Here is a 69,629-nt window from a genome sequence, read left to right as displayed (position 1 = left end):
AGTTGTGTTTAAAGGCAAGGGAAGTTGCTACTGCCCTAATTGCATGAGCTTTAACTTAGAGGAAAACTTCTTCCTGATCTGAGATTGGGCTTCTAATATTAATTTTCAGAAAAAGGGATATGGCATTTTTTGGAGAGCGGAAGAACTGGGCTTTTTAACGAGCACCAGAGGTTGCTTTGAAGGTCCCTCTAATCTTCTCCAGACTCTGAAGATAGTACCTGAGGGACCTCACTGGGCAAAGGGAGTCTTTCTTCTTCCTCAGTTCCCACATATATCCATAAGGTTCTTGATGACGAAGGACCTAGGCCAGGGTTTAGAAGGGTCCCTGCTCTTTGCTAGGAAACCAAGAGAAAAGGAGCAGACTGGCGTTTCCTTTTGCAAAGCCTATTCTTTTGTCTATTGCTTGTAATTCGCTAACACGCTTGGCAGTAGGTAGAGCCGTTAAAAAAGAGAGTCTTTTCGTGAGATTCCTGAGGGAAATGGAACGAAGAGGTTCGGGAATTGAGGACCTGAGAGCTACACTTTAGTACAACGCCTAAGTTCCAAGAGACGCCAGTAGAACTATCTTTGGACGATTGAAGGATTTGATCAGGTCGGTGATATCTTGATTGGAAGATAGGTCCATTCCTCTGTGCTTAAAAACTGAAAGAGCATCGACCCATACCCTTTGATGGTAGAGGTCGATAGTTTCTTGATGGATTTTAGAAAAATTAAAAAATCAGCTATTTGGTTTATAGACGTTTCAGAAGAGACGTTGTGGTAGCTGCACCACCTTCTGAAGACTGTCCATTTTGATTGGTAGAGCTTTGTAGAAGAAAGCGCCTGCATTTTCACAATTGCCTCTGCAGCTTGTCTCGAAAATCCTTTGTTTCTGATGAAAGCCGCTTTGACAGTCTGAAGCCTGTCTTGAGCCAGAGCGGATAATCTTTGGTGGAATCCTGAGAAAGTGGGGTTGTCTGAGCAGAGACCGTTTTTGTGGAAGTAGTCTTGGTAGTTTACCAGAAGGCTTAATCAAGTCTGAAACCACCTTGTTCGGCCAAAATGGGGGCTATGGGCGGGTCATGGAGGTGTTCTGATGCGCGACAGCTTGTTGATTACTTTCCTGATCATTCTGAAGGGAGGGAAGGCGACACATCTAAGCTTGTCCAATCCAAAGCATTGCATCTGTGCTCCATGCCAGAGGATCCGGGACCGGAAAGCAAAGAGGGGAAGACGGTGGTTTCGACGCCGCAAAAGATCCACCGTGGGCTTGCCCCACATTTTCCAAAGGTTGTCGCAGACTACTGATTAAGGTCCATTCGGCCGGAAGGACCTGTTTGAGGCGGCTTAATTCGGTCCGCAATCACGCTCATCATCCCTTGAATGAACCGGGTGACAAGAGAGACTCTGTTCTCTTTCCGCCCACAGAAGGAGATCCTTCGTCTCGACAGGGAAAAGGAATGAGTGCCCCTGTTTATGCGAATATATGCAAGAGCAGTAGTGCTGTCCGCAGCACTACAATCTTCTTGCCATGGACCAGATCCCAGAAGTATTGAAGGCCCATGAATCGCTTCGCAGTTCCTTTATGCTGATGTGAGCATTCTTTGTTCTGTAGTCCGAGTTCTGAGACTCCGACCTTCCAGAAGCGCCCAGCCTAGGTCGGAGGCATCTGAATAAAATTGAAGGTCTGATGTACTGGGAGAAGAGACTTCTTCCCAAGCCTTTTTCCACATGACCACCACTGGAGATCCTCTTTGATTTCCAAATGTAATCTGGAAGATGAAAGAGTCTGGTTGGGTTTTCCTGCACCACCCGCTTTGAGGGAAAACTGAAGTGGTCTCATGTGCAGTTTGCCTAGATTTACAAACTGCTCTACTGAAGCAAGGGTCCCCAGGAGATTCATCCACTGCACTGCCGAAAGCAGGAAGGAAGAGCAAGGAACTGACTGACAGTCTGAAGGCAGTTCGTGACTTTGGGCAACAGAAAGCCCTAAAAGTCTGAGAGTTCAGTATCATCCTAAATAGGGAATCTCCTGAGATGGAATCAGAAGGGATTTCTTTTGTTTATGAGGATGCCTAACTCCTGTGTCAGGCAGAGTTCTTTTCAAGTCCTCCGTACTTTTCCCTTTGACGACGAAAGCGGAGAAGCCAACGCCTAGATATAAGTTGATGTTGATTCCCAGAAGGTGAAGCCATTCCCAGAGGAGCAAGGATTCGGTAAAACTTGAGGAGGCGCTGATAAACCAAGCATAGGTCTGGAATTGAAGTATCCTGTTCTGAAAACAAAGCGTAGAAATTTCTGAGAGTCTGGGATGAACAGGAACGTGAAAGCACGATCCTGCATATCCAGGGTGACCATACAATCCCCTGTTGTAGTGAGGACATGACAGAGCAAACGGTCTCCATGTGAAACCTCGCCTTCAATACGTAAGAGATTCAAAGCGCTACATCCAGAACGGGCCCCAGCCCCACAAGGCCTTCGAACCAAGAAAAGGCGATTGTACAAACCTTCTGAGTGGGGCTCTAGGACTTCTTTCCACCACTCCTTTGAAAGAAGGAGTTCGACTTTTGACAGAGGGCCAAAACTCGTGGAACCTTGAGTACGCTGTCAAGGGCGATAGGAGATGTACTTTAAGGAGGAGTCTTCACGAAGGAATGGAGTAGCCCTCTTTGAGAACCTTGATCACCCAGGGTCTGCTCCTCTGTTCTCCCATTCCTTCCAGAAAAGTAGAAGTCTGGCTCCTACTGGGCCAGAGGACTGACTTACTTCTTGGGGTTGGATTTGAAGGAAGACCTCTTGATGAACTTCGAGGAGGTCGAAGTTTGATCTAGGTCGCAGGCTGGGTCATAGTTCTCCTCCACGTAAAGGGTTGAGGCTGAAGAGGGGAGAATGATCTAGATGAGGAAGGCACAGGCCTTAGGACGCCCAGTGAGTCAACAAGTCAGAGGTGGACTTGCTCTGTAGCTCTAAAAGAATATCCTTACTATATTTTGAGGAAAGAGGTGAGACTTGTCTAAGGCAGCTTAAGAGTAAAGCAGACTTCGCGCCGGTGAGACTCCTTTCGAGGTGAATGAACACCAGAGCCCTCTTCTTAAGGACACCATAGAAAACAGTGAGGCGTAGTTCCAAAGAGCCATCTCTAATTGCTCTGTCTGAGCATGAAATAACTCCAAACCAATCGGAGTCAAGATCTTCAGCTTCAATCTTACTCCTAGTGCTCCATGGCCCAATCAAGGAAACTAAAGATCTCAAACACCTTAAAAATATTTTGATAAGGTGGTCTAGTTCGGCTGAGGAAAACATTATCTTGGCCGACAATAAAGCTTTTCTATGGGATGAATCCACCAGACCAGAGAAGTCCCCTGGGAGGAGGCAGAATCTCCCAAGGAAGGAGCTCTCGGTGGCATAATAAGAATATCTCATCTTCAACAATTTGCTGGGCGGAGCGTAAAGTCGCTTGCCCTGTTTCTCTTAGCGTCAGCCAGGCATGAACTTTTGAGAGCTTTTTCTGAGGAGGGAAAGAAACAAGCTTGGGTAGTCTGGGTACTTTCTGATTTGATGCTTTTTCACATGATAGGTAAGAAGCTGGAGAAGTAGGTGAAGGAGGCTTGAAGAAGTCTGCAATTCTCCAAGAGGAAACGTGAGGAGAGACGAGTAGGAGGAAGAGGGAACTGTATCCCTGAACAATCTCTTCTTCCTCCAAGAGATAGAGACAATGGTTTATCCTGACTCTGAGCAGATAGAATTTTTCAAAAGACCCAAAGCTCGGTCAATTGGCGCTATGGGGGCAAAGAATCTTCCTGGACCGATGGAAGAAAAGTGAATAGCCGACGATGGTATTGGTTCCAAAAGAAGAAGCTTAGAATTGCCAGTGGGATTGAAGTTCGAGTTGCCAGAGCTGAAATTGGCGCGAGATGGCGGGCACCGGGCGCCACTGGCGAAACTGGCGACACGGCGGCGCCGGGCGCCATTGGCAGAAAACCAGAATATCGGTCGCGGCGCCTGGCGCCACCCGGGAAGTCTGGTGCAAGTCGGGCGGCGCTTGGCACTGGAAGAAGATGGGCGCCAGAACGCTTATAGCGCCAGACTGGTCTCAAAGAAATAAGCAGGAAAACAGGCTGGACTTGAAAGCTGCAGGACGGTGGAGGACTAGTCTCTCTGAGCTTTTGACAGCCAGGGGTGAAGAATCGCAACATTCGTATGTCTCTTGAGTGGGCGCCAAGAAGAAGAGTAGCGATATGGCTTTTTTGGCATGGACTGGAAGAATCTGAATCAGAAAGTCGATGCACAGGAACGCCTTTCCAATAGCGCTTAGTTGAAGCCTAAGAGCGCACAACAGGCTCGACGGAGGGGGCGACTTGCCCGTGGGCAAACCCGCCAGCCTCCCTTGGACCTCCGGTTTGTCTCTCCCTGGTGCGGGAAGGGACAGTGACCTTCGCCTAGGAGCACTGGGTGGGACGGATAGCCACCTCCTCAATACTCACAGCACTATCACTTCTCACTGCACTGTCAACACTTACATTTTTTCCATTAGAGATTTAATAGCTGACCCCATTTCCATAATGGTACTATATAAGGCAGTAAATTTCTGATCAAACCTAGATTCGAGGCTGGCAATGGCACCAAGAGTGGAATCATGGAAACCTGAGCAGGAGCAAATGGTAAAGTAGGAGGAGGAGGAGGAGGAATTGAGGAGAGATAGTTCCATTATTCCACATTATCCAAAGGAATGGATTCTGCACTAGCCCTACTTTCAGCCCTAATGACTGCTTTCCTTCTTCTTATCCTTTTCTAATTTGTCTAGTTGAGATTTCAATGTTTTCCATTTCTTATCCTCCCAATCCTGAAACTCTATGCAAGTATTATCCTTACTACATTCTTGCCTCACATTTTAGTGCATTTTGTATGAGAATCGATGAAAGCTTTAGTTAGCCTAGTCCTACAACCCTCGAACAAAAAGTAATACTAGATGAACTGAACTGACATCGTTAACCAAATAAACTAAAGTTAACTCAACAACAATTCAAAACAATGGCAGCAAGCCACAAGGCAACAAACCTGAGTACTTCACCAAAATTCATTCAAAGCCAAGCCGAAGGCGAAGAAGCAGCGTGAAAACTTACGGTATGTTAACCGGAAGCCGCAGAAACGAATTGAGCCTTCCGCTGGTTTGTTTCTCGAGTCCTGATGGTATGACGTTATCACCCACACACTAACGATAACAGCGCCACCGCTAATTTTTGAATTTCTAAGCTGCTGTAGGTTAGGAACCATAGCTATGTAATTACTTGTAAGTTACTTATATAAAATTCCAGTTTGCCTTCAGCCCAGGTTTCAGATTAGGGGGTGGCATTGAGGTGGGCATATATTATTATTAATAAGAAGATAGTTTAACCAGACCACTGAGCTGAATATCAGCCTCATAGGGCTGGCCAGAGGGATTAGGATGGAATACCTGGTCTAGGCCATAGGCCTAGAGCTGGGACCAAATAGGTCATTGCATGATGATGAATAATAAATGAAAATGAAATTTAAAAGAAAAACAGTATAATGAACATGCTTTTACACTGAGACACATGCATATGATAAATACATTTTCTCATTTCTAACATACCAAAAAAATTAAAACCCAAATAGATTACACGACACAGACACACATCTATATATATATATTAAATATTATAAGAGATATAAAATATAATATATATAAATATATATAAATAAAATATATATATATATATTATTATATATATATATATATATATTTTAATTCATTAACTGCCCTATGGGCCTCTGTATTTTCATTATTTGCTTGGTTTTATATTTTGTCTATTGTTACACATCTTCATGAATGTTAAAATTGGGATGACTGAAAATGTATAAGATTCCGACAAAATTCCCATCGATTTATTTCCAAAGGTTGATACTGCTGTTGGTTATATTTTGGACTGTCACACAACACGTTTGACTGTTATCAACACTGCATTCTGGGCATTCAGGAGGAGGGCCATGGACTGTTCATCAAGTGTCTATGTGCCAAACGAGTGTGACTTCCATTTCAGACGCATCAGAATTACTTCTGTGCATCTCTCTGACACGATGAGCTCCATTTTCCAACACTGGATTTTATGTTTCTATTATTATTTATAGGTTCCTTTCCATATAATTTGCCAATTACTTACAATGAATGTTTTTATATCTCTTTACATAATCACTAATTGGGATTTTTACATTTGCTCTGCCATGTGGACTGCTTTTCTTTAGCTGCTTTATCAGCTTTATTTCCTTTTAATCCTACATGGGCAGGGATCCAAACATATTTCAGTATTTTTCCATTATTATACAATTTATGGAGTTCATATCTAATTTCCTGTAAAGTATTATTTTTTGAGTAGTAACTTTGAACAGCATCTATAGCTTCTTGAGTTGTTAAAAAAAAAAATTATAGAATGATATTTGCTTTATAATTTTGATGGCTACTGCAATTGCACAAACTCTATGAAGACTGAGGCATTATTAGGCAAAGATAACTGATATGATTTGTTCTGGGACATAGCTGCATATCCTACTCCATGTTGTGATTTACATCCATCTGTATAAACTGTGTAATGTGAACATTTTTGTCTTATATGATCTATGGTTTTTTGTCTAATTTTCAAGTGGGTATGGTTTGGGCAATAATGGACTTTATTTTTGCTACAGTATTTTTTTTATTTTGTCTTTCCTGCTTGGGACTTCATATAGTTTGCAGTCTTCAACACTACTGTACTCTTTTCTGTAATGAATCTAGAAACATTGATTTGTTTTGTATTTCTTCTTCTAGATTTGTAATATCACTGTGCCTTGCACTGTTCATGGTATCATGCTTTGTAACACTTATATTTATGTTCTCTATGTTTTTAATATTTTGATAATTTTCTGATTGATTCTGGTTGTTGTTTCAACCAACCATTCCTTTTTTTTAATTTGTCTTATGCTCATCTCTTTGTGATGGGCACGGTTCAACAAGTAATTTTCCAATTTTAATAAGGATATTTCTTGGTCGGTTTGTAATTCAAAAACCTTGACCAGTTTGATTCTCCAAAAAGGGAATCAAAGTGAACCAAGGCTGAGTCAGGTCTATATTTTTTGTTTGTTCTTTTAGGCTCCAAAGGCCTTAGTTGAAAAGTTTTAACTATTTTTGTTCCTTTTGATAGGGACACAGGCACAGAAACATCTGGCTCAAAAGGAGAATGGTTCCATTGTAACAATGCCAGGTGCTTTTTTCACAGGGATATCCTTTTTCTCGCAAGGGTCATCAACATCTGGAGAATTTTCAACTCCAAGGTGGGTGCAAAGGTCATCATCTGTGCCAAAACAGTACCATCAGAGGGTCCAGGGTACTGATTTTTATTCTTACTATTCATAAAGATTGAATAGACAGAAAAAAATAATACCTGGAAAACTTTAAACAGATATCATTAGCCTTTCATGGGGTTTATTCTTCCACTAATGGCACATGTGAGAGCCGACTCCCAAATGTCCGCCCCATACCCTACCCCACAGGGGATGGCACAATACAATTAGAGTGGCCCAAATGTAAGCCAAACCTACTTGCTAGGACGGAGAGTATTACATGTCCTATCCCCAGAGCCAGAGCCCTGGAATCCATGGCCCAGCCTCGCAGAATAGTTCCGCCCTTAAGATATCAACTGATATCTCTCAGATCCAAACATTATCAGGTAGTTGATGATCCCACCACATTTCTTTCACTATTTAGCTTTGGATATAAACCCATTCCAAGCTATGATATCTTTTCCTATTTAACAGGCCCAATAAATTTCAGCAAAAGTGGAAAAATCCACAAAATTAGTCCAAAAGTAATGCGAAATAATATATGAGACTTGATTCAAACCCAGGAACAAATTCCTGGGGTTCAAGAGCCCTCACCACGCCAAGGTGGTCCCATATCGAGGGGATGAGGTGGGTATAAAATAATGTGAAGGACCCTCAGGTTTGTATAGTTAGGGAAAATATAATTTACTTTCAAAAATTGTGATTTGTTCCTACAAGACATACAAAACCATTGGTCCTTACATTAGGAAGACTCACTGGTTGGAGGGAGGAATCTCAGCGTAGTCTCTGAACTGACTGGAGTTCTGCACACCTAGGTTACTCCTCCTGGTCGAGAGAAGAAGTAAAGTTCCATGCCTCTGACATATTGATCGGAGTATAGGAAATGTAAAATCAAATGTCAGGCATCTGACCTTTATCAAATGAGTGAGGAATCATCACTGATACAAAAACAAGCTGGGAAGAATCTAAAGAGTCGGAGGCAGTAAGGTAAAGACCAGAAAAAGGGTTTCCCTTATTGCCTGTGGCTCCTTCCTTCCTTTGCTAGAGGATGGAGCAGGATTGCTTCTATGGTTGTAGAGAGAAAAATAGATCAGTTGCTCAATGTTTAGACTTACTGCATCAGATGCCAGTTCCAGCAAGTGTGGCTCAAGTCCCATTCTCAGCCTGAAGGAAGGGAAGTAGAGAATGAGGAAGGAGGAGGAGAGGCCAGTCACTCAGAATCCTTCTTCACTTCTGGAACCATACACCTTAGGCAAGATGCTACCTGTCCTCTTAAAGGAGCCGGGTAAGAAACAACTTGTTGGGCAGCCACCATAGACAGACAAAAAGGTTCCAAGGGCCTGTGGGCAAAGATGTGAAGGTAGATGACATAAATGTGGTCTAATGAGACCACATCTTGCTTCCAGACCAACAGAATTTTCTGAATGCAAGGGATGGACCAGGCCATTGACTTCCTGAGCTCTCAGGTGGAGTGTACAAGTGTCGTCATCACCAGCTGTAGAGTACATCCTTCGATCGCCTCACAAAACCACAAGAAAGATGTGTCCTTAGATACTGTGTCCTTAGATACTTCTTCCTTGGGAGAGTCAGTACTAGTGAAAATGTTGACAACATCCAGGTTGGGGATGTCGAACCTTTTCAGAAAGTACCGCAGCACCCTAACAGGACAAAGTAGCGACTGATCTGGTCATTGATTACAAAGTCCAAGGAGGAAATCAAGAAGGACTTGAACCTGGCAATAGATGCCAAAGGATTCGGAGTCCACTACGACATCCAAGACGGAGTCAGGCATTGATCCCCATCCCCTGTAGGTCCATGAAGATTGTCCATCCTCTATGCCAAGGCCCAGAGCGAGACGAGAGATGGTCTTCAGAGGCATATCTCTATCTGACAACTCTCACAAGGGTGCGTGCAAAGCACCCTAAACAAGAGTCGCATGCCACCCAGGGACCTGAGGTGCCTGAGATGGCAAGACCCAAAGAAGCTTCTCATCAGTAGCTAAATCTCGACTGAGCAGAAAAAGGCTACTTCAGATGGAAGACTAGGCATGATAGAGCCAACATTTTTCACGGGTCCACGACCTGCTGAAGAGTGGTTCTGACCAGAGAAAAGTCCCGCCAACGACACCAACCAGCGAAGATAGCTCCAATCCCTGGGTACTGCTGGGCAGAGGATGATAGAGATATCCAGCTATCTCCACTGCCGCTGGTGAGAAGCCTATGCTTTGCAAGGGAAGCCGGACAGTCTCTAGTCGTGAAGAGACAGGGATTGTACTGCCTGAGGAACTTCTTCACATGTTGCTGACACAGAAGGTCGGGTCAGAGAGGAACTCTCTCGGTGCCTTGGAAACAGAGCCAGCAGGTCAGGCAACAGGTGAAGTCTTCCAGCAGTCATCTAAATTCGGGGGTGAACGACACTTCCTGAACACCTTGTGAATTAAAACAAATGAAGGGGGAGATAGAGACGTTGAGGTTGTCCCACCATGTCAGCATGCATCCTCATAGTGGTCTGTGGGTCTGGCACGATTGAGCAGAAGAGCCTGCAGACTTCTGCTGAGCCGGAGGCTAACAGAAGGATGGTAGGGAGCCCTCAAGTCGAGCAACTCTCTGTGAAAGCTGAGTGAAGGAGCTCTCTGTCCCCTCATTCGATGCCAGAGGCTGAGCTTGTCTGCCAACACATCCCATTGCCTGGAATGTATCTGGTTGACAGCACCAAAGTTCACTTGAGCACCTGCAAAGTCCATTGACGCAACAAGAAGGAAACGAGCCTCTCATTTTTGTTGGCATATGTTGACTACCATGGTGTTGTTGCTCAACAACACCACAAAGTATCTCAAAACCGATCCTGAAACTCTCGGAGGGACAGGAAACTGCCCTGAGTCTAGATGTTGATGAGAAGGTACTTATAATCTCGGCTGCACATCTGAAAGACAACGATCTTACAGGTGTGCGCCATGCCCCGTCAGTTCATCTGAGAACAGAGGCATGTTCTCGAGGAGAATATGCAGACATATTCAGAGGTTCCTGTCAATCAAGCACCAGCCTAAATCCTCCTCATCCTTCGAGAGAGGAAAGGATTAAGAACTGAAGCAGATCTCCTTCAATCTCCATGAAGAGAATCGAAGGCAAAGCTGCCCCCTGAGGGGACAGCTTCTGCAATGACAACAAGACACCAAAGGTGACTAGCTCTAGCCGGGCTGGCCACCCCAAAGTCGGAAGTATGGGAGAGGAGACAGAACTGAAGTTCATGAAAGGTACAAGACCGGAGGAAATGGATATTCTCCTGAAGGGTATTCACTGCCAGGTCTCGCTATGTTGCTGTCATATAGTCCAGTGACTTGACAGTCATTCCTTCATCAAGGCACTAGAAGAAGGAGGAGAACGCTGTTCTGAGCTGTTTCTACCTTCCTCTCCTCCCTCTGCCCTCTTCCTGATGGAAAGAGGGTTGAAAGAGAGACACGATGTGCACTTTCTAAGAAGAGAATGAGGAAGGCTGGTGTTCCATGAGCGCCCTTGGAGCCTGAGACTTTAGGGGCTGAGGAAGGGCTAGGCTGCCGTTGTCCGTGGACAAGGTAGTTGCCCTGGCATGTTCCTTTGACTACTGTGGTATCTACCTAATCTCTGCGAAAAGAGGGAGGCAGAAGTGAGTAAAGGTCCATTCCTGAGGGAATGTGATGACTCGGGACTTACTAGACTGGAGATTGAATTGTGACAGTGCCCCTCTTCTTAGTACCAGAGTTGCCCATAGGTTGCTGTCTGTTGCTGGGTAGGTGAACCCACACCCCAGACTGAACAGTCTCTAAAAGCAGAGACCTCTTCAGGAATGATCGATCCGAGGAGGCAAAGCCTTGAAAAGGTGAAGGATCACAAATTATCAGGAGACTACCTGGAGGGGACACCCAGCGAAGGCCCTCCAGGCTTGCCATCTCTTGTTGCGAGAGGGAACACCTTCGCGGGCAAAGAGAAACAGAGGATCTGAGTCCAAATGAGCCAGAGCCAGGACAATCTGTTAGTTGGCATAACAGCCCTCCGAGGCTAGAAGAACGCTTCTGCCGAGGAAGAGTAAGGGGAAGGAGCTTGACTGGGTGGCTCAACCAAAATGAACTTATCCAAGGAAAAGGCATTCATCTGGTTGAGATAGCCCTTATAGCAAGCAAGGACCGTGGCAGCCCCAACAAAACCCTTGCAAGGAGCAGTGAAGAGTATTAACAGGGGATGCTGTGGTCTTCAACTGACGTGAAGATCTCTACTTAAAAAAGAAAACTGAGGTGTCCGTGATCCCAAAGAAGAGGCGATGACGGCAGCACGGAGGAAGGAGAGCACTCAACCCTATGGCGAGGCGCTAACCTGACGAGCTTAAAGTTCACTTGGGCTGAGTCTTTAGGAAGGAGAACCTCGACAGCATTCAGTTTGCCAAACCGAGCCGATCACGAAATGCGATTGGGGGCTGGGTGGCAAGTTTAACCGCAAGCTGCTTGAGCCGAGCCGATCATATAAACGTGATCATGAGCCAGGTGAGTGTTTTTGAGCTGCCGCCTCTAAAACGCCGATCAGGGGCTGGGGAGAGGGCTGAGCCAAGTGAGCTGAGCTGATCCGAACTTATCACATAAACGTGAGCCAGGAAAGCTTGGCCATGAACTACTGCTGTCCTCAAGACATACTTTAATCTCCTCCGAGGTCAAAGCCCCTTGAGAAGAAGGTTTAAAGGGGATTCTTGCATGCTAACACGAGTGCTCGAACCCAAGGGTCCAGACACGAATTTTGGAACTGATCAAGCACTCAAAACGAAGATCAGCACTCAAAACGAAGCAGGCAGGCAGTGTCAAAACATCTGAATGTTTCAACACTCTCATCCTGTGCCTAAACCAGACTGGAGAGCAAACTCCCTAGTACTGGTTTGGGGAGTGCCCGAGGTTCTGCAGAATCCCGACACTCGACAACTTGCTAGTCAAGCGCCATGATCCCAAGGAGTCTGAGAGCTTGGCAGACTCTTGAATCTCGAGGGAACAATCATTGTGAGTAAGCTCCTTTCAGCTTTCGGAGAAAACCGAGGAGGAACAGGCACAGAATCAGTCTTAGATGCAGACTCCTAAGAACTGGAATCGAGAGCAAGGCCTTGAAAGGTTTGCACTGAGGCCCCAAGACACAAGACCCCAGTGGGGAATGTGAATTGGTTCCTGACCCCAAGGGCAGGGAAGAGCAAATAAGAGAATGCACTGCCTCTCTGAAAAAGGTAGTCCCCTCAGAAGTCCCACAGGACCTCTGAAGGAACCTCCCTTCCTCTCCAGGTGCTCGAACCCTCAGGACCGAGACACTAGGCTGGAAACCTGACTGAGCACTGTTTCGAACTGACCGAGCACTCAAAACTCAGTACAGGCAGTCCCCGGTTATCGGCGGGATTCCGTTCCCGACAGTGTGGCGACAACTGAAAATCACGATAACCGAAAATTGACAATAACTGGGGATCGGCACATATCGGTGACGAAAATCCAGTTATCGTCATCGCTATACAAGCCCTATGAAACCGGATTGCCAGTAACCGAGGCTGCTGATAACCAGGGACTGCCTGTATTGGCAGTTAGAACCAAGACACTTGCACGTCTTGGTTCTTTCTCTCGCCCTGTGCCTGAACCGAGACAGTGAGAGGTCTCTCCGACATCGGTTCGGGATGCACGAGACTCTGAAGATTCTTGAGCACTTGGTGTGGCTCGATAAAGTCGAGCACCCGACACAGCATAGGTTGGGGTTGACAAAGACTTCTTCAACAGGCTCAAAATACTGTCGAGCTTGCTCTGAATCGGTCTACTACAGAGGCGCTTTGCTTGCTAGAAGAGGGTAAAGCCTGAGGCTTAGAAGTTCGAGATACAGAAGAATGCCCAACTGCTCGGGAACAATAACAGCCGAAGGAGCCAAAGCGTTGGTGGTATAAGCACGGTGATGCTCTGGCACCAACGGAAGAACGGGGGCCACTGGGTGCTTCATCTTAGCTGGCGATCCATGAATCAGAGTGGACGGGTGAAGACGGGCGCTCTGATGCAGCAGCACGAGTAGGGAGCCAAAGAGTGCTGAGATGATTTCAGGAACTTGAAGAAACCGGGCCTTCGCAGTTAAGGGAACCCAACACTGCAGGACGCCGGGAGCTGGAGGAGTCTCGGGTGCAAGAGGATGCTCAGAAGAAAACGCCTTAGATGAAGGGCGCTACGAAGCAGGATACTTGGGAGCGGCTCTCTGATTCTCTACCATGGAGGAACAGAAGGAAAACGTTCCGACTGTCCCAATGACTGTAAGACAGAGAGGACTGCAACCAGGTTCCTTTGAATTTCTTACACAGTACTGGAGGAGAATGAGACACATCACCAGCACGCTTTTAAATGGTGTGATTCATCCACAAAAACACCATTGGCATCTTGGAGAAGAATCATCTGAGCTAGGTGAAAGACGATGCATGTCCAGGGATACACCTTTCCCAGCATTTGGCTGCAACCTGGGATTCAACAACATGTTCAACCAAGGGGATGACTACCGTGGGCAGACCCCACCGACCCTCCCCTTAGGCTACCAGTCTGACTCCTCCCAGGTTTAGGGGAGTATGACATTGACCTTAGCTTACGAGAATCGGCGTGGACGGGCGGCCACCTCCTCCACCAACATATCACTGACACTAGGCGCAACTGGCGCTCTACCGGCACTGCACTAGCATTATGAGTAACAGGGCGCTCCAAATCACTCATTGTCAATAAGGACCGTGAATCAAGAGGCTAATTGTGCAATAGATTCAACAATCAATTCAAACCTCTTATCAATGGCAATGGTGTTGGGTCTGGAAGCGAGAGAGCCGGGTAAAGAAACAGGTTGCATAGCAGGAGAACTGGGTACAGGATCAACAGAAATAACAGGAACGTCAATCTCGATGTTAACATTTTTATCAATATCATGATCACCAGAAGATCCTGACTAGCTAAAGACTTACTAATCCGTCTGGCTGTCGCTTTTCTCTTTATCTCTAGCCAGTTTGTTTAAATGAGATATTAAAGTCTTCACACTTACTGTCCCATCTACATTCATTACATCGTAAATCTTCTGAACAAATCTGTCCCCTACAATCCATGCAGATAGAATGTGAATCGTAAAATTCCTTAGTCAAACGCTGACTGCAGCTAGTCGAACTTGAGTCTGACACTTGGAAAAAAAAACAAGTGAACTATAGGCACAATCAGTAAATAAGGAAAGTCGTTATCAAGAGAATCATAATAAGGCAAAAACAAAGTCTAACTCTATCTAATAATGCCGAAAGGCTGTCAAAGCAAGAATACTTCACTAAATTCGACGAGAAATCAATAGGAAAGACAAATTCCAAATCAGAGCTGCTGCTAAAAGCTGGTGTACAGCCATTAGCCAGCAGAAACAAATTGAATACTTTTGCTAGTTGTTCTTCTCTTACCTGAAAGTGGGCAGGTTAGTCACCTAGCCAAACAAAGCACGACCTTAAATTTCAAAATTTTTAGCTTCCAGTTAATAGAAACTATAGCAATGTAACTACTTGATAAGTTACTTAAATAAAAGTCCCAAATCTTGAGTCATGAGGGAATCATCCTTCTGTAAGCCCTCCTGCATCGATCCTTCATGGGGAGAGTAGAAGAGAAGCCAGTCATCTAAATAAAGTAGGATCTTTACCCCTGCTAGATGTGGCCAACCTATTTTAGGGGATATAGTACTTATTGAAAACTTGTGGGGCAGTCAAGAGGCAGAAACAAAGAACTCTGAATTGATAAACTTGGTTCCTGAAGACAAATTTGGGGTATTTATTGAATTTCGTGAATAGGATATGAAAATATGCATCTTACCCGCCTAGGAGATCATCCAATCCTCTGACAGATGAAAACAAGAACTAATTATTGTTGTTTTCATTTTGAATTTTGTCTTCTCTCAAAGCACTTATGTCTGAGCACTGGTCTCCATCCCCTGAAGGCTTGGGCACTATGAAGAGTCGCAGCTGTAAAACCCCATCGCTTGGAGTTCCTGACTAATTCTATAGCCTTCTTGCTGATGAGAGAGGAACCTCCTCAGAGAGGGAGATTAATACCCCTCCGAGCCTCGGAGTAGGCCATCAATGCGATGGGGAGTGTTAGTCAAGGGAGGCCTCTACCTGAAGGGATAGAATAACCCTCCTTGAGTACTTTGACTGCCCACTGGTCCGTCCCTCTTGAACTCCATCTCCCAGAAGAGCAGGAGCCTGGCACCCACTGGGGCACGGAGGACTGAGGTCTCACTTGCGTGTTGAAGATTTAGTTCCGCCTTGATGGCTCAGGAGTGAACCTAACTGATCCTCTGGGCCCAGACTGAAACCTCTGTCTGTTGGGAAAGGGCCTAGACAGCAGAGGAGAGGAAATCTTGGTGGTACTGTGGACCAATCTCTCTGTTGTTGTCAACTGTGTCAGGAGATCCTGTGTGGACTTCTTATGAAAGCTAGAAACAATCTTGCTAACGGTTGTCGCTGGAAAATCACAATTTTTTTAAAATAAATATTATTTTTCCCTAACTATACAAACCTTAGGTCCTTTACATTAGGAATTAATTTCAGCAGAACTGAAACGCCATTGAACTTTCCAACATGGTGGTTAGGCACTTAATTACCATGCGGGAGGTGGGAGTACTGCTTGCCCAGATGTAAACATTCCAATTTGCCTTTCAGCCCAGGTTTCAGATTGAGGGGTGGCATGTGGCAAGAAATGTAATGTAAAGGACCTGTTTGTCCAGTTAGGAAAATTTAATTTTTTTAAAAACTGTGATTTGTTTTGACACGATATATACAAACCGCCGGTCCTTTATACAGGCAGTCCCTGGTTATCGCAGCCTCGGTTACTGGCGATCTGGTTTTACGGCGCTTGTTTTTAACGCATTTACAACAGATTTTCGCCGGTGATAACCGGTTTATTGGCGCTGATCGCTCTGTATTGGCAGTGCCGCTAACCGGTTGTCGGCACCGCTAACTGGTTGTCGGCACCGCTAACTGGTTGTCGGCACCGCTGGGTTGTCGGCTGCAAAACCGGTTATCGGCACCGCTAACTGGTTGTCTAAATTGCGCAGCTAACCGGGATCATAGTTATTATTGATTTCGTAAGCAGCGATTTTCGTTGTCATCATGCCGAGCTTCGGGAACGGATCCTCGCTGATAACCGGGGACTGCCTGTATTAGGAAGACACACTGGCTGGAGGGAGGAATCTGAGTGAGTCTCATGAACTGACTGGAGTTCACTTTATTTGTCTTCCCTTCCTGGTCGATAGAGCAAGGAAGGAAAACTGCCTCGACAAAACGATCGGATTGTAAGAAACCCAAGATCAATTGCCAGTTTCTGGGTCCCTTTGCATGAAAGAGGAAGCGCCAGTTCATACAAAGTAGGCTAGAAAGAACTTGAGTCCGTGACATTAAGGCAATCACAAACATTGGGTTTGTCTTATTGTCATGGTCTCCTTCCCACATTTACAAGAGGGAAGGAGTGAGGTTGCTTCTATAATCCTGAATGGAAATAGAACAGAAGCTCTAGTTTACCTGCATCGGTCCATGGGTCCGCACAACTGAATAGAAGACCTGGAATTTTCTGTTGTGCCGGGTGGCAAACAGATCGGGTGACTGGAAACCTCATAGGTCTAACAGCCCTAAAGAACTTCCGGTGAAGGAACCATTCTGTTCCAATCACCTGATTCTGGTGGCTGAGCGTGTCTGCCACGACATTCCTCTTGCCTGGAATGTACCTGGCTGATAGCTCTACTGAGTGAGCCAGGGCCCACTGAAGCCACCTGCATCGCCAAGTGGTGGAGCGGAGGATACAGAACCCCTGCTTGTTGACGATGCCACTGACGGTGGTATTGTCGCTCATCAGTACCACGGAGTGTTCCATCACTCATCCCAGAACTCTTGGAGAGCCAGGAAGGCTGTCTTGAGTTCCACGATGTTGATGTGAAGTTGCTTGTCGCCCCGGTGCCACACTCCTCAAGTCAGCAACCTCCAGGTGAACTTCATCCCTCCGCTGATGCGTCCGAGAATAGAAGCATGTCCGGAGGGGTAGTATGTAGGCATACTCCTATAAAGAAGTTCCTGTCGCCCATCAACCAGTCTAGGTCCTCTCACCTCCTCGGAAAGAGGGATGAGAAAAGTAAATATACCTTAGTTTTACCAGACCACTGAGCTGATTAACAGCTCTCCTAGGGCTGGCGGAAAGGATTAGACTTATTTTTACATGGCTAAGAAAATTGGTTACTTAGCAACGGGACCTACAGCTTATTGTGGAATTCAACATTATAGCGAAAAATGAATTTCTATCACCAGAAATAAATTGACTTTTAACTCTTCGTCAGCCGCCGGGGAATTGAACTCCGCCCATTTTATGACATGAAATCAACCGACTCAGCCAACGAAGGGCTAAGAGGGATGAGAAAAGACTGGGGTCTCAGGACTGGGACCAATACTGTGCTCCTTTAGTCTCCATTGTAGAGACCACAGGTGAAGATGCCCACTAAGGACCAGCTTCTCCAGCAACAACAGGTGCAGGATGATGACCTGCCATTGCAGAGGTGGCTGTTCCTGTCGAGACAGAAACACTTGTGCCGCCTTCCTGAACTTGCCAATATGAGAGTCTGCTACCACACCTATCAGCATGCCCAGGTGCTTTATCCTCTGCTTGGGGATGAGATCCGACTTCTTGGGGTTTACCACAAGCCCAAGATCATGGCAAAACTCAAGGAGCTGACCCCAATCCTGTAGCATTTTATCTCCAGAACTCACCAGGACCAGCCAGTTGTTGAGATACCCAAGTAGACGAATGGGCCCAAGCTGACACAAGAGAGAACACTCATGACACTTGGGGAGCGGTCGAGAGCCTCAATGCAGAGTGCCCTGAATTGGAAGACTGACTCCCCGAGGATAAGGCGGAGGTACTTGTGAGAGGATGGATGAATGGGTATTTGGAAATATGCATCCTTCAAGTCCACCGTAGGCATGAAGTCATTCTCCCTGATGAAGGCGAAACGGATCGCGCCATCTCCATCGTGAACAGAGTCTGGCAAAAGAAACGGTTCAGGGAGAGAGGTATGACAGGTCTCCAACCTACCTTGGCTTTTTGACGAGAAAGATTCAGCTGTAAATTTGAGGACCGATCCGACACGACTTCCACAGCACCCTTGCTCAGCATGGCTTGCACTTTTTGCATTAGTCACTTTGATATCCTGGAGATCCCTGAACATAGGTGCAGAGATGGACCAGAGTGATGGTGGGGGTGGCTGAGACTTGAAGGGTAGTAGATATCCCTCCTGAAGGACATCCACTATCCAGGTCTCGGCTCTGTATTGCTGCCATGTTGCCCAATGGCATGACAGGCAGCCCCCCACCTTCAGATTGGAAGGCGGGCTGAAAGGGGGCAAAAGCCCACCCTCTCCAGAGGAAGAAGAAGGCCGGGCCATCGTGGAATAGGCGAAGACCTGGAGGTCTTGGCCACTGCCTGGTGGACAAGGCGGTCGCTGTCATCAGCCCGACACTTGTCCACTGCAGCCTCCACCAACTCCCTAGGAAGAGAGAGGCAGAACCTAGCAACAGCACGTTCCCAAGGTCATTGCCGACTCAGGCCCCATGGACCTGGTGAAGCGAGAAAGAACAGTGTGTCTCTCCGCTTAAGGACCAGGTTGGCCCACAGGCAAGACTGGTAGTACGGTACAGTAAGGAATGTAAACTTATTCAGTGTTATACTAAAATATAGACCCTATTCACCTTACCCTCAATTATTTTTCCGACTAGGTCTAGTCAGTACAGTAAAAATTATTGCACTGCATTTGTTATTAGTTTTCTTGGCTATACGATCAGTAAAATCCCCTTATCTGAAAATTTCAATGTTAACAGGTGTAAATTAGCAAAGGGACCAACATCAAACGGGTATATATTCAGTTGTCGAAATAATAATAAAATAATATCCAGTAACATAATAATAATAATAATAATAATAATAATAATAATAATAATAGTAGTTGGTGAAAAGTCCATTGAGCACTTGTTTAGGAACTTGTTGCTAGATTATCAAATGAAATGCTGGAGTTACTCTTCTGAATCAGCTCCACTAGATGGAGTGCGTATGGAAAAGGAGTGAACTACAAAAACACGGAATCGTTCATAGAGATTTCCCAATGTCAAAAGTCCCAACGATTTAGGTCATTCTTGTTTTGCATATACTCGAAGGACTGTATACAAGGCAACACTAGATTTTCCATGTCTTAGCACCCACCTTACTAGAATGATGTTTACTTTTGGAAGGGGAGAATGAAAAAACAGTGGGTGGGTATTACGGGCCCCTCTCCAGAAAGATTTTTCCTTTGTCAAATCCTTTTCTGGATGGTCCCATGTCAGTGTGTTAGTAACAGAGAAACAAACATCATTGTATGTACATTTAAAGACTTAAAAGAGACGTTGAGAGAGAGAGTAGGAGAATTCTACCCTGAACATTAGTAAGGTCCTTCTAAATTCATGTAATGAAAATAATGAAGTGGTCAGAGTCTAAGATCATGAGCTTAGAATAGAACCTGAATAGGCTTGTATTCTACAAAAATACCATCCTGCCTAACATAGATCAATGTTAAAGTCTGTTATTGAGCAGGAGAGATGCCTTTCCAAAGTTTCATACTGAGGTCCCATTCTAAGCTCACCATCCAAGATCATGAGCTTAGAATAGAACCTGAATAGGCTTGTATTAAGAAAGTACTTCCTGCCTAATAGCAGACCCAATGACAGTACTGGTGACCACTTCATTATTTTCATTACATGAATTTAGAGGACCTTACTAATGTTCAGGTAGAATTCTCCTACTTTTCAACGCTCTCTATTTAAGTCTTTAATAGCATAAGAATGATGTTTGTTTCTCTGTTACTATTTCACCGCACTGTACATGGGGACCTTAGATCCAGAAAAGGGATTTTGACAAAGGAAAATCTATTTCTGGAGGAGAGGCCTTATGTCACCCGGTGACCCACCCTGTTTTTCATTACCCTCCCATGGTAAACATCATTCTAGTAGGGTGGGTGCTAACATGGAATGAATTTAGTGTTGCCTTGAAATACAGTCCGCTAAATAGTGCATGGCTTGTATCGGGCATTCTCTCTCGCTGGGACTTTTGACATTGGGAATCTCTATCGATAAGGTCCTGTTTTTATAGTTCACCTTTTCCAATAACGTACGTAATCCATCTAGTGGAGCTCGTTTGGGGGTAGTAACTCCAGCATTTTTTAGCTTTCTCTGGTATCTAGCAACGGAATTAATAATAGAAATAATGCTGAATGGACTTTTTTAATAATAATAATAATAATAATAATAATAATAATAAATCATTGAGACAATATGGGTTTATATGGCTGATGCTGTAAACGTTTGTAACGTGTTACTTCAAGAATTACACACAGACATAAACATGTTAATTAACGAATTCCAAATACACACACATGCATGGTATGTTACAAACTCAAATATTAAGTACCTTAGTGATCTCCTCGTGCAGTCACTGAAGCGGCCAAATATGCATTAGTGATTGCTTAGTGATATATCCAAGCCTAAGGTACAGTACGGTACGGAATTTTGCCCATTTTTTCCGTACCTGAATTGTACCCTATTGTACTTTGCAAAATTATCATACAGTAATTCTGTACCGTACATATAGACTAAATATCAACCGCACTGCACCGCATCTACATACCGCACCATACCGTAATGCCAGCCTTGCCCACAGGTTTGCCATCTGTGGGTGAGGTAGGAGATGGCTCTACCTCCAGACTGGCACAGTCTCGCAAAAGAGGAGTCCTCCTGGGTACAATAGTGCCTGAGGAAGCAGCCACTTTGGATACTGTGAGTGACCACAGATCCAACCAAGAGACTGCCTGGAAAGCTGCCATGGCGGTGGCTTCCAGGGCTGCTGCCTCTGCTGTAGAGAGGAATACTCTCTGCAGTAAGTTGCTGCAATGCCCCTTCCGAGGGCATGCAGAAACGCTTCTGTAGAGGCAGAGGGGAAGCAGCTTGTCCAGGCAGTTTGATTGCAGGGAATTGTCTTGCCCAGCCACAAGACCATTCACTTGATAGAGAACCCTTGGCAAGTGTGGACCACGGCAGCCCCACCAAACCTTGGGTTCTTTTCTCAGTCCCCAGAAGGATTTGAGGCACGAAGGAAGATCCACAGATGAGGCCGTGGTCCCTTCCCTGAGGTCATTGTGCTGATGAATCAGTGCAATTACCTCAGGAAAAGTCCTCTGTACCTCAAGGGTGTCCATGTCCTGGGGAGAGGACCCTTGAGTCCTTCCAGGGTGAGGTCCTCCTGATATACTCTCCTGCAGGAGGGAGTACCTCGGCAGACCCCTGTGATCCTTCTTGCACCACGCAGGCGCACGATCTGGTTGGTCTGAGAACCGGAAATAGGAAGGTAAGCCCCGAGGTCGAACTCTGGGGAGATGACTCCGCTGGGGTTCCTCCTCTCCAACTCGCACTCCCAGGAGGAGCCCAGGGGTTTGAGGGGGCAGGAAAGGAGGATTGGTGCCCCACCAGTCTTGCTGGCGGAACCAGCAGGAGCAGCGACCAGGAGCGGTCACCAACCCGTGATGATGACGGCAACCCAGACTGAGGAGAACGCTTTTTGCCTCGGCGGCCGTTCTCCTGAGGAAAGCGGAGCAGTTCACACGGGTCAAGCCGGACGCCGGCTCCATTGAGCCAGGCTGGCCACACGAACATGGCCGGGACTGGGCAGAGTCAAACGAAAGCAGCTGGCTGGCGAGAACTTGCACTGTCCTCTATACAGGCCCCAGTCTTTTCAAGGCCAAACCTCTTGGGAAGACTGAGCAGGGGACCTCTTTCTGTCTGGCCAGGTGTCCAGACTCTAGAGACCGCACCTTCCCAGGAACCTTGCTTGACACTCGTAGAGAAGTGCTAGCAGGAAGAGTTGAGCACCTGCTTGCCAAGACTCTTTCTCCAGTCCTGTGCCTTAGTCGGTACAGAGTGAGGTTTCTCCAGTACCAGGTTAGGTACCCGGGTCTCCTTAGAAACCCGGTACTCAGCGCAGCTTGTGAACGAGTGTTCGACACACCGCTGGCCTTAGAAGGGGGCTTCTTCGCACAGCAGCGGAGGCACTACACGCCTCGGCTCCCAATACGACTGACCCGGAGTCAACGGATCGGATCCCCTGGCCCATGGGCCGGGAAGAGCCAACGAGAGATCCACTGCCTTCCTGTGGAAGGAGGCAGTCCATTACAAGTCTCAGGCGAGACTTCCTGGGGGGGGGAATAGGCTGCTTCTTCTTTGGCTGGCGAGCCTCAGAAGAAGAAGAGGTAGCAGATGACGAGGACAACCAAGACGATGACACCTTCCTAAACCTCTTTTCGACATCTTCGTCATCTTCTTCAGGATGGCAGTCAGGTCCCCACCCAGGAGGGAACAGCAGAAGATGCAGGCACAGCCAGGGGAGCTAAGGAAGCGGGTGCAACCCGGGTAGCAGCATGGGCCAAGGGCACGGGTGGAGCATGAGCAGGAGACAGGCCAGGGTGAGAGTCAGATGTCAGTACGGGGCTTCCTCCTCATTAATTAAACGGATCCGTACATATTGTATATACCTCAGATAAATAACTAATGGTAACCTTCTTTCGTAATAAGTACCTAAATCCTGAAATTAAGGTAAAATGTAGCTCTCAGTATCCTTGTGAAACCTACCTTCTGATTCCCCCTCCTGTCCCGTTCTCTTTACTCCCCTCTCTCCCCATCCCCACCTCACGTTTTCCTTCGCTCTGGCTTATTTGCCACCTGTGTGTCTCTGTCCCAGCTCCTGCCTCGTAAGCGCTTGTTAAGAACTTCTCTGATCATTGTGAGTACGGTTATTATACCATATGATATTTTGGATTTGGTATTGGGCAGAATATTTTGTTTATTATGTTGGTTATGTTAATTAATTGGTAATATTTTTGATATGTGAAGTTTTGTTAATTAAATGTAATTGTTTTATTGTTTTTCCATATAACCTATTGTTAATTTTGAGGATTTAACTTGAACCTTGACAAATGGGGCCTGTCCGGATCTCTAAATTTAAAATTAAATTCTGCCCAAATCCATTTCAACGTAACATTTTGTATTCTGATCGTGGGATATGATTATCATGTGTTGAGTATTAATGTTACAGTGCGCAAGTAATTCAGTGATGTTTCAACAGTGATACCGTAATCCTTTAGAGTAAGCTTTATTTTTAGTGCTAACGAGGTATCTCTATTGTTCTGTCCGCGAGCCACCATCGACCTTAAGTGTCTTTAAACTTTAATTACGGTTGTAACTAAGCCAATATAGTTTATAATCGGGTCTTGAGCACTGATTAACCACTTTCGTTGTATTTGGAGCATTCAGCGGAAAATCTTAAGGTAACATATTTTGCTTAGCGTCGTCGACATGGGTAGTTCGTGTAAATGATCGTTATAACTAATTATCCTTGGTCAAGCATTCTTTCCGAGGTGTTAACTTCAGAATTCGCTTCCAAGTTTCCATTGTGCACATTAATTATGATTTAAAGTGTTTAACACAGTATATGGTGTAACTATATATCCTACTTTCAGAAGTAGCAATTGTTTACAAGGTGTTACTAACAGGTAGACGTCTCTTAACTCGAAATGCCATCTTTAGTGTTGATGATTTTCATAGTGACCCAGCGTCACACCTGACTTCCATTGTTGTCGCTAATAAGAATGAACTTTTGTTGTTAGCAGCTAAATTTGGGGTAGCTCTTCCTCCCTAATGCAAAGAAGGATGTAGTACGTAATTATATAGTACAGCATTGTATAAGTGAAGACCTAGTGGATAGTTCTGAGGGCAGCAAATATATCGAGACGTGGTGATAAATCGTCGGATGTAGAGTATATGAAGCTGGCTATTCAGTTAGAGCAAATGAAAAGGGAAACCATAAATGCTGAACTAGAGAAGAAAAAGAAAAACCATAAATGCTGAACTAGAGAAGAAAAAGACAGAGTTGGAAATAGAAAAATCAGGCTTTATTAGAAAGACAGCAAAAGGAATTGGAGTTTGTTCAAGCTAAATTAGACTATGAAGCTCAGTTAGCTCAGCAAGTGGACAAGAGTAAAATCAGGTTAGCTATAGAAAATAAAAAGCAAGAATTAGAACTAGAAGCTAGACAACCAATGAAATTTGATTTGACTAGATGCATCAAATTAATTCCTAAGTTCGATGAGACTGAAGTTGACATGTTTTTTAAGAATTTCGAAGACTTGGCTTACATGAAATGGCCTCTTGAACAATGGGTGGCTCATTAAGCCTAAGTTGGTCGGGAAGGCTGCCACTGTTGTTGGTAGTCTGGTAGGCGAATCGAGCTATATAGTAATCAAAAAGCTGTTTTAGATGCATATGCTGTAACTAGTGAAGGTCATCGTCAAAAGTTTCGTAATTATGTTAAGCCCCATATTAAGACTTGGACTGAATTTGCTGCAGAAAAATTAAGGTTGTTTAAGAAGTGGCTTGACTCAGAAGATGTAGTTACTTATGAGGAATTAATTAATCTCATTGTAACTGAGGAATTTAAGAGACGTCTCCCTCAAAATATCATGTTGTATATAGCTGATAAGGAAGAGAAGGATCTCAAAAAGGCAGCTGTTTTGGCTGATAACTATTCATTAATACATAAAGGCAGTCTGCGTAATGTAAAACAACATAGAGCAGAACCGCTGGGTGATAAAGATGGAAAGACTGATAGGGGTTTGTTTTGCAATTATTGTAAGAAGGAAGGCCACATGATTAGTCATTGTCCAAATCCTGAATGTAAAGGGGAAAAGTGACTGAAAAACAGAGCTCCAGTTAAGGTGTTCCCAAGATACAAATCAGACGCCGGTAAAGAATCTACAATGCATTGTGTATCACAGGATAAGAATTTGTTTGAAAAATTCATTTGTAACGGTACAATATCATTGCACAGTAGTGATAAACCCATTAAAGTAAGAATGTTAGGGATACAGGTTCAAACCAAAGCATTTTAATTAGAAGTGTTGTTCCAAATCTCACATTGCTTGATGAAAATGTCATAGTCAGGATTTAACTGACGCTAAACTATTGCCGCTTACAGAAGTGTTTATGGATTGTCTGTATGTAACTAGTAAAGTAAAAATGGCTGTTAGAGATGGGAATTTTCCCTTGCAAATGTACAAATGTTACTTGGTAACGATCTTGCTGAGAACTGTTGTTACCCAATCTGATAATGTATGAAACTCCTGGAATGATAGAGGAAAGTGAAATGAAAGAGATCGTGAGTGCGAAAAGAGGAAAATGAAAAGGAGTCGAAAGTGGAGGTTGTGTTAATGTGACGACCCGCAGTATGGTTAATAATGATCGAGTGAAAGTAAGTGTACCCAACCTCGCAGATAAAGTACAAATGAACAAGAAAAGCCTTGTAAAGTTACAGGAGAAGATCCAACTTTAAAGGGTGTTTATAAGCAAGCATTGGAGAAAGGAATGGAAAATGTACCTGGATATTACATTAAGGATTGATGTACTTTTCAGGTTATACAGACCTCTAAGCTGAGTAATGATGAAACATGGAGTGACAGAGAACAGTTAGTAGTCCCTCATGATTTACGAAAAGATGTATTGGAGCTCGCTCATAATGTTTATTCACATTTTGGAATTACTAAAACTTACAACCGCTTAGCTTATGATTTTTTCTGGTCTAAAATAAAGGCGGATGTTGTAAATTTCATTAAACATTGTCATATTTGTCAAATTGCCGGTAAACCTAATGAGGTTATACCAAAGGCACCTTTGAATCCTATTATTGTACCTCATGAGCCATTCCATCAATTATCATGGATTGCGAGGTCCACTGCCTAAGATAAAGAAAGGTAATCAATATCTTGTGACTATAATGTGCCCTACCTCACGATTTCCTATTGCACTTCCAGTCAGGAATATTTCCTCTAAGAATGTTCTTAACCACTTACTCAAAGTATTTACAACTTACGGGTTTCCTAAGGAAATCCAGTGTGATAGGGGTACTAATTTTACTAGTGATGTTTTTCAGAAAACTATGAATGAGTTGTGTATAAAACAGTCTCTCTCATCTCCTTATCACCCAGAATCTCAGGGAGCATTAGAACGGCATCACCAGACTTTAAAGTCGTTGCTTAGGAAATTTTGTATTGAATCTGAATCTGATTGGGATGAAGGCATAGACTATTTATTATTTGTAATTAGGGAAGTACCTTCTGAGTCTCTAGGTGTATCACCTTTTGAAATGCTATACGGTCATAAAGTACGTGGTCCTTTACAAGTAGTTAAAGCTAAGTTACTTGACAAGCATAACGAGCGGCTATAACAGTGAGTCAGTACCTACAGAAATTAAAGGAAATATTAATAAGATTCATAAATTTGCTCTAAACAACTTGTGTAAAAATCAAGAAGAGATGAAAATTAGGTATGATAAAAACAGTGAAGATAGGAAGTTTAATGTGGGAGATTTAGTCTTGGCCTTCTATCCCATTACTGGTTCTCCTTTTAAAAGTAAGTTTTCTGGCCCTTATGTTATACAGAAACGTTTAAATAATCAGAATTATATCATAAAAACTCCAGACAGACGTAAAAGCACTCAGTTAGTCCATGTCAATATGCTTAAAGAATATCATGCCGATTCCTCTGCTGCTCTATTTTGTTCCAGAGACACTGATATTGTAAAACAAAAGTCCACCACCTTAAAGGATGTAAATTCTTTAGGCCTACATGAAATTCCATCTTGGGCTGACTTTTCTAATAAAGAAATCTTAGAATCTCTTCCGCAGTATCTACATTACCTAAATGAGGAGCAACGGTGTAATATTAAGAATCTGCTACAACAGTATGAAGATGTATGCAGTGATAATCCCCGAGGATGCAGTGTTATTTCTCACGACATTGAGTTATTGCCAGGAACTCGTCCTACACGACAAAACTACTATCGAACCAATTTTGAAAAACGGAAGGTAATGCAAGAAGAGGTGGAGTATCTACTGAAGCATAAACTTGCTGTGCCTAGCAAGTCTCCTTGGGCTTCTCCTTGCTTACTAGTGCCCAAGTCTAATGGTAAGGTCAGGTTATGTACAGACTATAGAAAATTAAATTCGGTAACCATAAAAGACAGTTATCCCCTGCCACGTATTGATGATATACTGGACTCCATTGGTAAGTCGAAATATTTAACCCAAGTCGATATGCTGAAGGGTTATTATCAAGTCCCATTGTCAGGGAGAGCGAAGGAGATGTCCGCCTTTATTACTCCCTTTGGGTTGTTCCAATATGAAAGACTTCCTTTTGGTCTGTGCAACGGACCTGCCACATTTCAGAGAATGGTAAATGATGTCATAAGAGATCTGGATGGGGTTTACGGTTACCTGGATGACATTCTTGTAGTATCTGACACATGGGAGGAACATCTTGGTAAGCTTAAAGCACTTCTTGACAGATTTAGAAGGTTGGGTTTAACAATAAATCTTGCTAAATCAAACTTTGCTAAAGCTCGTGTAAGGTACTTGGGACATGTTATTGGAAGCGGGGAAATCTTCCCTAAAACCACTAACATAGAAGCTATATTAAATTATCCTGTACCTACAAACAGAAAAGAAGTAATGAGATTCATTGGAATGACCTCGTACTACCGCAGATTTTGCAAGAATTTCAGTAATGTAGCTCATCCGTTGATAAACTTGACTAGTACTAAGACCAAATTGTATGGGATGAATCTTGTGAAGACTCCTTCAAACAGATCAAAAGCCTACTTTGCTGTAAACCAGTGTTAACAACTCCTGATCCTTCAAAACCTTTTTGTTCTCCAGGTAGATGCATGTGACTACGGGGTTGGTGCTGTCCTCCTACTTGCTTCACCCTGTGTCTTACTATTCATGCAGGTTGAAGAAGCACCAAAGGTCGCTATCTACTGTGGAGAAGGAGCTCCTAGCTATAGTACAAGCCTTGCAGAAATATGAAGTCTACGTTTCCACAAATAACCCCATTACTGTGTACACCGACCACAACCCCCTCGTCTTCTTGAACAGAGCTCGAAATGTGAACCAGAAAATTTTAAGATGGTCTCTCTACTTGCAAAACTTCAATATCAGTGTTCAGCACATTCGTGGTCAAGACAATCGTATAGCTGATGCACTGTCAAGAACACCCGTACCAGGAATATCGCACCTTCATAGGTTACGATCTCCTCAGCGGGAGGAGATGTCAACACCGGCTTCCCTCCTCATTAATTAAACGGATCCATGTACATATTGTATATACCTAGATAAATAACTAATGGTAACCTTCTTTCGTAATAAGTACGAAATCCTGAAATTAAGGTAAAATGTAGCTCTCCAGTATCCTTGTGAAACCTACCTTCTGATTCCCCCTCCTGTCCCGTTCTCTTTACTCCCCCTCTCTCCCCATCCCCACCTCACGTTTTCCTTCGCTCTGGCTTATTTGCCACCTGTGTGTCTCGTCCCAGCTCCTGCCTCGTAAGCGCTTGTTACGAACTTCTCTGATCATTGTGAGTACCGTTATTATACCATATGATATTTTGGATTTGGTATTGGGCAGAATATTTTGTTTATTATGTTGGTTATGTTAATTAATTGGTAATATTTTGATATGTGAAGTTTTGTTAATTAAATGTAATTGTTTTATTGTTTTTTCCATATAACCTATTGCTAATTTTGAGGATTTAACTTGAACCTTGACACAGGAAATCCAGGAGACAGAACCAGAGTCGGAAACGAGTGTGGGTCGGCAACAGCAGGGACGGCAGGATCAGGCACAGAGATATAAGGCACCGATGATGTGACCATACTGGAGGGGCCAGGAAGCCAGGAGGCAGCTGCACGGCATGGAGCGTGACATGAGCAGCTGATACCTGGGTGCCCAGGTGCAAGGCCACCGTCACAGGCAGCTTGGCGAACGACGCCATGGTGATGGTTGACATGGTGGACGTGGTCGCTGCGTGGGTGTTCACAGGAATGCTGGACAGATGCGAGATCAGGCCCTCCAATGATGGAACGCCAGGAAGACCGAGGTGCAGGCAGGTAGATGTAAGGTCAGAGACCTGGCCACCGAGAAATGTCTCCACCGCAGAACCTGAAGGCAAAGTCTGGTCAAAAGAGCAAGCCTCTACTCGCTCTGGGGGAAAAAATTCACCCCTGGAGCAAGGAGAGGCCCCAGAGAGGATACCCTGATCGTCCGCTCCCCCACGGCCTTCCACACCCGACGAAGCGAGTGAAGAAGCGGAGGGGGAGTCCTCACCCGAAGGAGAGGCAGCAAGAAGGGGAAGCTTCTCAGAAGGGAGAAACGATCCTGACGGGTTAGCCACCAAGGGAGTCATTGGGGGTGTATACAGGCAGTCCCTGGTTATCGGTGGAGTTCCATTTCTGAGGGTGTAATGATAACCGAAAATCGCCACTAACCGAAAATTGACGATTTTCGGAGCCTTTTCAGCAATTTTCGGGGGTTATCGGCGCCGATAAGCGGAAATCAGCGATTTTCGGCGCCAAAAATTGCTGATTTTCGTTGCTAGACAAGCGCCATAAAACTGGATCGCTGTTAACAAAGCCCGCCTTTAACCGGGGACTGCCTGTAACCCTCATACAATGCCTTGGCGGGCTTCCTTCAGTACTGTCTTCTCCCCTCAAACTTCGCCCACTGCTCGGCAGGCCAGGAACAACACTCCAAGCAAGGAGAGTTACGATAACACGCACATACTCTGCAGTGGAGCAAAGGGCACTTCTTCTCTCCCACCCGAGGACATACACACTGGGGGAAGGAGGGCTTACAGGGTTTATCCACATTCATAATGAGTAAGAAAACAGGGAAAAACAAGAAAGATCCCACCAGGAAAAACAGCTCAACAGCAGTCAGGTTAGAGAGCAAGAAACACGTCTGGAGCGCATGATGGCCGAAAGCAAACCGGAATGTTTACATCTGGGCAGGCAGTACTCCCACCTCCCGGACGGTAGTTAACTGCCTAACCACCTTGTTCGAAAGTTCAATGACCATTTCCAGCTCCGCTGAAAGTAATTCCTAATGTAAAGGACCGACAGTTTGTATATCGTGTTGGAACAAACCTTTCTTGCAATTCTTCTTCTGTGTCTGGTATAATGACTAAATCATCAGCAAACATCAGGTCCCACCGTTCATCACTGTTTCTTAATTCTGATGTCAGTGTGTCTATAATGATGAGGAACAAGAATGGACTCAGAACTGATCCCTGATGGAGGCCAACCTCCACAAGGAATGTCTCAGTCTCCCCATATTTTGCCTGTACAGTGGTTCTTGCACCCTCATACATCATCTTCACTAACCTTACCAACTTCTCTGGTACTGCTGTCTTTCTCAAACACCAATAGACTATTCTTCCTAGTACCCTGTCACACCCCTTTTCAAGATCCACAAAACAGAAGTAAACTTTCCTGTTTCCTTCTAGACACTTCTCTTGGACTTGTCTTATTATAAAAATAGCATCCACTGTGCTCTTCCTTTCATAAACCCAAACTGCTGCTCATGTATATCTATCAACTCTCTCAACCTTCCTTCTACCATTCTTTCTAGTACCTTGAATACATGCTCTAAAAAAGCTTTATTCCTCTGTAGTTCCCACAGTTTACCATGTCTCCTTTTTGTTTACAGTATAAAGTACATTTTAATAATCCAACTATTGTTCCAGTCCCTTGGCATTTCCTCAACGTCCCAGATCTTTTCCAGTAGTGTGTGCACCCAGTCTTTGCCTAGATTTCCCAATGCTTTAATAATTTCTATTGTTACCTCTGACTTTCCTACAGCTTTATTTACTTTTCCTCTCTTTATAGCATTCTCAACTTCACTCTCTCCGATATCTGCTATTGGTCCTTCTACTGGAGGAACATTTTCCAGTTGTCCACACTCATTCTCACTGTTTAATAGTTGTGAAAAATAGTCTTTCCATCTTCTCCTGACTTTCCTAATTAAGATATTTCCATTTTCATCTTTAATAATTCCCATCTCTCCTACATCCTGCCCATCTTTTTTTCTTCTTCCTTTGCAATTCTGTAGGTTATCTTTTTCCCTCCGGTATTCCCAACTACTTGTACCATTCTCTCCTGGCTTCTACTTTTGCAATCGCTACCACCACTCTCTGTTTCCCTCTTTGTCTGTCTATACTACTCCCTTTATTTGGTAATTGTTATCTTCTTTCCACTCTCTTCTGATATACTCTTTTCCTTCACAGGTGTTTGAACCTCTTGATTCCACCACCATGTTTCTTTTTCCTGTTGCTGCTTACCACTTGTCCTCCCACACACCTCTGCAGTTGCTGGAACCACAATCTCTTTCCTATCATCCCATATCTCCTCAAGCAATTCTGACATTCCACTCATATATCTCTCTTCTTTGGCTCTTTCCACTTTACTTCTAAACTTTCTTGCCTTCTCCCCCTTCAGCTTCCAAGTTTTAATCCTCCTATTCCTAGCTGGGGCTTTTCTTTTCCTTATTGCTTTCAGCCTAAAGTCTGCCACTACCAGTTTATGCTGAACTATAACAGATTCACTTGGAAGAACTTTACAATCCATAACAATCTTCTTGTCTTCCTTCCTAACCAAAACATAATCAATTTGTCTCATTTTGTCCACTTTTTGTATGTTACCAGATGACTTCTTTTCTCAACCCATGTATTCAAGACTACCAGATTCATAGCTTCTACTAATTCTAACAATCTTTCACCTTCCTGGGTTCTTCTTCCAAATCTTTCACCTTCCTGGTTCTTCTTCCAAAACCTCTTCCTCCATGTACAGTATTCCTTCAAAGCCTTTAGAACTCTCACCTGCATGGGGAATTCATGTCCCAACATAACACTAATAGTTCACTTCTTGGAACTCTGAAATATAGCCTAGATGTTATACAGCCAACAGCATAGGCCTAAGACTCCAGGGCCATATTATTATTATTATCATTGTTGGAATTTGTCATTCTGAAAGAATCTTCACACAATTGGTGTGGCTGATATGTCTCACCTGATTAGTCTTCCATTCCTAAAGTCAAAGTAAAATAATAAGAAGATAGAATTGATTGTATTTCTAATAGCTAAGATTATCTCTTGCTTATTTATTTATCGATTATTTTTTCTTCAAACTGAAGAAACCCGTCGGAGACTAGACCTACATAGCCTTGGCTATAGCCTAAGCTATAACTTGTAATGATTTATTGCAAGTACTGAAATCATGATCCTGACTGACATAATTTTTAAAAGTAAATTGTATTTTTCCTAACTATACAAACTCAAAGTCCTTTACATTAGGATTACTTTTTGCGAGGGCTGGAAACGGCCGTTGAACTTCAAACAAGGTGGTTAGGCGTTTAACTACTGTCTGGGAGGCGGGAGTACCGCCTGCCCAGATGTAAACATTCCAATTTGCCTTCGCCCAGGTATCAGATTGAGGGGGTGGCATGAGGTGGGCATAGTGCAAAGGACCTCGGGTTTGTATAGTTAAGAAAATACAATTTACTTTTAAAAATTGTTATTTGTTCCGACACAATATACAAACCCTCGGTCCTTTACATTAGGAGACTTACTGATTGGAGGGAGGAATCTGTTAAAGTCTCTCTGAACTGATTGAGTTAACCACCTTGTCTTCCTTCCTGGTCATGAGAGCGAGAAGGAAAACTGCCTCTGACAAAAGATTGGGTTGTAAGAAACGAGGATCAGTTGTCAGACTTCTGGGTCCCTTTGCATGAAAGAGAGACGTCAGTTCATGCACAGAAGGCTAGGAAGAATTTGACGTCGGATGACAATAAGGCAAATACAAGCAATGGGCTTGTCTTATAGTCATGGTCTCCTTCCTCCCTTGCAAGAGGATGGAGGGGGTTGCTTCTATTAACCTGAACGGAAATAGAACGGAGCTCCGTTTGTGCTTACCTGCCTTGATCGCCAGATCCAGCTTGTAACGGCACGCCCTCCCTGCCCATGGGAAGAGAGCCAGGATGGGGAGAAAGAAGAGAGGCCTGTCACTCCACATTCAATCTCCCAATCACAACCGTACAACTTAGGCGAGATACAACCTGTCCTGTTAGAGGAGCAGGATAAGCTACACAACTTGTTGAGCAGCCACCACAGGACCCAAAGAAAAAGTGTCCAAGGATTTGTGTGCAACATCCCGGAGGTAGAAGGAGGTGAAGGTAGTCTGTTGAGACCTACACACCTGCCTTCAGCAGCTGTGACACCGACATATTCTTCCGGAATGTGAGGGATGGACCAATGCTGCGGACCCGTGAGCTCTCTGATCGAAGCGCATTCTGTGTCGTCTTCTCCTGCAGCAGAGCACGCTCTCCTTATCGCCTCACGCAAGCCAAAGAGATGGTGTTCTTGGACACTTCTTTCTTGGTCGAGCTAGTGCTAATGAAGAGTCGTCGACACTCAGGCCGGAGGCAAAGTTCTCTTCAGATAGCGCCGCAGCACTCTAACAGGACACAGTAGCATCTCGCCTGGTTCATTACCTACAAAGTCCTCTAGGGAGGGATCGTGAAGGACTCTTTGAACCATGCATCAGGGACCGAAGGGTTCTGAGTCTTCGCCACTGAAATCCGGGACGAAATCGAGTGTAACTGATCCCCATCCCCTCAGAAAAGTGTTTAACATCAAAGGAAAGTCCATGAAGTTCGCCAACTCAATTCGCCAATGCCAGGGCTAGCAAGAAGACGGTCTTGAGGGTCAGATCCCTGTCTGACGAGGTGGGGAAAAGCTCGCACGTGCACGAAGTCCAGGCTCCTAAGGACAAGAGTCACGCCCCACGCAGGGGGCCTGAGATCCCTGGGTGGGCAAGACCGCTTGAAGCTTCTCATGAGTAGAGAAATCTCGAAGGAGGAGGAGATGTCTACTCCTTTCAGCCGCAAGACTCAGGCCGAGTGCGGCGCTGGATAGCCTTTCACAGCTGAAAAGGAGAGAAGCTTCTCTCGGCGAAGGATGATGAGGAAGTCCAAACAACCTGCTGAACAGTAGCTCCGACCAGAGATACCCCTTCGACGACACCAACCACAGAAGACAGACCACTTTCCCTGGTATACCGCTGCGGAGGATCTTCTGAGGCATCCTGCCATCTCTGTTGCTATGCGGCGCAAAAGCCTCGCTGCAAGAGATGGTGGATAACCTCCAGCCGTGAAGACACAGGGAATGCACTGCCAGGTGGAACCGCTCTGCATGAGGTTGACGAGAGATTGGGCCAGGGGAATCTCTCTCGGCGCCTTGAGAGGAGAGAGCTAGCAGGTCTGGGTACCAAACGGGGGTGCCACCAGAGTCATTCTGAGAGTGCAGGTGATCATCATTTAATCAGACAGAACGGGGAAAGGCGATCGCGTTCGAGATTGTCCCACGGGTGTTGGAACGCGTCCTCCGCGAGCGCCCATGGGTCCGGCACGACAGAATAGAAGACCTGGAGCTTTCTGTTGTGCCGGGTGGCGAACAGATCAATGGCTGGACGCCCTCAGGTCGAACAGCCTTTTCGCCGACTTCCTGATGGAGGGACCATTCGGTCCCTACCACCTGGCTCTGGCGGTTGAGCTTGTCTGCCACGACATTCCTCTTGCCTGGAATGTACCTGGCTGACAGCTCTGCAGTGAGCCACGCCCACTCGTGCACCTGCATCGTCAACTGATGAAGCTGGTGGGACACCAGTATGTTTGCTTGTTTGATGTATGCCACTACCGTGGTATTGTCGCTCATCAGTACCACACGGAGTGTCCCATTTTTCGATCCCCGAACTCTTGGAGGGCCAGGAAGGCCGCCTTGAGTTCCAGGTGTTGATGAAGGTGCTTGTCATCTCGGTGCCACACTCCTAAGTCAGCAACTCCTCCAGGTGTCGCCCATCCTCAGTCGATGCGCCAGAAAACAGAAGCATGTCCGGAGGGGGAGTGTGCAGGGATACTCCTATCAAGAGGTTCCTGTCGCCTGACCACCAGCGAAGGTCCTTCCTCACCTCCTTGGAAAGAGGGATGAGGAAGGACTGGGGTCTTGGGACTGGGACCAATACCCTTTAGTCTCCACTGTGAGGTACTAGCTTCTCCAAAGACAACAGGTGACCGATGACGACTTGCCAATGCCGAGCTGGCTGCTCCTGCCGCGACAGGAACAGCTGTGCTGCCTGCCTGAACTTGCTGATACGAGAGTCCGAGGGAAAGACTTTCGCTGCCACCGTATCTATCAGCATGCCCAGGTACTTTATCCTCTGCTTGGGGGTGAGATCTTTCTTCTCCAGATTTACCACAATCTCAAGATCCCAGCAATACTGAGGAGCCGATCCCTGTCCTGTAGCAACTGGGCAAAGAGAGCTTGCCAGGACTAGCCAGTCGTCGAGATACCTCAGAAGACTTTATCCTCGTGCGAGTGGGCCCAAGCTGACACGAGGGAGAATACTCGTGAACACCTGGGGAGCGGTCGAGCCTGAAACAAAGTGCCCTGAATTGGAGGACCGACTCCTGAGGACAAAGCGGAGGTACTTGCGAAAAGGACGGATGAATGGGTATTTGAAATACGCATCCTTCAGGTCCACCGTAGCATGAAGTCGTTCTCCCTGATGGAGGCCAGCACGGTTTGGCGCTGTTTCCATCATGAACCGAGTCTGGCGAACGAAACGGTTCAAGGGAGAGAGGTCTATGACCCGTCTCCATCCTCTGAGGCTTTCTCTACGAGAAAGACACGGCTGTAAAAGCCTGAGACTGGTCCGACACAACTTCTACAGCACCCTTGCTCAGCATGGCTTGCACTTCTTGCTGTAGTGCGGTGTCCTTCGACAATCCTGGAACATAAGTCTGGAGATGGACCGGATTATTATTATTATTAAAGTAGTTTAACCAGACCACTGAGCTGACTTTCAGCTCTCATAGGGCTGGCCCAAAGGATTTGATTAAAATATTAGGTCCAGGCCTGAAGTCAAGCGCTAGGACCCAATAGATCATCCGATACAAAGATGAATGAATTAAAATTAAATTAAAAAACTGCACATAAGCACATCCTCTCATACAATAAATACATTTACTCAGACTTCCTTACTAACATACTAAAACGGTATATTAAAAATTCAGAATATAAATTAAACAAAATTTTTAAAAATTTTTTTCTTTTTGTAAAATTCAAATGTTAAAAGGGTTTTCATGCTTTTATTATTTACTTATTTTTATATTTTATTAATTAAATTACAGTTCTTCAAGAACATCAAAACTGGAACGATTGAAAATGTGAAAGATTCTGACAAAATTTCTTTCACTGATCTATTTCCAAAAGTAGACATTCGTTGTCGGTCATACTTTGGACATTCACATAACACATGTCTGACCGTTATTATCACTCTGCACTCTGAGCACTCGGGAGCCGGGCCATGTGGGCTGCTCATTAAGTGCCCATGTGTCAGACGAGTATGGCCTATTCTGAGGCGTGTTAAAATTACTTGTGCGTGTCTCTCTCTCTGATGTGATGAACTCTGTTTTTTAACATTAGGTTTTATTTCTTTCAGTGTATTAATTTCAGGTTCTTCATCCAATATATATTGCCATTTATTTATGATACCCATTTTTATGTGAGTTGCATAATCAGTAACAGGGATATTCACATTTGATCTTGTCATGTGAGTTGCTCCTTTAGCTGCTTTGTCTGCATCTTCATTTCCTTTGATCCCCTACATGCGCAGGGATCCAACATATTTCTACATTTTTTCCATTATTATATAATTTATGGAGATATAATTTAATTTGTTGTACTATATTATTATTTGATTTGTAACTTTGAATAGCTTCTATAGCGCTTCTTGAATCACTGAAAATCACAAAATTATTGAATGATGATTCTTTAATTATTTTTATAGCTGATGCAATTTCATACAATTCTCCTGTAAATACAGAAGCATTATTAGGAAGAGAGAACTGATAAGTTTTGTCTTGGGACACTGCAGCATATCCTACTCCATGCTCTGATTTAGATCCATCTGTATATATTGCGTAATGTGGACCTTTTCGGTTTATATGCTCTATTGTATGCTGTCTATGGTGTTCTGTTGTATATGAGTTACTTTTTGATAAATATTTGAGGTGTGTGCAAATTCTCGTTTTATTCATTGTCCAGGGAGGAGGTGATTTTACTATTACAGGCACTTGTATACTTATATTCAGCGACTCAAACAATCTTCTAGCTCTAACTGGGAAAGGTGGTAGGATGGTTGTTTATAAATACATCTCTTAATTCAAATAATTTTTTGGTTGGAGAATCACTAGTTTGAATTCTTAAAGCACTTTTCATTGTTCCTAGCTCTCTATGGAGAGACAAAGGCAGTTCACCACATTCAACTTGTAATGATGATTTTGGTGATGATCTAAAGGCTCCCTGAGTATATTCTAAGGCCTTCATTGTGAACAGGATCTAACATTTTCAGAACTTCGTCAGATGCCGAGGCCATACTGCGCTCAGTCATAATCAATGATGGACAGAACTGTTGCCTTATACAGCACAGTAAGGGTCTTGTCTGTCGGCTCCCCAAGTAGTGTTCGATAGTTTTCTAATTAGATTTAATGCTCTTTTACTTTTAGATTTTACATATGTAATGTGGGCTCTCCAGTTCAAGTGGGTATCAAATACTAATCCTAAAAATTTTGCTGTTTGGCCAATTGGTCTACTATGGTTTCTGATTTTTAAATCTATTTCTTCACCTTTTTTCCACTTTTTATTTTTATACAACATGATTGCTTGAGTTTTATCTATGGAAAATTTAAAGCCTACAGATGAGGCCCATTCATCTATTTTTACTATGCTTTATTAATGATTGTTCTGCATGTTGTATTCGGGATGCTGAATAATATATGGCAAAATCATCCATTTACAGGTTACTTTTAATGCCAATAGGTAGATTTTTTACTGATATCATTGATTGCTAAAGTAAACAGTGTTCCACTGAAGGACACTTCCTGTGGAACACCATTTTCAAGTGGAAATGTTCTAGACAGATCATCATCAATTCTCACCTGAAAATTGCAGTTTGTCAAAAAGTTCAGTATAAACCTAGGTAAATGTCCACGGATGTTGTTGTTTTTTAAAGTTTTTAATATAGCATACCTCCATGTGGTATCGTATGCCTTTTCAATGTCAAAAAGACAGCTATAGTAATTTGTTTTCGTTCAAAACCACTCGTATATGGTCTTCTAAGTTACAGAGAGAATCCAATGTGGATCTGTTACACTGTGACCCAAACTGAGTGGGAGTTAAATTTTTATTTTCTCGAATGTGCCATGTTAGTCGAGCATTTACCATTTTTCTCCAACAATTTGCATAAGCAGCTTGTTAAAGAAATTGGCCTGTAATTATTTACGTGCCTGGGGATCCTTTCCAGGTTTGGGGATAGGAATTATTATAGCTTTTCTTCATTCATCTGGAAATAAATTTGAAGCCATAAATGATTATAAAACTCTGATAAGTATGACTTTGCCAAAGGTGCTAAGTGAGATGGACCGGAGTAGGTGAGGGAGGCCGAGACTCGAGGGGTAGTAGATATCCTCCCGAAGGACATCCACTATCCAGGTCTTGGTTCCATGTCGCTGCCAAGTTGCCCAATGGCTCGACAGGCAACCCAACCCCCCCGCCTTCGGCAGCGTTTCCCCTTCTTCTTCTTACCCTTGCCCCCTTTACCGGCTTGGAAAGTGGGCTGAAAAGGGAAGGGAGCGACCCACCCTTCTCGAGGAAGAAGAGGGCTGGGTGTTTCCTCGGGACCCCTTCAAGACTGGGACTTCTTAGGGGCCGAGGAAGTGCCAGCCTGGCTAACTTCAAGACCTGGCCGCAGTGGAATGCGAAGACCTGGAGGTCTTGGCCACTGCCTGGTGGACATGTCCTTAATCGCTGCCAGCTCTCTGGGGAAGTGAGAGGAGAAACCCAGCAACGGTCCATTCCGCAGGGCGATAGTTGACTCGGGACCTACAGACCTGGCGAAGCGAGAGAGAACGGCATCTCTTCGCTTTAGCACCAGGTTCGCAGTCTGGTGGGCGAGGTAGGAGATAGCCCTACCCCCAGACTGGCACAGTCTCCCAAAGGCGGAGTTCTCCCCAGGTACAATAGTGCCTGAGGAAGCAGCTACCTTCGATACTGTGAAGGACCACAGATCGAGCCAGGAGACTGCTTGGAAGGCCATCATGGCGGTGGCTTCCAGGGTTGCAGCTTCTTGCTGAGAGAGGGAGATACTCTCTGCAGTCAATTGCTGCAATGACAGACCCGGATCCAGGCGAGTCAGGTCCGGATCAACCTGCTTAGTCAGTAACACCCCTTCAACTGGTGTGTGGAAGCGCTTCTGTCGAGGCAAAGGAGGAGGAAGAAGCTTGTCCGAGCGGCTTTAAACAAAGCTTAACTGTCTTGCCCAGACACAAGACCATTCACCTGATCGAGTAACCCCCTCGGCAAGCGTGGACCACGGCAGCCCCACCGAAGCCTTGGGTTCCTTCTGGGTCCCCAGAAGGATTCAAGGCGCCGAAGGACAATCCACAGACGAGGCCGTGGTCCCTTCCCCGAGGTCATTGTGCTGAAAATCAGCGCGATAACCTCCAAAAAGTCCTCTGTATTTTGGGGTGTCCGCATCCTGGGGCAGAGGACCCTTGAGTCTCTCTCCAGAGTTTGGTCCTCCCAACTACTCTCCCAATAAAAGGAAGAACCTCGGTAGACCCCGCGAACCTTCCTGAACCACGCGGACATAAAACCTAGTCAGAGCCGAGAACCGAGCCAGGTTCATTTAAAAGACGCTCAGGGTAGAACTCTGAGGAGAACACTCCCAGAGTTCCTCCTCTCCGACATTCGCGCCCCTGGAAGAAACCGAAGGGGGTGGAGGGGACACACAAGGAAGATCGGGCGCTCCCACTGGCTTTACTGGCAGAACCAGCAGAGACAGTGGGCCGAGACCGGTCACCAACCCGTGGTGATGACAAGCTCCCGGGTTGAGGAGACTGCTCGCCCAGGAGAAGCAATCTCGGAGGAGAGCGGAGCGGCTGATAAGAGCCGAGCCGCCACGACTGTGGCCTCCCGAGCCAGGCTGGCTGCGCGGACATGGCCGGGGACTGGGAGACATCAAACGCCGCGGCTGGCTGGCGCGAGCTTGCGCTGTCCTCTGGACGCGCCCCAGTCTTCTTCGAGGCCGTAGCGTCTCAGGAAGACTGAACAGGGGACCTCTTCTCCACCTCTCTTTGCGTTCAGTGTTTAAGCAGGGCATGAAAAACGCTATCCCGGAATCTGACTTGGCACTTAAAGGAGTGCCAGCAGGAAGAGCCGGAGCACCTGCATGCCCGGGCTCTTTCTCGCCCCACGCCCTGGTCTGTACAGCGAGAAGTTTCTCCCGATCAGATTGGGGTATCCTTGACAGTAGTCTCCTTGGGGACCCAAGTACTCATAGCAATTCATAATACAGTGTCCGACGCTGACTTGCTAGCCTTTGAAGCAGGAATTTTCTTAGGCGCAGTGGGGGGTGCAGGCCTTGGTCTGCACGCCCTTAGCTCTCGATGCCACTGACCCGGAGGCCAGGGCAGCGGTTCCTGATCTGAGGATCGAAGAGCCGACAAGATATCCCACTGCCTTCCCTGTGGAAGGAGGCAGACCCTTAGAAGCCTTATGAGGCTTCTTAGTGGGGGGAGAGGCAGGCTTCTTCTTCAAACCCGGCTGAATTTCCTCGGAAGAAGCGGAAGAGGCAGCAGACGAAGACGACGATGATGACGAAGATGAAGACGACAACACCTTCCTAGACCTCCTCTTCTTCTTCTTCACCATCTGCTTCAGGAACGCTGTCAGGTCCCCAAGCCAGGAGAGCGTGGCCGAAGACTCAGGAACAGCAGGAGGGGCTGCAGCAGAAGGTACATCTCGGGCAGAGGCCGCGGAGCTCGAGCCAGCATTTGCCTGGGTGGAGGCAGCCCGTGTCGGCCAGGAACAAAGTGGGCGGGCCGGGAATGCAGGCGCCGCCTCCTGTGTGGATAGTCGTGTCAGGGCGCGCCAGAGTCGATGGGATGGGGACAGGAACAGACAAGGGCCGGGCTGGAACGTAAAAAGGTGAGGAACAGTGGATGTAGACAGGCCAGGGTCAGCAACGGGGGCAGCGACAGTCACATACGGGTATGATGACGTCACCATGTAGGCGGGGCCAGCTTGTGTGAACGGGGCCAGGAAGCCAGGTGGCAGCGGTACAGCGTGTTGCAACACAGGGGACGCCAAAACCTGGGTGTCAAGGTGTGATGCTACCAACACCGGGAGCTGTGCAAACCTGGACATGGTGACGGCCGTAGTAGTGGCTGTCGTTGGCGAGTGAGTGGTAACTGGAGCAGGGGGCAGTGGAGCCAATCCCTCCAGTGACGTGCCAGGTAGGCCCAGGTGTAGACAGGTTGAGGTTGGGTTCGTAGCCTGGCTATCCAGCTCGAGACCTGAAGCGAGTCGGGTTAGTACAGGAAGCCTCCACCCGCTCCAAAGGAAAAAACTCCCCTCCGAATGGGAAGAGACCTCCGAGAGGATGTCCCAGTCCAACTCTCCCCACGCCCTTCCACAAATGATGAAACGAAAGAGGAAGGGGGGGGAGTCTCACCCGAGGTTGGGAGCAAGAAGGGGAAGTTCGCCGGGAGGGAGAAATGAGCGCTGACACATTCGCCACCACTGGAGTCGCCGGGGCGTGTTTCCTCGGACGACTCCTTCCAGGCTTACGACGGTAACGTCTCCTCCCCTCAAACTTCCTCCATTGCTTGGGGACCAAGAACAACACTCACTACAAGGGTCGTCGTGTGAACACACGTCCCCTGCAAGATATACAGAGGGCGTGTGGGTCCACGTCGACTCTAGACCGAAAAGAGTTGCATTTTTTCCCCCCAACCCCAGGACATACACGCTGGGGATCGGAAGGTTTGGATGATTTATCCATAACAAGCAAGGGTAAAGATTCCCACCAACTGCGAAGAAAAGAAAGCTGTCAGGCAGAGAGCGGCAAAGAACAACGTCCGTGCGCTACGACGGCCAAAAGCAAATTGGAATGTTTACATCCGGGCAGGCGGTACTCCCGCCCCCCGGACAGTAGTTAACTGCCTAACCACCTTGTTTGAAGTTCAACAGCCGTTTCCAGCCTACGCCTGAAAGTAATCCTAATGTAAAAGGACGAGGGTTTGTATATTGTTGGAACAAATTTAATATAGGCCTATACACAAAACTACAAAAAGTGAAAAGAAGTGCAGTAATAACTTTGAATTCATATCTCAAATGCATCCACTTTTATCATTAGATGTGAAGTTTAACCGACAAGGTCGGCGCGTCGCTAAAATCGACGCTTTATATGCTGCGTAAGGACGACGTCAATATTATCTATGCTTTATTTTTAAATATCGTAGTAAATTTAGTCCCTCCCCGTAGCTCTGTTTGAGTGACGTCAACAGTCTCACCAGCCATTCAGCTCACTATTGAACACAAAAGATACCAGATTTCTCTTAATGATGGGTGTAAAAATAGCAAAATTGTAAACCTTCCGTCAGCCAGGGGGCAGGACCAGGGAGGCTTTTGTATCCTGAAGTTGAGCAACCGGTCGAAGATTTTGATAAATCTTTGTTAATTTTTGTGAATTTTGGAGATAATGACTTTTGATGATGATGCTTATTCATTTTCATCATATAGTGATATGGAGATAGATAATTACAATGACAGTGACGACAGTAATATTGGTTTTAAAGTTGGTGTGCATAAGATAGTTAACATACACACGAATAGGCTACACCCATTCAACCAATTAACAACTGTTGTACATTTTTTTGTACTCTTACAGGTGTTTCTTGAATAGCTAAGGAGTAAGAATGACGTGAAATAATTTAAAATTGTCTCAGAAATACTGCACGAAGCATTCCAGAACTAAAAAAGTGGCATTTACAAAAAAAAATTTTTTCTTTCCAAAAATATTCTTTTTTAAATAGAAGTTTTAAAAGTATCTTATATATTATTTTGAGTATTAATCTGCAACACAAGGCAATTACAACCATGTGTAACATTAGGTGATAAGTTAAAAAATGAGCAGGAAAATATTGGTTCCATTACTGAAGTTGCAAATGCATAATAATGCTGTCGTCCTTAAGTGGCATCCCCCCGCCATCTCTTGGGTTATATCACTTGTCTTTTCCACTCCATCGCGACGTCCTCTTTCACAGTATCCAGACTGGCCTTTTCACGACTCATGGGAGTCACAGCGAGCCCCTCGAGGGATTCGTGTTCCTGTAATGTATTTAGTTTTCGTTCTGAAATATCATTGTAGGGCGGCCAGCACAAAACATTTCTGTTTTTCCAGGTGCAATGTAGGCTATTTCAGTGATAAGATTCTACATAATGAGCGACCAACTTTTCCCCATACATATATATATACATGTTTACAAAGGAAAATATAAGATTTGATACTAAGTGGCAAAATGAGAACAATGCTCACCCGATACAAAAATACAAAAGTTGCACCAGTTCTGCTGCATGCCATTATAGCCTGGGTGCAGCAGGCTAGTCTGCATTCTTATATACCTAAGACTTCACTTGTTTTAGAAATGACAAAACAACCTAAACTGGAGCTTTGGTGAATGGACACAATGCCCACGAGTCATTCTGTAAGTGCTTAGCCTATCTAAATGTAGTGCAGGTCGCCTGCAACACTGATGCAGAGTGGGCTGAGGGACACCTAGTGACTGGGGGGGGGGAGAGGAGAAGGGGCAGGCCCCAAGACCTGCTCAGGCTGCCTCATCCCGAACAGTCCCTGAGATCAGCTGTGGCCTGTGTCACCCAGCACACAGCCGCCTACGGTAGCCTAGGCCTAGGGTGGCCTATGTTAGCACCAACCTTGTTTGCAGCAGCGTCGATGGCCGGTTGATTGTAATAAGCAGCGACGGTCTTGGCCCTCTCCCTCTCGGAAGTGTGGCTTCCCATGGAGCGGAATTCCACTCGGTCAGAGGTCAGGAACGAAGAGGACGTCCTCAAGGAGTAGCGCTGCATCCTGACAGTGTTGAGCCACCTGCATCCCCTCGGCAGCCTGGAGGCCCTCGCTCCCCCCATCACACAAGTTGACATGACGGCAACGACGATGACCTCTCTCTCTCACCTTCGATGAAGTTACGTAATTGCAATGAAGGCGAACTTGTCATATGGTTATAGTTAGGCTGTGCTGCGGCAGCAGGCTATTTTCGTTTCTGCGGCCGCAGTCTCGCCTCCCTCCCTTCAAGTTCAATGCCTCTCTCTCTCTTTCTGAGGCTGAGGCACACCAGAGCAGATCTTCCAAAAACTGGCTTTCCTTTCCTGTACTGCGGTCTACGAATCGCCAAAACTTTTGCGTTCTTTTCACCCATGTCACTTTGAGTGGCTAGCACGCACCAATAACAACACTGCTATCGCAAAACATTTCCTCGGCTCTGTCACTTTCTTCTCAGCTGATCGTCCTCTGGCAACAATACTGGGCAGCCAGTAAGGCGCAGCAGAGAGAGAGAGAGAGAGAGAGAGAATGTGAAATAAAATGCATAGATGGCAGTACCTCTTATATTTTTCAAGGTGCTCTTGTTACCAAAAATATGGAATGGGATTATAATATTCAACCTGGTACAGTTGCGGGATAACGTGATCGTAAGCTTGCTTAATAATAGCCAAACAAAAGTGTCAAAAACTACTTATCGTGTGACAGCTGTATTAATATTCGCAAATTAACCTGATTTTCCTGGGGTATTTTACAATCATAATACATTACAATGACTTTAAACAAATCCAAAGGCGTAACAGTTATATGTTACCCGCTGACACGAAATAGAAGCTTTGGGGCAATAATAACAAAGTACCGCCCTGAGAATTTTGAAGTGGGTTGGGGTTTAATGTTTGGTACCAACCAACGAGCTTATCCATGTGTAAATAGGCCTACGTTTAATTTTTATTTTTACATTTAAATAGTGGAGGCAAAGGAAAATTCAAACCAACAGACATAAGTACACTATTTCCATTATTTTATTAATACAGTACTAAAAGATTGTCTCATTTTGCAATTAACAATAATTTATTATTCTCAAGGAGATAAAATTGATATGGAACTAGCTCAAAAGTCTATGAAAGCGTAAAACAGGCATTTAAAGGAATGCACACATATTATATATATATATATATATATATATATATATATATATATATATATATATATATGATTATTATCACTTTTGTACGTGATTCATTTATCACACATTACCACAGGTGAAAAATAAGAAACGGGGTGTAGGTCCTGACCGGTTTCGACTTTATTTCAAGCCATTGACGAAGGACTGATACAGAGTGTGAGAAGTCACAAATATATATACTACAAGAACAGTACTGACGAACATACAAAACCGTTAGAGGCTCCATATCCTCACTCAGGCCGGTGTCGAGGTAGGAGTGGCCTTTAAAACTCATTTGGCTAAAAATCACAATAGACTCTCAGGGACATTGCTGATAAACAGACCATACCCCACCTCAGATCCACACCTGACAGGTGTCATGGAGGCGGAGTTTGGAAACTCATTAACATTACTACCCTCGTACTGTGTTTACAAATATGATAATCCCATTTTCATACATCTCTACTGCCTACCTTAAAGTTTAAACAATTTACAAATTTCTTTTGATATTAAAGGATCAAGTTTATACATTCCTTGACTGATATTCATATTATGGTTGTAACTTTCTTTTATGAAGCTAGATTCAATGATGTTCCTTTCCAGTGCATTATTAGAATATACAATCCTTTTGCCCCTTCCCAGTTGATAGCATGATTGTTCTCACTAACATGTACAAATATACCACTGTTCCTTGTGCATATCTCACACATTTCTTATGTTGTTCAATTCTTTTTCCAGTGCTTTCCTGGTTTGGCCAATATAAAAGTTGTCACAAGACTTACACGGAATTCTATATACACACCCTTTAATATTGTCTGGGAGTTCTTGATAAGTACATTTTCATTGTTGTATTGTTCTTAAATGCGACATTAACACCAAAATTCTTAAGAAGATGAGGGATATCTTTCATACTATTATTATAAGGCAGAACAAGCAAATTTTTTTGTGTTGTAAGGTTCTTTCTGGTTTTGATACATAGTCTTTTTGCCGCTTCAAATGCACTGTTTAATACACTATCAGGATATTTCAATTTTTTGCCTGCATTCCTAATCTTATCTATTTCATCATCAATATATTCAGGGCTACATACCCGTAATGCTCTTAAAAACATAGATGAAAACACTGACTTTTTAACCTTATTGCTTTGTCCAGAATAGAAATGCACATAGGAAGAAATATTAGTGGGTTTTCTATACACACTATATTTAAACCCACTACTATTTCTACGTATGAGGACATCCAGAAGCGGTAAGCACCCATCATTTTCCTTTTCCATCGTGAATTTAATTGATGGTACTAATTGATTTAACTTAGCAAAAAAGTTTTTACATCTTGGTTCCTGGCCATACACAAATTATGTCGTCAACATACCTAAACCATGTTACATTACGTGGGATTATGTTGTTTAATATCTTCTTTTCAAAAATTCCATATATAAGTTACTTAACACTGGGGATAGAGGGTTTCCCATTGCCATACCAAAATTTTGTGAGTAAAATTTACCATTAAATTCAAATTTACAATCTTTTCCACATAATTTAATCAGTTCAATTAAAGTACTTTTAGAAAATGGGATATCCAGCTGTGTGTTCTCTAACAATTCAGATAAAACTTCATCAGATCATCTATTGGCACCTTTGTGAATGGTGATACAACATCAAAACTTACAAGCCTGGATTCACTATTAATCTCTACACTATTTAGTTTATTCATCAGGTCCACATTATTCTTGATATTTGCATTTGAGATGGTACCTACTAATGGGTTGAGAATATCTACTAAGTACTTCGCTAGCTTGTATGATGCGGAACCAACTGAACTGATAATTGGCCTGGCAGGAAAGTTTGCTTTGTGAGTTTTTATTGTACCATACATGTATGGTAGCGATGGAGAGGTCACACACAACTTCTTTATAAGGCTTTCGTTACCTTTTAACAGGTTTTTCACTTTCTTATTGAAACCACTATTCACATTGTCTATCGGGTTCTTATTTAATTCTTTATATGTGTTATCATCACCTAAAAGATTTTGCATTTTTTCTATATATTCACTTTTATTTAAAATTACAAGGGCGCCTGATTTATCTGCTTTTGTCATGTGTATATTTTTATCTTTTTTCAGTTCATTAATAGCAACCATAAATCTTTTGGGGACGTTTGTGGTGTCTGATTTTTTCATACTTCCATAAATCACTCCCTTAATCATGTTCACTTCTTCATTCGTTAAATCACTATATTTTTCCAAATTACACAGTCCTTTAGTTATTTCCACACTGTTCCTTCCGCCAGGAGATAAAGCAAAGTTTAAACCGTAGCCTAAGGCACTAGTTACATTTCTATCCAGCTGTTTGTTTGATAAGTTGACGACACATTCATGATTGGCGTTGTTGGTCCAAGGGCTTCTTTCAATCAACAGTTTCATTTTATTATCGTGTTTCCGTTTCAGTTTCCGATACACTTGATTCCTCATCTTCACATGACAATATTCACGTAGGGAATCTCTCCAATCTGGTGGTATTGAAGCTTCAAAATGTCGTCTTTTCCTCGTGAGATCTTCAAAATTCTTTTTGGTTTCAATGTTTTGATGTTGATATGTTTTTCCAATATGGCACGTTGTATTTCACCGAAGGGTTGGTCTTCTAATTTCAGCAAGGAATTGGTTATGAACGATCTTGGTATCACTTGTTCATCCCGACATTCACGTAAAAACCGCAGGTGTTCCTTGTTGGTATGAGCTTGAGTGAGGGCGTCGGCAAATTCTCTGACGACATATTCCAAGATGGGGAAAAGAACACAGAAAGATCGGAAGGAGCGCGTGGTATCCATTGATGATTATTATCACTTTTGTACGTGATTCATTTATCACACATTACCACAGGTGAAAAATAAGAAACGGGGTGTAGGTCCTGACCGGTTTCGACTTTATTTCCAAGCCATTGACGAAGGACTGATACAGAGTGTGAGAAGTCACAAATATATATACTACAAGAACAGTACTGACGAACATACAAAACCGTTAGAGGCTCCATATCCTCACTCAGGCCGGTGTCGAGGTAGGAGTGGCCTTTAAAACTCATTTGGCTAAAAATCACAATAGACTCTCAGGGGACATTGCTGATAAACAGACCATACCCCACCTTAGGAATGCAGGCAAAAAATTGAAATATCCTGATAGTGTATTAAACAGTGCATTTGAAGCGGCAAAAAGACTATGTATCAAAACCAGAAAGAACCTTACAACACAAAAAAATTTGCTTGTTCTGCCTTATAATAATAGTATGAAAGATATCCTCATCTTCTTAAGAATTTTGGTGTTAATGTCGCATTTAAGAACAATACAACAATGAAAAATGTACTTATCAAGAACTCCCCAGACAATATTAAAGGGTGTGTATATAAAATTCCGTGTAAGTCTTGTGACAACTTTTATATTGGCCAAACCGGGAAAGCACTGGAAAAAGAATTGAACAACATAAGAAATGTGTGAGATATGCACAAGGAACAGTGGTATATTTGTGCATGTTAGTGAGAACAATCATGCTATCAACTGGGAAGGGGCAAAAGGATTGTATATTCTAATAATGCACTGAAAGGAACATCATTGAATCTAGCTTCATAAAAAAGAAAGTTACAACCATAATATGAATATCAGTCAAGGAATGTATAAACTTGATCCTTTAATATCAAAAGAAATTTGTAAATTGTTTAAACTTTAAGGTAGGCAGTAGAGATGTATGAAAATAGGATTATCATATTTGTAAACACAGTACGAGGGTAGTAATGTTAATGAGTTTCCAAACTCCCTCTCCATGACACCTGTCAGGTGTGGATCTGAGGTGGGTATGGTCTGTTTATCAGCAATGTCCCCTGAGAGTCTATTGTGATTTTTAGCCAAATGAGTTTTAAAGGCCACTCCTACCTCGACACCGGCCTGAGTGAGATATGGAGCCTCTAACGGTTTTGTATGTTCGTCAGTACTGTTCTTGTAGTATATATATTTGTGACTTCTCACACTCTGTATCAGTCCTTCGTCAATGGCTTGAAATAAAGTCGAAACCGGTCAGGACCTACACCCCGTTTCTTATTTTTCACCTGTGGTAATGTGTGATATATATATATATATATATATATATATATATATATATATATATATATACATATATATATATAAAGAAAATATGTTAAAAAGCAATAAAAACACAAAGGCAAATTGGTAACTAGTTGAATGGTGTACACACATTATATATATATATATATATATATATATATATATATATATATATATATATATATATATATATATATATATATATATATGTGTGTGTGTGTGTGTGTGTGTGTGTGTGTGTGTGTGTGTGTATAGAAATGTCAACACACAATTACGTGTGAAACAGAAATAAATTTCTGACTCACATTAGGATCAAACCCAGGTCTTTCAAATGAAAGACCAGAGCGCTGCCAACCAGGTCACACAAGTCATAAAAGAGTTGGAACCTGAGTACAACTGTACCCAAGGAATTACCTGGGCAGGCTAGCTGCTTGCATACCAGCGTGTTTCCCCAACTTCCCGACACAGCAGTGACCCAGTTGACAGCATTTCATTTGAATTATCCTTTCTGGAGTGAATATGATAGAGATATCAACACACAATTGCGTGTGGAAGAGAAATAAATTTCTGACTCACATCAGGATCAAACTCAGGTCTTTCAAATGAAAGCCCAGAGTGCTGCCAATTAGGCCACATAAGTCATAAAAGAAGTTGGAACTTGAGTACAACTGTACCCAAGGAATTACCTGGGCAGGCTAGCTGCTTGCATACCAGTGTGTTTTCCACTCAGAAAGAATAATTAAAATGAGATGCTCTCAATTGGGTCATTGCTGAATCGGGAAGTTGGGGAAAACACACTGGTATGCAAGCAGCTAGCCTGCCCAGGTAATTCCTTAGGTACAATTGTACTCACGTTCCAAATTCTTTTATGACTTGTGTGGCCAGGTTGGTAGTACTCTGGTCTTTCATCTGAAAGACCTGGGTATGATCTTGATGTGAGTCAGAAAATTATATATATATATATATATATATATATATATATATATATATATATATATATATATATATATATATATATTAGTTGACCAACCTGACGCTGCATTTTAGTTATTCTGGCACACATACATCTGTCCATATATGTATATATATATATATATATATATATATATATATATATATATATATATATATATATATATATATATATATATATATATATATATTCTTAAGAATTTATCCTCCCTCATCCCGCAGCCAGTGAGTAATTTATCCTTTGATGCCTTTTCTCCTTTCATTTGACAGCAGGGCCAAGAAAACATGGCGGGTGCGATAGAACCAAGAGTACTTTGAACCAGAGAAAAGCAGTTAGGGCCTGTTCTTTCCACTCATGTAGGGCTAGCTCCCACCTCAGCTGACCTGGGATAGACAATAGGGACCCCCTTTCACCCCCATCACATGATATGGGAGTAGCTAGGCCATTGTGGGCATGGGGACATAGCCAGGCTGTGAGATAGATAGGAACTTAACCTCTAAGTACTTAATCTTAAGGCCACTTTTTTCCACTCCTTTGCTGCTGTATAACTCTTTGCAGATCGATGGGGAGGCCTAGACTTTGAAGCAAACAACCTGGGAGGCAGGCACTATTTTTCCCAGGAAGAGAAGTGGCCTCCAGACTCCAGTCTCGGAGGCATGTCTGGCGCTTCCTTCCTTTTATGCTGGTGAAGGCTAACTTCGGTAACCGCCCAAGTCTCTCATGTTTAGCGCACACATCTGCAGGCCAGGTATGTTGATCGCAATTAGTCAGTAAGCCAGCCCTTTCCCTCCTCCCTGAAATTCCTTGATTTTTTCCATTCCTTCAAACTTCAATTTCTTCCTCCACGAGAGCATTCCCTTCGTTAAGTCACCCTACTTCGAGCAGCCCGTAAATCAACCCATGACTTGCTTTGAAGTCAACTTAATATGATTCAGTGATAAGTATTCAAATAAGTATTCAATAAGTATTCAAATATCCCTTCCCAAGTGCAAATTAAGAGAACGAGACCGGTTTTTCCCGCCGGAGGGAAGGTTGGTGTCTCCCTTCAACCAAGTCAGTATGCAACTGGCGCTCTTGTAGTAAGCATTACTCTACAATACATGCATCAATGGACACTGGGGTTTCATTACAATCCTAGGCATCTAACATCCTACATGGCGCAGTGAGTTATCTATGCTTACACATGTGAAGCAAAATGCCCACCCCAGGAAGACCTACAGTAGCTGCCCAAAGGACTACTGGCCTTAGAGGCTCCTATTCGCCGGCTCCTCATAATGCTGCACGTATGCAACTATGGCTGGCGCAACAGCAACGTACTCTCAAGGCCCTCCAAACCGGTACCGCCAATGCTGCCCTATCTGGAACATGTGGATCCCCGTCTAGGGTGCCAACGTCCGCAGCCCCCGAGAAATGTGAAATGGAGACGTCGAAGGCTGCATTTCGATCGTGGTGAAGGTCAATGGAGTGTTGGCTTCGACTTTTGCAAGGCACCGGCTGATGAGACAGTCCATCACGTGAGACTGTATTGCACACCGGCGCTGGAGAGTGCCCTCGATGCCAGGTACAGCACAACAAACTGGAGCACCCTTTCGACTGAGGAGGCACTGGATGCTGTCTCCAAATTCGTCCTTCGTGCATCAAACCAAGCAGTTCAGTGGTCAGAGTTTTTCAGCATGACGCAAGGCCATAACGAAAAGTGTCAGTAACTTTTTCTTGCGTAGCTCTCAAAAAGCCACAGACTGTGAGTTTCAGTGCCCCAATTGTAATTTTAATCTTTCAGAGTATATATTGTTAAAGAAACTTATAGTGGGATTAGGGGATCAAGTGTTAAAGGCAATTATTTCAATCATATGAGTCATTTACGAGTGTTGATGCCTATGGGCAATGTGTTGCACGTTTGAGGCCGCAAGCACGATGCCAGTGGTAGGCAGCAAGGTACAGAAATCACACCAGTAGAGTTTGAAAGTAGCGCAGCTGCCATCCCCGAGACAGCTGCTGCACACGGCAGGAGGAGCCAGCCACCATTGGACCCTATCACCGTTAGGTGCATGTGCGGGAACTGTGGAGGTAGCCACACCCCTGAAAGAAATGCATGCCTGGCAAGGTTGCTTATTTGCCATAACTGCCAGAAGACCAGGCACGTCAAGAAAAGCTGCAAAAGCAAGAAGGCACCGTCGAACCCCACCACCGCCACGGTGGTGACAGGGGGCAATCATTGCTGCAACACACCACCCCTCCCAACCAACTGTCCTGGTCAGGGTGGCGGAGAGAGGGCCCAGGTTCATGAACGTGAGAGCCGTTGCCGATACAGGGCTCAAGTATGTGTTGCAGGCACGGAGATGCTGTTGTACTTCAACATAAGGCCTGTGCTGCTGCAGCATCTGGCTGGCTTAAGAGATGTCGCCAACTTACAGCTGGAGTGCCTGGGAACAGCAGTCTTTCTGATCTCCTTCAGGAATCACACAAGTGTACAAGAGGTTTATTTCGTCAAATTGGCCAAGTCGCTTTACCTCTCTCTTTCTGTATGTAAAGACCTGGGACTTGTCCCAATCGGCTTTCCACACCATCTTCCAAGTCTAATATCGGCGAGTGCATCTACTGACACAACCCCACCACCCCGACCTTCTTCAGTTCCGTTACCACCCATCAAAGAGAACGTCCCACGCTTGGAGCAATGGTTACTCCAACACTTCTCGTCGAGACATTCAATACGACCAGGCAGCCATTACCAGTGATGATGGGGGAGCCCCACCACATCCATCTGATGCCGAACGCCATGCCATATGCATGCCATACTCCCGCAACAGTTCCCAAGCACTGGGAAGCTGAGGTGAAGCTCAGCTTAAAGAAGACATGCAGAGGGGCGTCATCCAAGAAGTCCCCCCAGGAGAAGCAACGGAGTGGTGCGCATGAATGGTCGTGATGGTGAAGAAGTCAGGTCAACCACGACACACAGTGGACTATCAACGCCTGAATGCCTCCTGCAGAAGGGAGACACATCACACTCCAGCACCCTTCGACATGGTATCCGGCATCCCCAACATATATTTTCATATATGTTACCGAAGAGGGGAATTTTTAGTTGATAATAAGTCCACGTCCTGTCAGGGTCGAACCAGCGACGGACGAGGAATCAGGACTACAGTGACACTAACCATTCGGCCACAAAGAGAGGGTATAAGTGAATACCATCTCCCATCAACCCGCCCGTCGAACTCAGGTGTTTTTGCGTTTGGAGGCGATATCCACCACCTCTGCCATGTTGACCGTGTGATGCGTTTGTGCGCAGCCATATTATGACTATTTATCATCACCGTGATTCATATACAATCGAAAGCTACAAACGTCCTTTAATATCCAATTCACTCTACCGAAGTAATATATTTTCATATAATTCCCCTTCGGTAACATATGTGAAAATATATTACTTCCGAGTAGAAATTGATAATAGGACGTTTGTAACTTTCTGATTGTATATGTCACGGTGATGTGATAAATAGTCATAATATGGCGACAAACGCATAAACGACTACACGGTCAACATGGCAGAGGTGGGTGGATGTCGCCTCCAAACGCAAAACACCTGAGTTCGACGGGCGGTTGATGGGAGATGGTATTCACTTATACCTCTCTTGTGGCCGACTGGTTAGTGTGTCACTGTAGTCCTGATTCCTCGTCCGTCACTGGTTCCAGCCCACGGGACGGTGGACTTATTATCAACTAAAACTTCCCCTTCGGTAACATATATGAAAATATATTACTTCCGAGGTAGAGTGAATTGGATATTAAAGGACGTTTGTAGCTTTCTGATTGTATATGAATCACGGTGATGTGATAAATAGTCATAATATGGCTACGTGCGACAAACGCACTACACGGTCAACATGGCAGAGGTGGGTGGATATCGTCTCCAAACGCAAAAACACCTGAGTTCGACGGGCGGGTTGATGGGAGATGGTATTCACTTATACCCTCTCTTGTGGCCGACTGGTTAGTGTGTCACTGTAGTCCTGATTCCTCGTCCGTCGCTGGTTGACCCCACGGGATGGTGGACTTATTATCAACTAAAATTCCCCTTCGGTAACATATATGAAAATATATTACTTCCGAGGTAGAGTGAATTGGATATTAAAGGACGTTTGTAGCTTTCTGATTGTATATGAATCACGGTGATGTGATAAATAGTCATAATATGGCTACGTCGACAAACGCACTACACGGTCAACATGGCAGAGGTGGGTGGATATCGTCTCCAAACGCAAAACACCTGAGTTCGACGGGCGGGTTGATGGGAGATGGTATTCACTTATACCCTCTCTTGTGGCCGACTGGTTAGTGTGTCACTGTAGTCCTGATTCCTCGTCCGTCGCTGGTTCGACCCCACGGGACGGTGGACTTATTATCAACTAAAATTCCTTCGGTAACATATATGAAAATATATTACTTCCGAGGTAGAGTGAATTGGATATTAAAGGACGTTTGTAGCTTTCTGATTGTATATGAATCACGGTGATGTGATAAATAGTCATAATATGGCTCACGTGCGACAAACGCACTACACGGTCAACATGGCAGAGGTGGGTGGATATCGCTCCAAACGCAAAACACCTGAGTTCGACGGGCGGGTTGATGGGAGATGGTATTCACTTATACCTCTCTTGTGGCCGACTGGTTAGTGTGTCACTGTAGTCCTGATTCCTCGTCCGTCGCTGGTTCGACCCCACAGGACGGTGGACTTATTATCAACTAAAAATTCCCCTTCGGTAACATATATGAAAATATATTACTTCCGAGGTAGAGTGAATTGGATATTAAAGGACGTTTGTAGCTTTCTGATTATATATATATATATATATATATATATATATATATATATATATATATATATATATATATATATATATGTGTGTGTGTGTGTGTGTGTGTGTGTGTGTAAGTATATATATACTTATAATTTATATATGTGACCTGCAAAATTGTTATGGAACTAGATGAAAAAGTCTAAGAAAGTGTAAAACAGGCATTTAAAGGAATGCACACATATATATAAAAAAAGAAAATATGGTAGAAAGAAATAAAAAACACAAAGGCAAATTGGCAACTAGCTGAAATGGTGTACACAAACACACACATTGTATATGTATTATATATATATATATATATATATATATATATATATATATATATATATATATATATATATATATATATATATATATATATACATACTGTATATATATACATACACATATATGTATATTTACATACATGCACACACACACACACACACATATATATATATGAAATTTTATCACATCGTGATTTATATACAATCATGAAGCTACAAATGTAAGCTAATATCGAAATCCGCTACCTCGGTATATCTCCGTTGGAGAATTATCGCTTGAAGAAGAATTTATATAAGTGATAAATGAATTGGAATCGTGGGGACACGAACCCGCGACGAAAGCCTATTCAGCGACTCAGTTGGCGTAAACCATTGAGCCATCAAGAGAGGTATAAGTCTTTTGCGAGATGTCGTACTGCTTTTACCCGTCGTGAGCGGGGAAAGTGTACTAGCCTCGACAATGACCCACCTCCGCCATGACAGTTCATTGGTACGTTTGGAACACATTTCCAGCTCTTGTTATGAAATTTTTATCACACCGTGATTTATATACAATCATGAAGCTACAAATGTCGCATTTAATATCGGAGGTGGGTCATTGTCGAGGCTAGTACACTTTCCCGCTCACGACGGGTAAAAGCAGTACGACATCTCGGCAAAAGACTTATACCTCTCTTGATGGCTCAATGGTTTACGTCAACTGGAGTCGCTGAATAGGCTTTCGTCGCGGGTTCGTGTCCCCACGATTCCAATTCATTTATCACTTATATAAATTCCCCTTCGCGACAATTCTCCAACGGAGATATACCGAGTAGCGTGGATTTCGATATTGGCGACATTTGTAGCTTCATGATTGTATATAAATCACGGTGTGATAAAAATTTCATAACAAGAGCTGCGTGTTCCAAACGTACCAATGAACTGTCATGGCGGAGGTGGGTCATTGTCGAGGCTAGGGTTACTTTCCCCGCCTCACGACGGGTAAAAGCAGTAACGACATCTCGGCAAAAGACTTATACCTCTTGATGGCTCAATGGTTTACGTCAACTGGAGTCGCTGAATAGGCTTTCGTCGCGGGTTCGTGTCCCCACGATTCCAATTCATTTATCACTTATATAAATTCCCTTGTCGACAATTCTCCAACGGAGATATACCGAGGTAGCGTGGATTTCGATATTAAAGCGACATTTGTAGCTTCATGATTGTATATATATATATATATATATATATATATATATATATATATATATATATATATATATATATATATATATATATATATATATATATACATTACTAAAGGACCTCATTCAAACTGGATGGTATCTAATGGGTTTTTGAATAAAAACTCCATTAGATACCATCCAGTTTGAATGAGGTCCTTTAATAATTCTACTAATGCACAGAACAATTGTGTATGTGATAAAGTTAATATATGTATGTATATATATATATATATATATATATATATATATATATATATATATATATATATATATATATATATATATATATATATATGCTTGAAAAATCACAGTAGATGCACGTGACTTCAGTGTATAAGCGAATCCCACAGGAAAAAGACAGGCAGAAGTTCAGTACCAAGTGCTTTCACGTTCATTGATGCATCGTCGGGGCACAAATGAGACACAAATATAAAGAAGGTTACAAAGTAAACAAAAGAACAAGAAATACCAGATGGTCAATTGTCAAAGGGTAATAAACAGAAAGTTAATCCAGGATAATCCGGGATCCAGCTGTCACAAACTGAACCTAAGACCAAACAAAATGACATACTAAAGTTTAGGCTTACAAAATCCAAAAACATGTGTAACCTTGAATACCAGATGGTTAATTGCCAGGGGTTAAAAAGAAAAGGTTAATCCACGGCAAATCCGGGATCACGTGGTCACAAACTAATCCAAATATATACTTAACCATAAGCAAACCGGAATCTTACCCATTCAAATTGCAGTAACGTATAAAAATTAATATTAATTTTGCTTATATTTATCAACAACTTTTTTTAATTATTAAAGCATCAAGTTTAAATAAACCAAGACTTAAATTTAGAACACTTTCATTATTTGACTTAATAAAACAAGATTCGATGATATTCCTTTTAACTGTGTCATTGCACGGGACTAAAGGTCTTGCTTTACTACAGTTAATAGGATGATCTAAATCTCTCATATGTACGAATAATGCATTCGATATTTGGCTAGTTCTCACAGAATATTGATGTTGTTTGATTCGTTGTGAAAGTGGTTTTCCAGTTTGTCCATAATATATTTTATCACATTTTCACCGAGGACCCAAGGCAGCTGGTACTTCCAATCCTTGGCGGTGCAGTGGGCCATGAGGGATGCCTTCAGGGACCTGTGGAATCTCTCCACCAAACCATTGGCTGTGGGGTTGTAGGCGGTGGTGGTGTGGTGAGATGTCCCTAGCAGGCGTGCCAGGGCGGACCACAGCTCGGACAGGAAGGCCGGGCCCCTGTCAGTGGTTATGTGGTCTGGGACACCGAACTGGCTGATCCAGCTGGAGAGGAGGGCCTCGGCGACGACTGGCGGTGGCTTCCTGCATGGACGTCGCTTCAGGCCACCTGGTTGAGAGGTCGACAATCGTCAGGGAGGTATCTGGCCCCACCTGATGGGGAAGAGGGCCCACGACATCTACGTGTATGTGTCCAAACCGCCTCCTCGGCTGGGGAGACTCACCTACCCCTGTCTCGGTGTGACGCCCCATCTTGCTGGTTTGGCACCGGATGCACTGTCTCGCCCAGGCCGTCGCGTCCTTCCGCATCCCGTGCCAGACGAACTTCTCTGCCAGCAGCTTGGCCGTCATCCTGCCAGAGGGATGGGACAGCTCGTGGATGACATCAAACACCAGGCGGCGGAGGGTGGCGGGCACCAGCGGCGAGGCTGGCTGGTGCTTACGTCGCACAGGAGTTTTGATCCCCCGGGCGAGGGTCAGGTCCTTCCACTTGAGGGACGTGTTGGCGGTGCGGTAAGCGGGAGTCTCTGGGTCGGTGGTCTGCTCCCGGGCGAGGTCCTCGTAGTTGATCCTGAGCTGCACTGCATTGAGCTCAGTTCTGGAGAGGTCGTCTGCTACAGGGTTCTTCCTGCCAGGGAGGTACTTCATTGAGCAGGTGAATGCCGCGAGATGCCGCTGCTGCCTGGAAGACCATGCGTCCCCCTGCTTTGTGAAGATGTGGACCAGTGGCTGGTGGTCCGTCCAGATTGTGAAGGGTGTACCCTCCAGGAGAAACTTGAAGTGATGTACCGCTCAATACACTGCGCAGAGTTCCCTGTCGAAGGTGCTGTAGTGGGACTCTGCAGGGCTGAACTTCTTGCTGAAGAAGGCGATGGGCTGGGGGCTACGGTGACGACCTGCTCCAGGACGGCCCCACAGGCGGTGTTGCTGGCGTCCGTCGTCAACTGGAGGGGGGCATTGGGGTCCTGGTGGGCCAAGGGGGTTGCCTTGGCGAGGGCGGCCTTCATCAGGGAGAAGGCCTGCTGCTGGCCAGGTCCCCAAACTAAGAACTTCGGTTGGCCCTTCAGGATCTTCGTCAGGGGGGCCATGGTGTGTGTGACCCGGGGGATGAACCTCCTGTAGTAGTTGACCATCCCGAGGAATTCCTGTACGGCCTTGACTGAGGTAGGGGTGGGGAACCTGGTGACGGCTGCGACCTTCGATGCGAGTGGACAGACGCCCTCCAGGGATATCTCGTGGCCCAGGAAGTCAGCTTTTTCGACGCCAAAGGTGCATTTGTCGAACCTGACGACGAGGCCGTTCTCCTGCAGGTGCTGCAGGACCTTTCAGATATGCCGCAGGTGTTCTTTGGAGGATCTGGAAAAAATCAGAATGTCATCTACATAACAGACGCGGAAGTTCAGGTCCCCCAGGATGCTGTCCATCAGTCTCTGGAAGGTTGCCCAGCGTTCCTCAGGCCGAAGGTGGGGAAGGCGAAGACGAGGGACCTGAAGGGCATGATGATGGCGGTTTTGGGGATGTCCTCTGGAGCAACTGGTACCTGAAAGTAGGACTTCAGAAGGTCTAGTTTAGAAAATATTTTGGCCCCGTGAAAAGAGGCCGTGAGATCTTGCATGTTTGGAAGAGGGTAATGGTCTGGTTCAGTTGCGAGGTTGAGCCACCTGTAGTTGCCGCAGGGTCTCGAGGAGCCGTCCGGTTTCTGCACCATGTGGAGGGGAGAGGCCCACGGGCTGGAGGCCTTCCTGCACATGCCCATCCGCTCTATCTCGGTGAAAGCGTCTTTGGCCTCCTGAAGGCGCAGAGGGGGAAGCCTCCGGAACTTTGTGTGCGTTGGGGGGCCCTTTGTTTTGATGTGGTGATAGATTCCATGCTTTGCAGGGGCCCCAGGTACCTGGCGCAGTTCGGGCTTGAAGACATTGGGAACTCCTTCAGCAGCTGGGCGTACTGGTGCGGGATGACGGAGTAGATGGCAGGCGCGCTGGCTCCCGTCACCGGGGGAAGGGACTGGCAGGAGTCAGTGTCCAATAGGCGTTTGCGACCGACATCAACTGCCAGACCGAAAGGGCGAGGAAGTCCACGCCCAGGAGTGGGGTCCTTACGTCCGTGACTATGAAGCTCCATCTGTACCTCCGGCCGAGGATGGAGATCAACAGGAGCCTGGTAACGTAGGAGAGGATGGGGAACCCGTTGGCGGCCGTCAGGAAGGCAGCCGGGTCCAGCGGGCATTTGTGGTCCTCTCTGGATGGCGGGAACACTGATCGGACGGCCCTAGTGTCGACCAGCATCATCCTGCCGGAGATGGTGTCACAGACATAGAAACCTACTGGTTTTGGGCTCCTGGGTTCCTCTGCTGCCAGGGCGGCCTGTTCTGTTGGCTGCTGCCTCCCCCATTTTTTGGATGGGCGAATGAGCAGGGGGGGTTGGCAGTTCCGGGCGTCCTTGCCGTACCACTGGTGGTAGCAGCAAGGCCCTGGTGGATGCTTCTTGTGGTAGTAGGTTGGCCGCCGCCTGGTGACAGCACTTGTCTCCTCCGCGCTTTCTTCCGGCTGGAGGGAGCTGATGGGGTGTGTGGGCGTGGATGCCTCTTCACTGCCCTTGTGGAGTCCATCAGTTGCTGTGCTGTCTTGAACAGGTCCTTGAGCGGCATTGTATAAGGCTCGAGGATCTGGGTCTGGACCTCTTGGAAGAGCTGACAGAGGAGGATCTCCCTTGACAGGCTTATCTCCGACTGCCTGCCACTGCTGTCCATCTCGGGAAGGGTGAGGAGGTCCTGGATCACGCCCCAAGTCTCCAGGATGTTCTGGTCGTGTCAAGGGTTGTTCACGAGATCAAGGGCGCGGGCGGCCCTCTCAGAGACCGGCAGGGAGCAGGTCTTGACGAGAGAGGCCTTCAGTTTTGGGTAGGTGACGGGATGTGCGGCAGACACCCACGGGACGAGCTTCCTGTAGACTTCTTCCGGAAGAGCATTGATCACGGCGTCTGCCTGCAGGACCTCGTCGGTAAGTCCCACCAGCCTGAACTGCCCCTCGACCCTGCAGAGCCATGATGACGGGTTGCTTTGTGTGAAGGGCAGCAGCTTTATGGCTAGGGCGGACCTTGTTGTTCCGTCAGGGACGGGCAGCGTGTGGGAGCAGGTATCAGCGTGGAGGAGCGTATGAGCCCAGGCATGAGGAAGGGCGCGGGCGGGTTGTGCGCGAGGGAGATGTCCGCATCTGTGAAGTTCACGGTTAACTGTATGTGGGAGGGAATGTCCGCATCCATACTCACTATTGCCCTCTTACTGGGAGTGTGTTACTTGCGTCAGCACGCCCAAACGCTTTGTTAAAGCGCGTGTGTTTAGTCTGTTAGGGTCAGGGTAGTTTATGGGGCCAAGACTAGGTCACCGTATGAGTCCGCTAATGGCTCCGGGAACCACTCCGGGTCACCACTGTAAGAGGTGCTAAATAATGAGCAGGTGGACATGTACTGCTAGTTTATTCAGAACGCAGGCTGCATATAAGGTGGTGTGTGGACGTCACACAGAGGAATACAATAGAATACAGGTGACCCAAGGTCAATTACTCTCGGTGTTAATTATAATAGGTAAATACAAGTAACATAAAAGGTAAGTTAACAAGAATTGACACAACAATATTCTAACAAGTGCAAAGAAAACAGGTGCAAATGAATTAGCAGTAGATACATATTTACATAAATAAGATGTTGCTATTTTTGCTTGACCCAATCTCGTAGGAGTGTCACAGTAGAAAACGGGCGGTTCACCATAGAAAACCCGCTTAGCGGGGACTTTACAAGCCGAAGGATTATGAGGCGCCTGCAGGTGAGAAGAAATCTGACAAGAAAAGTGATGGTGGTAGTAAAGTTTACTCCAAAGAAAACTTTTCTGTGTGCTGTGTCTGCATGACTAACTGAGAGTACGATAGTGATAGATTCTGGTGCTAAAGGGCGTATGTCACCAGACAAGAAATCTCTAGTGGATTACATAGATTGTGAATTTGATCAGGATGTTGTTGTTGGTGACAATGGAAGATTAAGAGTTGCTGGTACAGGCAATATAAAGTTGTCATCAAATGATGCAATTAATAAAATGTCAGGCGTTCTCTATGTTCCTGGTTTGAGTACTACTTTGTTGTCGGTGAGTCGATGTACCGATTGTGGTATTAATGTCCTGTTTATGTCAAAGGGTTGTCAATTTGTTGATGCTGGTGATTGTGTTGTTAGTGGCTCAGTTTTGGGTACTGGAAGGCGACAGCATGGTTTGTATCTTCTTGATGGAAAACCAGACACTAAGTCAGTTTTGTAAGCAATGTTCAGGATTACGATCTGTGGCATCAAAGATTAGGGCATGTTGGTCCACAAAAATTGAAATTTTTGTATTCTCATTCAAATAATGTGAAATTTACAAATGTAAATGATGACATGTGTGTTGTTTGTGCTTTAGGTAAGCAATCAAGGCAAAGTTTTTCACGTTCAATCTCACTCAAAGTTTCAGAGGTCTTAGATCTTGTGCATGCAGATCTGCGTGGACCACTTCCTGAGAGTTTTGGTGGAGCCAAGTATGTGCTCACAATTGTTGATGATTATTCTAAGTTTGTCATTGTTTATTTTTCAGTGAATAAGAAACAAACCAAGGACAGCATTATGGAATATGTTGCTCAATGTGAAACTCAGAAAGGTAAAGTACTGAAGGTTTTCAGATCTGATAATGGGGGTGAATTTATAAATAATGATTTGCGTTCTTTTTTCAAGAGTAAAGGAATTGTACAGCAGAGGTCTGTTAGGTATACCCCTGAGCAGAATGGCGTTGCCAAAAGGCAAAATAGGTCAACATCTGAGGCAGCTAGAAGTATGATGTTTAATGCTCAATGTTCAAAGAAATTGTGGGCAGAAGCTGTCAATACTGCTGTGTATGTTCAGAACAAAGTACCCCATACTGGTGCTAATAATTCCTGAAGAGAGCTTAAGCCGACTGCCTGTGAAATATTCTAATTTGAGAGTTTTTGGTTGTGATGCATATGTGCATGTACCTAGACAGGTTAGAGGTGACAAGTTGGATGCAAGAAGTAAGTGTTTGGTCTTTGTTGGGTATGATAAAGAGAGCAAAGGGTATCGCTTGTTTGATCCTGATAAGCCAAAGGGTATTTCTGTTGAGCATAGTGTCAAGTTTGATGAAGGTAAGTTTACCGTGTGCTCTGAGTGTGTGATAGATGTAGGTGATGTTTATTGCCCAGTGGGCGATTTGGTCGAGGGAAATGATGTAGAGGAAGTTCCTGTTGATGGGGAAGATGATGATTTCCATGTTGCTGAACATGGTGATTTTGAGGGGGAAAGTGTAGGTAAGAAAATTAGTGGTGAAATTAATGAAAATGTGCAAAATAAGAGGTACCCATTGAGAGACAGAAAAGGAAAGAGTTTCGTGATTTTGAGATGTATACTGCATTTTTGTATCGCAATGCTGTGTTAGACGATCACTTTGAACCAAATACTGTTAGTCAGGCCCTGGAAGGCAAAGATAGTATTTACTGGAAAAAAGCTATGAATGAAGAGATTCAGTCTTATATAGAAAATAATGTGTGGGATCTTGTTGAGAAGCCTGTTGGTAAAAATGTTGTAAAATGTAAATTGGTGTTCAAGATTAAGCGGAATTGTGATGGGGATGTTGCTAAGTTCAAAGCTAGACTGGTAGCTGTGGGGTGCTCACAAAAATATGGTATTGATTTTTTAGATACCTATACCCCAGTTGTTACATATAGTATGCTGGTGAATTTGCAGATCAAGTTTAACAGACAAAGTTAAACTTGATTTGCAAATTCACCATGTTGACATTTTCTACAGCCTTTTTAAGTGGTGACTTAAAAGAGGAAATATACATGTCCCAACCTGAAGGTTTTGTAACAGATGATGGCAAAGTGTGCAAACTGAATAAGGCAGTGTACTGGCTCAAACAAGCAAGTAGATGTTGGTATGAGAAAGTGCATATCATTCTGGTTGGAGTTGGTTTCAAACAGTTGAATATGAGCCACGTGTCTATGTGTGGAGGGAAGGAGCCAAACTTGTCATTGTTGCACTTTATGTTGACGATTTTTTATATCTTTTAATGATATGTGCCATGTTGAAAAGTTGAAGACTGCCCTAAGTAGCAATTTTTCTACTAAAGATTTAGGAGAAGTTTCTGAATGTCTAAGTATGAGAGTAACAAGGACTGGAGAGTGTCAAGTTGGACCCAAGAGCCTATTGTGAAAAACTTTTGTCCAAATTTGAAATGCTAGAATGCGTTAGTGCTAAGACTCCCAAAGATGTGCCATGTCAACAAGCAATTGGTGGATTACTTGAGTAAGTTCAATGATAGTTATGATAAGGAGCACTGGCATGCTGTTCTAAGGATTTTCAGATATCTGCAAGGAAATATGGAGTTTGGAATTAATTATTCAAAATCTGAAAATGATGTGATAGTTTTTTGTGATGCGTCTTTTGCAAATGACTTGGAAGGGAGAAAATCTGTGTCAGGATATGTTTTTAAACTCTGTAATGGTCCTATTAGTTGGGAGAGCAGAAAGCAGGAAGTGACGGCATTGTCGAGTACTGAAGCTGAGTACATAAGCATTACCTATGCATGTAAAGAAGCAGTGTTTTTGAGAGGTTTTCTTTTTGAATTGTGTAGTAGATCTGGAAGTGTTTTGATGTATAATGATAACATGAGTGCACTGAAGTTGACTGAGCATGAAGGCTTACACGCCAGAACCAAACATGTTGATGTGAGGTATCATTATATAAGAGAGTTGTGTAGATTTGAGAAAGTGTCTCTGTGCCATATGTCAATCAAAGATATGTTGGCTGATGTACTGACTAAGGGTCTAAATGCACAAAGTCATGTCAAATGCGTAAGGGGGATGGAAGTTGGGTAACATGAATGTCTCGACTAAGGGAGTGTGTTGTGAGTTTGCAACAGTTGGCAGTACTGTAATCTGCAACATTCATTTTTTTTTTCTACGGGGTCCACATTGTAAAACCCTTTTGTGTCTGTGAGTCCTGAATAAACGCTCACCCAAGGAAGATGTGCGTTTCATCAATCCGCCTCAATCCTTGGAAACTGAATATCTAATTAGTCAATCAGCCCCATATTATCACAGCACTGATCTATTTCTGAAATTAGTTTACCCTGAACAAAGGCACCACTTCCCAACCGTCTGTGATCACTTGGAAAATGGTGTGTGTGCCTAAACACATTCATAATTTTATCTGTCAGTTGAATTTAACTTTGAGGGAAGGTATCATTTATTCTACTAATCAATTGTTGAACAATGAGTCTTGTAAAAGCCAGCTGGTGTTATTGCCCCATAAAGGAAGGCTAGCTGTGCAAATTTTATCTAGAGCACCTTCATGTAACACACATGCACTGTGGTGTAAATATACTAAAGACCCTTTTAAAACCGGCAGGAATGTTGGATGCCCAGCCGTGCAGTATACATTGACTACTGCAGCAGGCTGGACGCAGACACCTTTATGCTATTACGTTAAAGATTCGCTGCAACCCACGGCGCTCCATCAAGGATATACAGCGACAGCACCATGGCGTTCAGAGCAGCCAGCACGTTCCTGCGAGAGGTATACGAGGAGGACGTCACTCAACAATTCCTGCGAGAACGCGGGATTCGCTGGACATTTCAGACCCCACGATCTCCCTGGAAGTGGGGGTTTCTTTGAGAGGATGGTGGGAGTAGTCAAGAGGACCCTCGCCACAAAGTTGCGACGTGCCATCTTCTCAGAGGAGTAGCTGAGGACCCTTGTAAAGTCTCTGCTGAGTGCATTTTCTATGGTGACGTCCCATTTTCTTTGCCTCTACAATTCGTCACACCTGGCGTGACGGGTCACGCAGATCCAGTCATTTAAATTATGTGTATAATTATTTACCTGTCTCCAATTTGTATATCATGTATTCTTCTTTCGCAGGCATCAGATTGTATTCAACTCCATTTCTGTCCATTTGTATGATTCAAAGTGTATTTGTTCACTGTATTTATTGTTAATTATTATCGACCTCAGGTCACCCTTGTTCTCATTGTGTTCCATGGCGTGACGTCAGTCTGCCACTATATAAACTGCCTGGGTCACCAATAAATCAGCAGTAAATTTTTCCTGCTCATTTCTTTTGCACCTCTTAAAGTGGTGACCCAAGAGTGGTTCTCGGAGCCATTAGCGGACTCACACGGCGACTCAGTCTTGGCTCCAGGAACTACCACGCCCCTAACGGTCTCACTACGGCGCTGTAACCAGCGTTCGGGCGTGCTGACTCTCGTCGGCAAATCACCAGCGTCATTAACGGACTCACCGGCCCGCTTCCAAGTGCGTTTTGACGCGAGTATCCCACTCCATTTAAGAGGGCGAGAGCGAGCATGGACGCGGACATCCCCTCCCTCGTTCAATTAACCGCTAACCTCACAGATTCGGATGTCTACCTCCCTCCCACATCACCCGCGCCCCCCCTGCGATGAGGCTCTCGCGCTCCTCCACACCCCTGCCTGCGCCCGCATTCTCCCCTGCCCAGGGCCCTGTCCGGCAGGACAAGCAAAACCGCCCTGACCATAAAGCTGCCGCCTTTCATGCAGGGGAACCTGCTGGAGTGGCTGTACAGGGTCGAGAGCCAGTTCAGGCTGGCGGAACTTAACGACGAGGTACTTCAGGCAGACACAGTACTCAATGCCCTGCTGGAGGAGATCTACAGGAAACTCGTCCTGTGGGTGTCCGACCCAAGCCCCCTCACCCACCACCTCCTGAAAAAGTCCCTCCTCGAGACATGCTCCTGCCAGTCGCTGAGCAGGCCGCCTGCGCCCTCGACCTCACCCAGCCCGCAGTCAGGATCAGAGTGTCATGGAGTCATGGGGCATGATCCAGGACCTCCTCAACCTCCCGACACCGACGGCAGCGTAAAAACAACGCGAAATAAGCCTGTTGCGGGAGCTCCTCCTCCGTCAGCTCCTCCCAGAGGTCCACACTCAAATCCCTGAGCCCCACGCCATGCCCCTCGAGGTCCTGATTTGCACGGCACAGCACCTAACGGATTCTGTGAAGGCAGAGAAGCAGGCACCAGCGCCCAGCACTCCCAGTCAACACCATCCAGCAGGGAGGGCACAGAGCAAGGGGTAAACGTCGTCACCAGGAGGCGCCCAACGCCTCACAGCAGGTTCCCTGGGTCCTTTGCTACTACCACAGGTGGTTTGGCAGGGACGCCCAGAACTGCCTGCCGCCCTGTTCATTCGCCCGTTCAAAAGTGGGGAGGCGGCGGCCAGCAGGACAGGCCGCCATGGCAACAGAAGAACCCAGGGGCCCAGAGCCAGTAGGCTTCTACGTCCCGTGACACCGTCTCCAGCAGGATGATGTTGGTCAACACAGGGGCCGTTAGATCAATCTTCCTGGCATCCAGAGAGGACCACAAGCGCACACTGGACCCAGCTGCCTTCCTGACGGCCACCAACAGGTCCCCATCTCTCCTACGGCACCAGGCTCTTGTCGATCTCCATCCTTGGCCGGAGGTATTCCTGGGACTTTGTCGTCGTGGACATTAGGACCCGGCTCCTGGGTGCAGATTTCCTGGCCCACTTCGGGCTGGCAGTTGACGTTGGTCGGAAACGCCTCCTCGACACCGACTCCCGCCAGTCCCTCTCATTAGCAACGGGACCCAGGGCACCCACCATCTGCTCTGTCGCCCCCCTCCAGTACTCACAGTTGCTGAAGGAGTTCCCTGGTGTGTTCAGGCCCGAGCTCCACAAGGTACCGGGGCCCCAGCTAAACATGGCATCTATCATCACATAAAAACAAAGAGCCCCCTGCACGTGCGAAGTTCGGAGGCTTCCCCCTCGGCGCCTTCAGGAGGCCAAGAACGCGTTTGCCGAAATGGAACGGATGGGAATATGCAAGACGGCCTCCAGCCTGTGGGCCTCCCCTCTCCACATGGTGCAGAAACCGGACGGCTCCTGGAGACCCTGCGGCGACTACATGCGGCTCAACCTCGTAATGGAACCTGACCATTAGCCCCTGCTGAACATGCAGGACCTCACGGCTGCCTTCCACGGGGCCAAAATATTTTCTAAGTTGGATCTCTTGAAATCTTATTTCCAGGTACCAGTCGCGCCAGAGGACATACCAAAGACAGCCATCATCATGCCTTTCGGGTCCCTACGTGTTCGCCTTCTCAACCTTTGGCCTGAGGAGCACGGGGACGACTTTCCAGCAGCTCATGGACAGCATCCTGGGGACCTGAAGTTCTGCGTTTGCTACATGGATGATATCCTTATATTTTCCAGGTCCCACAATGAGCACCAGAGGCACATCCGGGCAGTCCTGCAGCACCTGCAGGAGAACGGCCTCATCATAAGGTTCGACAAGTGCACCTTCGGCGTCCAGAAAGCTGACTTCCTGGGCCACGAGATATCCCCTGGATGGTGTCCATCCGCTCACATCCAAAGTCGCAGCCGTCACCAGGTTTCCCGTCCCCACCTTGGTCAAGGCCGCCCAGGAGTTCCTCGGGATGGTGAACTACTACAGGAGGTTCATCCCCGGGATCGCACACACCATGGCTCCCCTGACAGAAACCCTGAGAGACCAACCAAAATCCTTCGTGTGGGGACCCAGCCAGCAGCAGGCCTTCTCCCTGACGAAGGCCGCCCTCGCCGAGGCAACTGCCTTGGCCCACCAGGACCCCACCGCTTCTCCAACTGACCACGGACGCCAGCAGTGTCACCTGTGGAGCAGTCCGAGCAGGTCATCGACGGCGCCCCAGCCCATCGCCTCTTCAGCAAGAGGTTCAACCCCACAGAGGTCCGCTACAGCACCTTCACAGGGAACTCTATATGCAGTATACCAGCAGTCCGGCGCTGTTCCTCCTAGAGGGCACGCCCTTCACAATCAAGACCACCAGCCGCTGGTCCACGTCTTCAGCAAGCAGTGCAAGCATGGTCTTCCAGGCAGCAGCGACACCTCGGCCATCGCGGGAGTTCACCTGCTCCGTGAAGTACCTCCCTGGCAGGAAGAACCCTGTGGCAGACACCCTCTCCAGAGTCGAGCTGAACGCGGTGCAGCTCGGGATCAACTACAAAGATCTCGCCAGGGAGCAGGCCACTGACCCAGAGACCCCAGCCTACTGCACCGCCATCATGTCCCTGAAGTGGAGGGACATGCCCCTCACCAGGGGACCAAATCTCCTCTGCAACGTCAGCTTGCCAGCCCCTGGTGCCCCAGCTTCCCGCCGCCGCCAGGTATTCAACATCATCCACGGCCTGTCATCCCTCCGGCAGGACGATGGCAAGTCTGCTGTCAGAGAAGTTCGTCTGGCATGGAGTGCAGAAGGACGCGAGGACCTGGGCGAGACAGTGCCTGCAGTGCCAAACCAGCAAAGTGGGGCGTCACACAGAGTCTGGAATTGGTGAGTTTCCGCAGCCAGGGCGGCGGTTCGCCATGTTC

General features: G+C 45.2%; 1 protein-coding gene across 1 annotated transcript; it reads right to left on the bottom strand.

The window, feature by feature from the left end:
• Window positions 1-31,514: 31,514 nt before the first annotated feature.
• LOC136827598 (uncharacterized) lies at window positions 31,515-31,964 on the bottom strand. The gene has a single exon (XM_067085075.1). The coding sequence runs from the start codon at window positions 31,962-31,964 to the stop codon at window positions 31,515-31,517; it is 450 nt and encodes a 149-aa protein (XP_066941176.1).
• Between the last annotated feature and the right edge of the window lie 37,665 nt (window positions 31,965-69,629).

Source organism: Macrobrachium rosenbergii, chromosome 42 (genome assembly GCF_040412425.1).
Source record: "Macrobrachium rosenbergii isolate ZJJX-2024 chromosome 42, ASM4041242v1, whole genome shotgun sequence".
In the NCBI taxonomy this organism is placed as follows: domain Eukaryota; kingdom Metazoa; phylum Arthropoda; class Malacostraca; order Decapoda; family Palaemonidae; genus Macrobrachium; species Macrobrachium rosenbergii.
This window is presented reverse-complemented; position numbering and strand designations above follow the sequence as displayed.

Coding starts and splice junctions, on each gene's coding strand:
- LOC136827598 (XM_067085075.1), bottom strand. CDS start 31,964: ATGAGACAAATTGATTATGTTTTGGTTAGGAAGGAAGACAAGAAGATT.